The sequence below is a fragment of the Triticum aestivum genome, chromosome 1B (assembly GCF_018294505.1).
Source record: "Triticum aestivum cultivar Chinese Spring chromosome 1B, IWGSC CS RefSeq v2.1, whole genome shotgun sequence".
Taxonomy (NCBI): domain Eukaryota; kingdom Viridiplantae; phylum Streptophyta; class Magnoliopsida; order Poales; family Poaceae; genus Triticum; species Triticum aestivum.
The window spans coordinates 433,390,981-433,462,781 of record NC_057795.1 but is presented as its reverse complement, the minus strand read 5'-3'; the positions used below and the strand labels follow the sequence as shown (position 1 = coordinate 433,462,781).

General features: G+C 46.6%; 3 protein-coding genes and 1 long non-coding RNA gene across 10 annotated transcripts; 1 reads left to right on the top strand and 3 right to left on the bottom strand.

Moving 5' to 3' along the window:
- Nucleotides 1-44,842: 44,842 nt before the first annotated feature.
- LOC123092181 (metallothionein-like protein 1) lies at nt 44,843-45,157 on the bottom strand. Its single transcript, XM_044513886.1, has 2 exons — nt 45,105-45,157; nt 44,843-45,014 (listed from the first exon to the last, which is right to left on the bottom strand). Exons 1-2 carry the CDS (start codon nt 45,155-45,157, stop codon nt 44,843-44,845), a joined length of 225 nt encoding a protein of 74 aa, XP_044369821.1.
- Nucleotides 45,158-55,291: 10,134 nt separating this feature from the next.
- Nucleotides 55,292-59,936, top strand: LOC123129221 (uncharacterized). 7 transcript variants are annotated; one of them, XR_006463661.1, is made up of 12 exons: nt 55,292-55,580; nt 55,669-55,790; nt 55,854-55,947; nt 56,164-56,248; nt 56,510-56,583; nt 56,863-56,947; nt 57,240-57,495; nt 57,750-57,803; nt 58,255-58,298; nt 58,405-58,605; nt 58,769-59,005; nt 59,607-59,936. It is a non-coding gene; the product is annotated as an uncharacterized lncRNA (long non-coding RNA). The 7 variants fall into 7 exon arrangements; XR_006463654.1 differs by having other exon boundaries at nt 55,293-55,580; nt 57,240-57,803; XR_006463660.1 differs by lacking the exon at nt 58,405-58,605 and having other exon boundaries at nt 55,295-55,580.
- Nucleotides 59,937-62,011: 2,075 nt separating this feature from the next.
- Nucleotides 62,012-62,322, bottom strand: LOC123092180 (metallothionein-like protein 1). Its single transcript, XM_044513880.1, has 2 exons — nt 62,270-62,322; nt 62,012-62,183 (listed from the first exon to the last, which is right to left on the bottom strand). The coding sequence occupies exons 1-2, from the start codon at nt 62,320-62,322 to the stop codon at nt 62,012-62,014; spliced, it is 225 nt and encodes a 74-aa protein (XP_044369815.1).
- A 2,219-nt stretch (nt 62,323-64,541) lies between these two features.
- Nucleotides 64,542-65,132, bottom strand: LOC123092176 (metallothionein-like protein 1). Its single transcript, XM_044513864.1, has 2 exons — nt 65,025-65,132; nt 64,542-64,932 (listed from the first exon to the last, which is right to left on the bottom strand). Exons 1-2 carry the CDS (start codon nt 65,075-65,077, stop codon nt 64,761-64,763), a joined length of 225 nt encoding a protein of 74 aa, XP_044369799.1. The 5' UTR covers nt 65,078-65,132; the 3' UTR covers nt 64,542-64,760.
- Between the last annotated feature and the right edge of the window lie 6,669 nt (nt 65,133-71,801).

Genomic DNA, 71,801 nt, shown 5'->3' with positions numbered 1-71,801 from the left:
TTGTGTGGATGACAGAAGGGCAAAGACACCAATCTATAGTTGGAGAATGGGCTAATCTCATAAATGCACCTGAAGAAAAAAAATGACATGGATATTTATGCTGAGAAGAAGAAAGATCATAACTCCATGGCCAATATGTATAAGGAAATTCCAGATAAGGCCTTGGAGACACATAAGTTTGGGTCAGTCTACTACTTGTTGTCTGGTTTGGCCACCATAAACACCATATTGCGGCGCACTCTGTTGCCCAAATCTAGAGATCACATGATGATCAGAGGCCACTCCATCAACTTGTTACAGTTATTTGATGTTGTGCCACAGAAGTTCAAGTTCATGAGCTTGATTGTAGAGACAATTAAGAGGACATCAGCTGACCAAAAGAGAACATGTGGGTATGCTCCACACATCCAAGAGTTAATCAATTCCAAGATGAAGCAAGGAGTATATCTGTTGGACAAAGAACATCTACCTTAGTTGCCTGACTTTGAGGACAACACAGTTATCATGGATGCTGAAGATCCCACTTCAGTTGCAGCTCATGAGAAGAAGGAGAAAGCTGATACGTCTCCAACGTATCTATAAATTTTGATTGTTCCATGCTATTATATTACCCGTTTTGGATGTTTATGGGATTTACCTTACACTTCTATATCATTTTTGGGACTAACCTACTAACCGAAGGCCCGGCCCGAATTGTTGTTTTTTTCCTTTCAGTGTTTCAAAGAAAAGGAATATCAAACTGAGTCCAAATGGAATGAAACCTTCGAGAGCGATCTTTTTTGGAACAAACACAACCCAGGAAACTTGGAGTGGACGTCAAGAAGCGAACGAGGCGGCCATGAGGGTGCCCGGCGCCCCAGGAGGGTGGGCGTGCCCCCCACCCTCGTGGGCCCCTTGTGGCTCCACCGACCTACTTCTTCCTCCTATATATATCCACGTACCCCAAGAATATCTAGGAACACCACGAAAACCTAATTCCACCGCCGCAACCTTCTGTATCCACGAGATCCCATCTTGGAGCCTTCATCGGCGCTCCACCGAAGGGGGAATCGACCATGGAGGGCCTCTACATCATCTCCAAGGCCTCTCCGATGAGTTGTGAGTAGTTTACCACAGACCTTCGGGTCCATAGTTATTAGCTAGATGGCTTCTTCTCTCTCTTTGATTCTCAATACAAAGTTCTCCTCGATCTTCTTGGAGATCTATTTGATGTAACTCTTTTTACAGTGTGTTTGTCGAGATCCGATGAATTGTGGATTTATGATCAAGTTTATCTATGAGAAATATTTGAATCTCCTCTGAATTCTTTTATGTATGATTGGTTATCTTTGCAAGTCTCTTTGAATTATCAGTTTGGTTTGGCCTACTAGATTGATCTTTCTTGCAACGGGAGAAGTGCTTAGCTTTGGGTTCAATCTTGCGGTGTCCTTTCCCAGTGACAGCAGGGGCAGCAAGGCATGTATTGTATTGTTGCCATCGAGGATAAAAAGATGGGGTTTATATCATATTGCATGAGTTTATCCCTCTACATCATGTCATCTTTCTTAATGCATTACTCTGTTCTTATGAACTTAATACTCTAGATGCAGGCAGGAGCCGGTCGATGTGTGGAGTAATAGTAGTAGATGTAGAATCGTTTCGATCTACTTGTTATAGACGTGATGCCTATATACATGATCATGCCTAGATATTCTCATAACTATGCACTTTTCTATCAATTGCTCGACAGTAATTTGTTCACCCACCGTAATACTTATGCTATCTTGAGAGAAGCCACTAGTGAAACCTATGGCCCCCAGGTCTATCTTTTATCATATAAGTTTTCCATCTACTTTTATTTGCATCTTTTACTTTCCAATCCATATCATAAAAATACCCAAAATATTTATCTTATCTTATTATCTCTATCAGATCTCACTTTTGCAAGTTTTCGTGAAGGGATTGACAACCCCTTTATCGTGTTGGTTGAGAGGTTCTTGTTTGTTTGTGTAGGTGCGTGGGACTTTTGAGGAGCCTCCTACTGGATTGATACCTTGGTTCTCAAAAACTGAGGGAAATACTTACGCTACTTTGCTGCATCACCCTTTCCTCTTCAAGGGAAAACCAACGCAGTGCTCAAGAGGTAGCAAAAGCCAGAGCAGAAAAAGCAGCAAAGATGCCAAGTGCTACAGAAGCCTCAGAAGTCTTTCTCAAGTCAAATCAAGACCAGCTTGGATTTCTGATTCAAGCAACCTTGAGGATTGAAAAAGGATTGGCCACCCTGACTCAGAGCCAGGAGTGCTTGGAGAGGATCATTGAGACAAAATTCTATGGCCAGGACTTGAAAGTGGCTGAGATACAGACAACTATTGAAGAACTCTAGGAAGAAGCACATGAGAGGAAGGGCAAAGCAACTACACAGGTGTTCCACAGAGTGCCTAGGGCACAGAGGTCTGCAGCAGTGCCAGTGACAAACACTAGAGCTACAACTTCAGCACCTGCAGCCACAACTCCTGTTGCCCCTCCAGTGGCAACCCCTCCAGCTCCAACATCATCTACAGATGCATTCGTCCTTGGAGTCATCTCAACACCTCCTTCCGAAGATCAAGCCTACAGAGTCGCATAGCACTATGCATTTTCGAGCTTTTTGGTAACTTGTTGCCAAAGGGGGAAAAGTGTATAGATCATAGGCTTCGGAGAGAGAGAGAGAGAGATTTGCTTCTTTTTTCTACTCATTTGCTTTGTTTGCTTTGTTTTCTTGTGCGATACCTTATGTCTGTGTGTGTGAGATACTTTGTATGATCATGTGCTTGATCATATCATACTTTATGCTTATGCTTGAATGATGACATTATCTATCTCTTGTATGATCATTCACTTTGCCTTGGTGATGAGTGCCTTTTCTTATTTATTATCATTTTGAGCGCTCCACCAAGATGTATGTGACATGGAAGAGTAACCCATGATCCTAATAGATTGTGCATTTGCAGTCCAAAGCAAATGTTAAACAATGCACAAATTTAGTGGGAGCTCTTGCTTATCACATACTTCTCAAAGCGACAATGTACTTCATTCTTATTATCATTTGTCAAAGCTTTGATCTATATGTTGTCATCAATTACCAAAAAGGGGGAGATTGAAATTGCAACTAATCCCTGGGTGGTTTTGGTAATTCTTAACAACATATAGTTCATTGAACTAATGCTCTTTCAAGATGATAATTTCATAAAGTTCAATGATTGGCATGGCATGGACTAGAGATGTGGACCCCTCAAAATGCAAAGGACATATATTGGCAACAAGCTCAAGACTCTACATTTTCATTTTAGTGATCCAAGATCACACTGAGTCCATAGGAAAGCCAATACTATTAAAAGGGGATGAGGTGTTGCTTAATGGCTTACTTGCTCAAAATGCTTAGTGATATTCTCCAAAACCCTCAACCACTTTCTCATTTCCACATATGTCCTAAACCTAAAAGTCAAATTCGGCCCCACCGATTTGATCTTTACGGCGTCACCGAGTTTCATTTGACATAGCCACTGCCACAAACCCTAGTTACTTCGGTCTCACCGATAGGGATCTCAGTCTCACAGAGATGGGATTGCAAACTCTTTGTTTCCTTTTTGTAACTTTTCGGTCTCACCGAAATGAGCAAATCGGTCCCACCGAGTTTGCATTGCAAACTCCCTGTTTCCTTTTGGTAACACTTTAGTCCCATCAAAGTGAGCGAATCGGTCCCACCGAGTTTGTTTGACCAACCCTCTATGTACCTATTGCTGAAATCGGTCCCACCGAGTTTATGCGATCAGTCACACTGAGATTATGTTATGCCTAAACCCTAGCATGTTTGAGGGAGTCCTGGATTAGGGGGTGTCCGGATGGCCGGACTAAGACCTTTGGCCAGACTCCCGGACTATGAAGATACAAGATTGAAGACTCCGTCCCGTGTCCGGATGGGACTTTCCTTGGCGTGGAAGTAAAGCTTGGCGATACGATATGAAGATCTCCTCCCATTGTAACCGACTCTGTGTAACCCTAGCCCTCTCCAGTGTCTATATAAACCGGAGAGTTTTAGTCCATAGGACGAAGAACAATCATACCATAGGCTAGCTTCTAGGGTTTAGCCTCTCTGATCTCGTGGTAGATCTCTCTTGTACTACCCATATCATCAATATCAATCAAGCAGGAGTAGGGTTTTACCTCCATCGTGAGGGCCCGAACCTGGGTAAAAACATCGTGTCCCTTGTCTCCTGTTACTATCCGCCTAGACGCATAGTTCGGGACCCCCTACCCGAGATCCGCCGGTTTTGACACCGACATTGGTGCTTTCATTGAGAGTTCCTCTGTGTCGTCGCATTTAGGCCCGATGGCTTCTTTGCTCGTCAATCGCGATGCGGTCCGGGATGAGACTTTTCTCCCCGGACAGATCTTCGTATTCGGCGGCTTCGCACTGCGGGCCAACTCGTTTGGCCATCTGGAGCAGATCGAAAGCTACGCCCCTGGCCATCAGATCAGGTTTGGAAGCTTAAACTACACGGCCGACATCCGCGGGGACTTGATCTTCGACGGATTCGAGCCACAACCGGGCGCGCCGCACTGTCATGATGGGCATGATTTAGCTCTGCCGCCGGACAACGCCCAGAGCGTCACTCAGGTGTCCGCTCCGACCATTAGCTTGGAGCCCCCTGCGCCAGTCGGGGACGGACGGTTGGACGCCGCCCCGGAAGCCGCAATCTCTATGGCGATAGAGCCGGATACCAGCCTAGTCCTTCGCAGGGCCCGTGACTCCAAGGTGCCGGACTCCGCTCCGGACTCTATATATCCCGCACCTCTTCCGATCGAGCCCAATTGGGCTCCGGTCACGGAGTTCATCGCCTCGGACGTCCTTCAGCACTCGCCCTTTGGCGATATTCTAAATTCACTAAAGTCTCTCTCTTTGTCGAGAGAACCCCGACCGGACTACGGTCAGCATGGTTGGGATGCGGACGACGAAGAAATTCGAACCCCACCCACCACCCACTTGGTAGCCACTGTCGACGATCTAACCGACATGCTCGATTTCGACTCCGAAGACATCGACGGTATGGCCGCCGATAAAGGAGACGAACAGGAACCAACACCTATAGGGCGCCAGAAAGCCACCTCATTGTATGATGTATACATGGTGGACACACCTAACAGAAATGACAACGAGGATCAAAAGGACGCGGCCAGGGATCGCTCCCTCGAAAAACAATCAAAGCGGCGGCGTAAGCGCAAGGCCAAGCCCCACCTCGACAAAGACCCAGCCATAGAGCAGGGCGAATCAACGGAAGATGAACATGCCGTCGAGCATCCGTCCAAACAGGGCGGACAATCCGAACAACCAATCCCCGGGAAAGATAATAGCCCGGACGACCTCACGCCGGACAAATTGCTGGAACATCAGAACCTCCACCAAAAGCTCGTTGCCACTGCACGTAGCCTGAAAAAGCAGAAGCGGAGGCTCAAAACAGCGGAAGATGCACTCAGGATCAGATGGGGCAAAGTACTCAATACCGCACACAAGTACGGCAACAGTCGTCACACAAAGAGCTATCCGAAGTGGAAACTACTACCGGAATTTGACGAAGAGGCCATAAAGCCCCCACAGTCAAAAAATAAGGAAACCACAAGGTCGGATAGACGACCCTACGATCAATCTCACGCATCAAAGGACGCCACACTCAATACGGCATGCGATCCGTCCAAGAATTCACATCAAAAAACTGGCCCAACCAGATCCATCTATAGGCCAACAAGGAAAGCTCCAGTGAGCGATGCAATGCAAAAAATACCCGAACATCGCGGCACGCCTAAATACAGGGGCGCCGCACACCCCCTATGTTTTACTGATGAGGTACTGGACCATGAATTTCCAGCCGGATTCAAGCCCGTGAACATAAAAGCATACGACGGAACAACAGACCCTGGAGTCTGGATCGAGGACTACATCCTCCACATACACATGGCCAGAGGAGATGACCTCCACGCCATAAAATACTTACCCCTTAAGCTCAAAGGGCCAGCCCGGCATTGGCTTAAAAGCCTTCCCGAAAACACCATGGGAAGTTGGGAAGTGCTTGAGGATGCTTTCCGGGCAAATTTTCAAGGGACCTATGTCCGACCCCCGGATGTGGATGATCTGAGTCATATAACTCAGCAGCCCGGAGAGTCAGCCCGGAAGCTCTGGAACAGATTCCTTATCAAAAAGAATCAGATAGTCGACTGTCTGGACGCAGAGGCCCTAGCAGCTTTCAAACATAGCGTCCGAGACGAATGGCTCGCCAGACACCTGGCCAAGAAAAACCGCGAACAATGGCCGCGTTAACAAGCCTCATGACCCGCTTTTGTGCAGGAGAGGATAGCTGGTTGGCAAGAAGCAGCACCAGCGACCCAAATATGTCTGAACCCAGAAATGGCAACGGGAAGTCGCGCCGTAACAAAGAACCGCGCCGGATCAAGGACAACAGCCCGATGAGCATGGCAGTAAACACCGGATTCAAAAGCTCTCGGCAAAATCAGAAAAAGCCGCCCCCCAAAGATGATAGGGACGAGCTATCCAACCTCAACAAAATCTTGGACAAAATATGTCAAATCCACAGCACTCCTAGGAGACCTGCAAACCATACCCACAGAGATTGTTGGGTCTTTAAGCAGTCCGGCAAACTCAACGCCGAACACAAGGGGCTTGACACACCAAGCGAAGATGACGATGCACCCCACAAGCAGAACACCGGAGAACAAAAGAAGTTCCCACAAGAAGTCAAGACAGTAAATCTACTTCATGTGACAAAAGGAAAGAGCAGAACGGCACCTATGAAGACACGCGCCGTGCGGCCGGCCCCAGAGGAGCAACGCCACTGGTTGTTACAACCAATCACCTTCGATCATCAGGATTACTCCAAAGGAGACCGGAACGCAGGCTGGACTGCCTTGGTCGTAAATCCAATTATTAACGGACTCCAATTTACAAACACCCTTATGGACGATGGTAGCGACTTGAACCTGTTATATCAGGACACAGTCCGCAAACTCGGGGTAAACCCAGCTATAACCACGTTGGCAACACTTCCTTTCAAGGAGTCATGCCAGGCTCGGATACCCCAAGTATGGGTTCCCTTACGTTAGAAGTCACGTTCGGATCACCCGACAACTTCCGAAGCGAAAAGCTAACATTCCACATCGCCCCATTCATAAGTCGCTATCAAGCGCTACTGGGACGTGAAGCTTTCGGCCGCTTTAACGCAATACCGCATTACGCATCCCTTACACTCAAAATGCCCGGCCCAAAGGGCATCATTTCATTACAGGGGAACATAAATTGACCCCCAAAGTGCGGGCAAAGGTGCGGCCGCCTGGACAGCCGCCCACAAATTCAGCCCTACTATCCCGGACACGGCTCGATGAGTCCGCCGTAAACATGCTTAATAGCCGCATAACCCCGTACAAGGGGCTCCGCGTGCTCATGCCCGGAGACAATACGACTCAACTCTTGCTCCAACTATATTTTGTTTATTTTAATATAGATTTCTCGCACGCTTATTTTTTTACTAAGTTCCTCTCTTTCACAGACGAACATCGTGCTACGCCCGTCCAGGATACGGCACAACGGAGACACAGGCGCAGACGTGCAACAGGGACCTGTTTCAAGGATTCTTTTCAGATTAAGACCCTGCGTAAACCTTTTTTACTGTCTCTTGTTGATAACATCCCCCGATTTTCTCTATAACCGAGGAGGAGGCTGGCGTTTTGGCATGTGGCCACGCCAGAATTTTTGCGCGTACCTGGACACCAGGGGCTTTTTTACCAAGGGCTCTATCTCGGCCCGTCCTCATAAAGACTGAATACCTTAGGGAGTGTTCGGCGTCGCGAGTTTGGCCCTATATGCATCAGCTCCGAATCATGTCTTTGGTCAAATGTTGGGTTTGCCCGGCTCCTGTGTTTTGCTGCCTTACGTTCCGTTATATCGGCTAACGCGGCACCAGGAGAACTACTGCGATTATGCCCCGGTTCGGCCAGGTGAGCACCTTAGTAGAGAAAGCCGAAAACTGACTATCATGATATAGCGAGAGACTGGTCAACCGCTTGATGACCTTCGGAATCTTTAGGATTCCCCCGCATTAACGAAGGGCCGCTTCCCGGTCAGGCACACTCGCGCCCCGAATTCGGGCGAGCGCGGTGCCCCTAGGGGCTATTCAGTAGCCCCACTGTCAAACTCCTATGGCTAAGTGAAAGTGATAAAGCATTAAAGTCCGGTTGCCTAGTTTGCCGCGCCACCACCTCCTTTGTAGGACCAAGACGTTGGATTAAGTGTGAAAAGGCGCCTTTTTGCAAACACCCCCGCATTCTATGCGTGGGGGCTGAAGCCAACGACTGCCATCTTTCAGGTTATATACAAATATATACATTAAACGGCCGCACAGGAGGCATCATGATTCTTGCAAGCACAAGTATAAAAAGCTTTTTTCATAAAAAAATCGTTTTAGAAATAGTATAAGCTATTCGAACACAACATCCTTCGAGCACTGCGACTCTATTATACGAGCGCCAGGAAGAACTTCCTCAAAATAGTGCTTGGCAGGTACTCGGCTTTCGTCCGAATCCCGGGACGCAACAATACTGGCCTTCATATCTGCCCAGTATGTTTTGACACGGCAAGAGCCATCTGTGCGCCCTCTATGCACGCCGACCTCTTCATTGCATCAGCATGCGGCACCGAACCAAGGAACTGCTGCACCAAGCCAAAATAACTCTTCGTCTCCGGCTTCTCCGGCCACAGACGACTCGCAACATACCTCATGGCGAGTCCGGATAACCTGTTCAGCTCCGCCCAGGCGGCCAAACGGTCGGATACTGACAGTGGGCGTTCTGGATTGTGGAACTGCGACCAAAAAAGCTCTTCCAATCCATGGTCACCTCGGCTGCGGAAGTGTTCGGTCGCGTCCGCCGCACTTGCTGCCAAATCCAGATAAGCGTTTTCCGCACTCCACTGCCGGTCTAATGGAGCATACTTGGGGTCTCCGAACTTCATCCGCAGCATATAAGGCTTTCTAGCCGTGATATCTCCGGCCTGACGCAGCTCCTCCTTCATCGCTCTCATTGCAGAGCGAGTATCCTTGGCTTCGGCAGTGATCTTTTCAAGGTCCTTCTGAGCCGCCCTATCTTCTTGTTCAAGAAATTTACAGCGGTCGGTAGCATCCTTCAATTTTATGGCCATCTCGGCTATTACCTTCTTGCTCTGGCAGTGAGCAGCCTGTTCGGCTTTTAGCTCTTCAGCCGCTTTAACGGCAGCCGCATCACTTTTCCTTGCTTGCTCCTTGGCTCGGGCAAGTTCCGCCCGAAGGTTCTCCACGGCAGCAGCACCATCTACATCAAGCACATATATATAAGGCCCGAGCATCGAGCTCCTATTACTGGGTGTCTTTGGAACATACCTTGAGCCTCGTCTAGCCGCTTATTTACAAGCGCGATGTCGGCATCTGCTACGTCAAGTTGCCGCTTTAGTTCGGCAGATTCATCAGTCCGGCTAGCCACCGAACGCCTCGCCACCTTCATGGAATAGGCGGCATATTATACCTGGGGTTATGATCCTCTGTGCGCCGTCACTCGTGATGACACACAGAGTCTCAGGGGCTACTATTCATACAGGGCACATTTAATATGCGGCTCTACCAAAAGGTACACCTTTTTACGTACCTCAAAGCCTGTTAGTAAACTCCTGGCAGCCTCGTACAATCCGCTTTCTGCGGATGAGATCCTTCCAATCGCCGTATTCATCAACATACGGTGTTCTTTTGAGATGGACGCCCTACCAAGCAGATCCTTCAGCCCCTCCGACGGCGCGCCAGAGGGTGCCGGACTAGCCTGACGACCTTTTCCAGGGTCCGGACTTGGAAAAACCCTCCGGGACGATACCTCGGGGTCGCCAACCTCGTGAGACGGTGCAACAAGGGGAGGCGTTTTGCTCTCTATCATCTCTAGGCGAAGATCCCCTGAAGATGAGCTCTGCTGAGAAGGGTTGAGATCCGAACTGCAAGATAATGTTTCGGTTATTTTCCTCAGGAATAAAACAGGAGTGTGATTCATTATGGAACCCCTCCCTTCACTTATGTCTCGGGGGAGAGTGGGTCCCCTTTAGGGGGCGATTCGGCCGGGGCGTTCTCCGGTGCCGAACCCTCTGGCGAAGATTTCTTCCCCCGTTTTGAGTTCATCACCTCCAGGTCTTCAGAGGCAGTCCTTTTCTTTCCCTAGTCGGAGGAATTTTCGATTCTTCCCTTCCTAACAGCCTCCTTCATGGAGGCGGTATCTCCTTGGTTCCCCCCTTCGCCTTCCACCGAAAGCGCGACCTCCAGCATCCTGGTCAGCATGGGATTCGACACGGTCTCCGGCAGGGGGCCTGGACAACTGATAAGCTTTGCCTTTGCTTTCCACTCCTGTTCAAAGGACAACTTTGTTAAAGGGTAATTTTGATCAAAATATGGATGGTGTGTCCAAATACGGGGCTACTTACTGTAGCATCCGGGCGATTGCAGCTCAGACCTGCGTCCTCGGACAAATCCGGACACCTTGCTTGTGATCCGAAGAACAATTTGTACATCTCCATGGGTGTCATTCCCATGAAATGTTGTAGGACTCATGGTCCCTCCGGATTAAACTCCCACAGACGGAGAGGTCGGCGTTTGTAGGGCAGTGTGTGGTGAATCACCAGGACTTGCGCCACTACGGTCAAATTGATATCTCTTTCTAGAAGATCTTGAATACGGCCCTGTAGCAACGCACGTCTTTGGGCGGCCCCCAGATAAGTCCTTCATTAACCCATGACGCCAGCCGTGGTGGGGGACCCGAGCGAAAAGTAGGTGGTGCCACCCATGTGGTGCCCCTGGGGGCTATGATGTAAAACCAGTCCCGTTGCCATAAGCCGAGCTCCTCTTGAAAAGAGCCTTTGGGCCATGGAGCATCGTCCATCTTGCTTATTATAGCTCCTCCGCACTCAGCGTGCTGCCCCTCGATCATTTTCGGTTCCACTTTGAAGGTTTTTAGCCACAATCCGAAGTGAGGAGTGATATGGAGGAAGGCCTCGCACACGACAATGAATGATGAGATCTGGAGGATGGACTCCGGAGCTAAGTCGTGGAACTCCAGCCCATAGTAAAACGTAAGCCCCCTCACGAAGGGATCGATTGGGGAGCCTAGCCCCCGAAGGAAGTGAGATGCGAACACCATGCTTTCACCGGGCTGGGGAGCAGGAATAGCTTGCCCTTGAGCAGGCAGTCTATGCGAGATTTTGCCGATTAGATACCTGGCATCTCTCAGCTTTCGCACATCTTCTTCCGTAATGGAGGAAGGCATCCACCGGCCTTGAAGGTCGGAGCTGGACATCGTCAAAAGTCCGAAGCGCCTAAAACTAGAGCTTTGGGTGTTGGAACTCGAAGCGAGGGGCGGATTTGATTGGTTTGAGAAGAAGGGAGCCGGGCCTTGGTTCCTTTATAAAGGAGGTGAATACCAAGAGCCCTCCCCGTAATCGTTTGAGACTCGCTTTCAATTAGGGAGTCATACCAAAGGCACGGTTGGGTTACCCACGCCCGTATTGATGAGAATCCTGGAATAAGGGGACACGATCTATGCTTTGACATGACGTGCCAGGGAAACCGCCTCGCTAAACGCGCTGAGGTGGAACAGTAAAACGATTCGAATGAAGGCCTGGCCATGACGTCATGCTACGGAATACGTCAGCAGATCTGATTGATGCAAATATTATTCTCTCTACGGTGGAATGTGGAACTTATTTTGCAGAGCCAGACACTATCCTGGTGTTCAACATCTTCTATGAAATATTCGGAGGAGGAATCCGCCTTGCAATGCCGAAGACAACTTGCGCGCCGGACTCATCGTCATTGAAGCCTGGTTCAGGGGCTACTGAGGGAGTCCTGGATTAGGGGGTGTCCGGAGGGCCGGACTAAGACCTTTGGCCAGACTCCCGGACTATGAAGATACAAGATTGAAGACTCCGTCCCGTGTCCGGATGGGACTTTCCTTGGCGTGGAAGGCAAGCTTGGCGATATGATATGAAGATCTCCTCCCATTGTAACCGACTATGTGTAACCCTAGCCCTCTCCGGTTTCTATATAAACGGGAGAGTTTTAGTCCATAGGACGAAGAACAATCATACCATAGGCTAGCTTCTAGGGTTTATCCTCTCTGATCTCGTGGTAGATCTACTCTTGTACTACCCATATCATCAATATTAATCAAGCAGGAGTAGGGTTTTACCTTCACCGTGAGGGCCCGAACCTGGGTAAAAACATCGTGTCCCTTGTCTCCTATTACTATCCGCCTAGACGCACAGTTCGGGACCCCCTACCCGAGATCCGCCGGTTTTGACACCGACAATGTTGGTCCCACCAAGATGACTATATCGGTCCCACCGAAAACTCTAACGTTCATATTTTGACATGGATCGGTCTGACCGAGTTTGCTGATTCGGTCCCACCGAGTTTGGGAATTTGTGTGTAACGGTTAGATTTTGTGTGGAGGCTATATATACCCCCTCCACCCATTCCTCACTCATGAGGAGAGCCATCAGAACGTACCTACACTTTCACTAATCATTTTCTGAGAGAGAACCACCTACTCATGTGTTAAGACCAAGATATTCCAATCCTACCATATGAATATTGATCTCTAGCCTTCCCCAAGTTGCTTTCCACTCAAATCATCTTTCCACCATAGCCAAATCTGTGAGAGAGAGTTGAGTGTTTGGGAGACTATCATTTGAAGCACAAGATCAAGGAGTTCATCAACAACACACCATCTATTACCTTCTGGAGAGTGGTGTCTCCTAGATTGGTTAGGTGTCACTTGGGAGCCTCCGTCAAGATTGTGGAGTTGAACCAAGGAGTTTGTAAGGGCAAGGAGATCGCCTAGTTCGTGAAGATCTACCCTAGTGAGGCAAGTCCTTCATGGGCGATGGCCATGATGGGATAGACAAGGTTGCTTCTTCGTGGACCCTTTGCGGGTGGAGCCCTCCGTGGACTCGCGCAAGCGTTACCCTCCATGGGTTGAAGTCTCCATCAACGTGGATGTACGATAGCACCACCTATCGGAACCACGCCAAAAATCTCCGTATCAACATTGCGTTTGCTCCCTTCAAACTCCTGCCATTTACTTCCTTGCAAGTTGCATGCTTTACTTTCCGTTGCCTATATACTCTTTACAGGCTTGCTTGAATTGTATTGGGATTGCTTGACTTGTGCTAAGTTGCTAAAATCTGCCAAGAACTAAAAATGGGAAAAGGTTAAGTTTTTATTTGGTCAAGTAGTCTAATCACCCCCCCTCTAGACATACTTTCGGTCCTACACCGGCTCACTTTCAAACCTAGACAGAAGGGCTCCACATGGCCGTCGCGGGGCGCCCAGTCAAGAGAACCTTTAGTCTCGGTTGGTAATACAAACCAGGACCAAAAGGCCTCCACGCGTCAGCAGCTGACAGGAGCTGGGGTTTTGGTTTTTTGGGGGTGTTAGGGGTTTTGGAGGGTTAATTTAGGGGTTTCATATTTTTTTAGCTAGCTAATAGAGAGAAGTGGCCTCTCTTTATCTCCGTGCTTGGTCGACGCTAGCTACTATACGTATAGAGAAAACTTGACATGCTAGCTAGTAAGCAAATGAAGGAACCATTAAGTACACAAGATCATCATGAACATATACAGAGAGAAGTGACCTCTCTTTCTCCGAGAGATTGGTCGAACAACAAGTTTTCGTATATCTATCCGACGCTACTAGCTACATATATACAATATAAGGTCCCTTGCAAGCCCTAACATCTAAGGTCTATATCAACTTCCACATGGTATTCTCTGGATTTATGTATGACGTGGTCAAGAAAGAATCCCGCCAATTCCTCTTGAATTACTGGTATGCGATTATTTGGTAGGAGTTCATCCCGCATCTGCCACATCTAATTTAAAGAAGGGGGTCAATACATATATATGAATGAAACTCAACACAAATGATGTTAATAAAATAAATTGTGAATATTTTTTTTACGTACATCATATTGTTTTTCAGAGTAGCTCCGCTTAGAGGTCGTCGCGTTCTAGATGAACTCGCAAACGTACTATCCACAAAATTCATTCCCGGTTTCCTACCACAAGCACTTTATGAGAAATAGAGTTCAATCAAACTGATAATCAAGCATGCTTAATGGTTTTGATGAAACTAGGTAGAGTCAATGGGAGATACACGGAACTAGCTAGTAGTACTTACTTTCGGGTGTGTAAATCACAGCTCCGTCGGCAGTGTCGGAACAATGGGGTGAACTCTTTCCAAACCCTGCCAGACAAAGAGAATAATTACTTGATATCGGGAAATGAACAAAGTTGCCGATGTGGTGTGATAATGATCGATTGAATTTACTTCTGGAGCATTTCAGTCATGTCCACATAGTCCTGGGGATTTTTTTGTCTCGAGTCTAAGACAGTTACTACTCCCCGTTCAAGCTTAATCTCTAGAAAAATAAAGTGGAAGCTGCACACACATGCATAACTCATCATTTACATTACTATAATTAACCTCGAGTAAGGGAAATCGAATATGCACAAGACAGTAACACTCACTTCAAGTTGTAAGGAAAGAGTATTTTCTCTTTGTTTTGATTTTTAAGCAACGGTTGTAGCAAGTTGTCCTTGGTATCTGTGAATGTGTTTAGCCATCCATTCATGTATTATATTTGGGTTAATGAACGCAATGTCATAGATTTGTGCTTTTCTGCATTCGACGATCTTCAACCTGCATAATATAGTGAGGGTAATTATATATACATGCAATGAAAGAGCTGAGCTATATATAGAGACTTAATTATAGAAGTAGTACTTACAGATAGTAGCAAGTCACGAGTGTTTTGTCGAGGGCCCTTTTAGTGTATAACTAGAATAACTCGTCAAATTCAACAGACAATAGATCAATTCCAATGAGGTCGTACTCCTCTTTAACTCTCAGCGTCACAGTATCCTTCCCAGACTCGCTGCAGTTTTTCATGTACCATTCATGAAATCTTTGCATCATCGTTGTTAGAGGAGGAGGATCAGGTTTGACGAGAGGCTTCCCGTACTCGTATTTGAATTCGTCCACCTCCATTGTTTCAAACTCCACATCATCGCTCAGGTAATCAGCAGGATTGGTACCAGGCACCATCCTCGGATGATTAGCAACGATATCGCTAGACACCTTGAGCGGGGGGCACGATTGCTTTGCCTATTCGCCGAGCTGGGGATTTTTTCCCACTTCTTCGTTCTTCTAACCTTGCATCACTGCAAGTACTTACCGACTGCTCCGCTTCCTTATATGTCCTTTTAATAATGCGCACATAGTTGGAATCAAGCGGAGGCGGTGGTGGTCGCTTAAGGGCATCGATGGTGCGCTTCACTTTCACTGGATCTACCATTTCCTTCAGAGGTGGAGGTTTCTGTGCAAGATGGTCCCTCACTTGGGCACGACAGATGTCCTCGTTTTCCTTGTCGGTCCTCTCATATGGTAACTTTTCTGGAGCCTTGAGAGATGGACCGCATTTGAATTGCTTCCTGCCTCTGCTTGTATTGCTAGCTGCCGGAGCGGCGGCCTCTCTCTTCTGCTGTTGGTGACGCGATGGAGTCCACTAACACACCAAAGGAGGTAGAGTGCTCCGACGCGCCGGAGGAGGCGGTGTGCTCCAACGCGCCGGAGGAGGAGTGTGACGCCCCCGATTTAATCGTACACTAATCATACACGCAAACGTGTACGATTAAGATCAGGGACTCACGGGAAGATATCACAACACAACTCTAAAAATAAAATAAGTCATACAAGCATTATAATACAAGCCAGGGGCCTCGAGGGCTCGAATACAAGTGCTCGATCATAGACGAGTCAGCAGAAGCAACAATATCTGAGTACAGACATAAGTTAAACAAGTTTCCTTAAGAAGGCTAGCACAAACTGGGATACAGATCGAAAGAGGCGCGGGCCTCCTACCTGGGATCCTCCTAAACTACTCCTGGTCGTCGTCAGCGGCCTGCATGTAGTAGTAGGCACCTCCAGTGTAGTAGGAATCATCATCGACGGTGGCGTCTGGCTCCAGGGCTCCAGTTTCTGGTTGCGACAACCAGGTAAAAGGGAAAGGGGAAAAGAGGGAGAAAAGCAACCGTGAGTACTCATCCAAAGTACTCGCAAGCAAGGAGCTACACTACATATGCATGGGTATATGTGTAAAGGCCATATCAGTGGACTGAACTGCAGAATGCCAGAATAAGAGGGGGATAGCTAATCCTGTCGAAGACTACGCTTCTGGCAGCCTCCATCTTGCAGCATGTAGAAGAGAGTAGACTGAAGTCCTCCAAGTAGCATCGCATAGCATAATCCTACCCGGCGATCCTCCCCTCGTCGCCCTGTGGAAAAGCGATCACTGGGTTGTCTGTGGAACTTGTCTGGGTGTGTTTTATTAAGTATCCGGTTCTAGTTGTCATAAGGTCAAGGTACAACTCCAAGTCGTCCTGTTACCGAAGATCACAGCTATTCGAATAGATTAACTTCCCTGCAGGGGTGCACCACATAACCCAACACGCTCGATCCCATTTGGCCGGACACACTTTCCTGGGTCATGCCCGGCCTCGGAAGATCAACACGTCGTAGCCCCACCTAGGCACAACACAGAGGTCAGCACGCCGGTCTAAATCCTATGCGCGCAGGGGTCTGGGCCCATCGCCCATTTCACACCTGCACATTGCGTACGCGGCCGGTGAGCAGACCTAGCAACCTCCATTACAAAGGAAGTTGCGTTAACGCAGTCCAACCCGGCGCGCGCCACTCAGTCGCTGACGTCACGAAGGCTTCGGCTGATACCACGACGCCGAGTGCCCATAACTGTTCCCGCGTAGTTGGTTAGTGCGTATAGGCCAGTAGCCAGACTCAGATCAAATACCAAGATCTCGTTAAGCGTGTTAAGTATCCGCGAACGCCGAACAGGGCCAGGCCCACCTGTCTCCTAGGTGGTCTCAACCTGCCCTGTCGCTCCGCCACAATGTAATAGTCGGGGGCCATCGGGAACCCAGGCCCACCTCTACCGGGATGGAGCCACCTGTCCTTTCAGCCCCCTCATCAGAATCACTTGCGGGTACTCATCGAGCTGACCCGACTTTAGTCACCATCTGCATAGTATGTATGTATGTATGGTATATACCCGTGATCACCTCCCAAGTGATCACGGCCCAATAGTATAGCAAGGCAGACTGACAAGAATGTAGGGCCAATGATGATAAACTAGCATCCTATACTAAGTATTGAGGATTGCAGGTAAGGTATCAACAGATGTAGCAACAATGTCAGGCTATGCATCAGAATAGGATTAACGGAAAGCAGTAACATGCTACACTACTCTAATGCAAGCAGTATAGAGGAGAATAGGCAATATCTGGTGATCAAGGGGGGGGGGGCTTGCCTGGTTGCTCTGGCAAGAGAGAGGGGTCGTCAACTCCGTAGTCGAACGGGGCAGCAGCAGCGTCGGTCTCGTAGTCTATCGGAGAGAAGAGGGGGAAGAAACAATGAATACAATGCAAACAGATGCATAACAATGCATGACAAAGCAATGCGTGATGCTAGGCGTGCCCTAACGCGGTATGAGGTAATACCGGTGAAGGGGGGAAACATCCGAGAAAGTATTCCCGGCGTTTCGCGTTTTCGGACAGAGGAACCGAAGGGGAAAAGTTGCGTGTTCGGTATGCTAGGGGTGTGTGGCGGACGAACGGGCTGCGTATCCGGATTCGTCTCGTCGTGGTGAGCAACTTTCATGTTGAAAATAATTTAATCCGAGTTACGGATTAAAAGATATGATTTTCTAAAGATTTTAATAATTTCTGGAATTTAATTAATTAATTAATTTAATTCGAAAATGTATTTATGACATCAGCATGATGTCATGTTGATGCCAGCAGTCAACAGGGTTGACTGGTCAACCTGACCAGTGGGTCCAGTGGGACCCACCTGTCATGCACTGTTTAGACTTAATTAGGGTTTAGGCTAAACAAGCTACTGTTTAATTAAACTAACAGATTAATTAGATTACTTAACTAGGATTAATTAACTTAATTAATCTAGTTAATTAATTAATTAAGTTTAATTTTATTTACTATTTATCTGTTTATTATTCTTTTTTTAATCCCCTTTTTTTTACAAACATTCTGGGCGCTGGGGCCCGCGTGTAAGTGGTCCAGGGCCTTGCGGGCACATGGGCGCGGGTGGGCGTCGGGATCCGGCTGGGCACCTGAGCGGGCCACCGATGGCTAGACGGTGGGTGGGCTCGGCAGAGGCGCCGCTTCGAGTGGAGCAGCGGCAGCGGGCAAGGGACGGCGCCGGCGTGGCCGCGGCGGCAGCAGGAGGCACCGCCAAAGTGGGGGTGCGGTGGAGGCCAGGACGGGGCAGGCCAGGAGGGCGCGGATCGCACGCGCAGAACAGCCAGGGCGCGGCCGGAGCCGGTCGAAGCAAGGGGGGTCGCGGGCGGTGAGCCAGCGCGGGCTTCCCGCGTGCGGCGGCAGATGCGGCGCTCGCGGTGAGCGCGTGTGGCGTGGGGTGCACGTCGAGGCAAGGGAGAGAGAGGAGGCCAGGACCTCACCGGGTGTCTGTAGGGAACGGGGCAGTGGGCGCGGGGGAGTTCGGGGAGGTCTGTTGTGGAGGAGGACGGGGACGACGTCGACGTTGGAGGAGGCAGGCCAGCAATGGAGCGCTCCGGCCGCCAGCGTCGGGGGTGGAGGGGCGAGGGGATCGGGTTCTCCTCCCGATCCAGATCCAATCGAGGGGAGTGGGGGGGGGGAAGCGAGTGGGAGTGGGGTGAGTGGGCGACGGGGGGGTTAGGGTTTGGGGTACGAGGCCATATAGGCCAGGGCGAGTGGGCCGGCTGAGTGGGCCAGCGGGTCGGCTAGCTGGGCCGTGTGGCCCAGTTGGCCAGGGGCCTCTACTCTTTTTATTTGTATTTTGTAGTTTGGTTTTCTGTTTTTATTCTTTTCCCTTTTCTTTATTTTCTCTACTGTTTTAATTCAATTTAAAATATTTATGCATTTTATAAAGCTGTGCCCTCTACACCATAATTATCTATGTAATATTTAGTACAAATTGAACATTTTTATTTTAATGTTTAAAAACTTTTATTGTTTTCCTTTAATTAAATTTTGAATTTGTTTCGGTTTTGAATTATCTAGAGTTTATCAACGGTAACCGAGGTGACGTGGCATCATTAGCGAGGGATCACTGTAGCTTAATTATACGGGCGTCAATTCTCCTCCACTACATGAAATCTCGTCCCGAGATTTAAGAGGTAGTGAAAGGGGGGAAGGTTTGGTAACGAATCTAGCGGGTCTTCTCATCCTGGCTTGCTCTTCTCGAAGAGGCCGGTCCAATATATTGATGTCTTCATTTCTCTGCTTTAGGTCATCATGATGAAGTCGGCGTCCTTTCTTCAGGAACTCCATCGTACTTACAAAAGAATAAAGAGTGGGCATTCCGGGAGAACATACCTTTGCAAGGTCGACTATCTGGTCGATAACATCGGGGAGGGTGGCGGATAGCAACTCTCGAATTGAAACTTAAGAAAATATCGTGAGCAAAGTAAGAAGGTGCAAAATAGAAGTTTCAAGCGCATAGGCAATCGTTCATTGCCTGAAACAAAGTGTGAAAGGGGTTCAGAGCAATGGGAATAAGTATTGCGTCTGATAGCAGAACTGGTGATCACTCGGAAGGTGGCTCGTAAATTACTTACGAGGCCACGCGTGAGGAACAACCTTGGCAACATGGGGTTTACCGGAGAGTCAGGTTTTGATCCTGTGGAACTGTGGGTTATGGGACCACCATGTGGGTTAAAGTAAGAAGGGCGTGGACATCTTGCACGGTCGTGATAGCAAGACATGTCAGAGGGTAGGCTATCAGTTATGTTGGCAACAATGTCGGTACCAAGGGCGAGGGACGAAGAGAACCATTTTCCTGCTCGTTGAACGAGGCGGACCAATAGGCAAAGTTCTCGTCCATCAATGGTTACCGGAATGCTATCAACAATAGTAACAGGGTCTTACTGACATGGTTGTACCCCAAGGTGTTTACATAAGCAGAAGAACATTACTGCTTAGATCAAATAGATCACGAGAAAGGTTGAACAAAACAATGGAAAGGAGAAGGTGATCTTCATATTAAACATAACAATGGAAAGGAAAATGTGTTTAAACACATATTTCAAGGGTATATCCTTCCCAAGGACAAGCAGAGCATGATATCCATGACAAGATATAATGTGGAAAACTCTTTAGATAAGGTGAGAGAAATTTCATGACATTACCCATACAACGGTGTTAGGGTAATTGATAAGGAAAATTTAGCATTTGTGCTTCAAATGTTCTTACTGAAAATCGGAGTGCCACAGAGATGCTTTGAGATAGCATTGACATGGTCTTCAAGCAAGGGTCAGACTTTGGATACACAAAGGATCCATCAGGAACAACTCATAGAATAAGTCTTATCAAATCCAAATGGAAGAATGGTCAACCTTGCCAAAATGGAACTTATAACAATAGGTCCTTCGGCCAGGTGTGCTAGACATGACATCACCTTACCGGGTCATAAAAGACCAATGTTGTAACTCTTGGAGACATGTTCCAACCATGATATCTGACTGAGATTCAGATCTGATTGGTGTCAGGATACCTCAGACTCAGGATGCCTGAGAAGAAAGGTGCAACACAAATTGACGGAATGACACTGTAAGATTCTCGGGAAATGAACTATGAAGTGATTTCCGTTAATAAGAGTTCATCATTAACCCAAGGAGAGGACAAGGAGGTGGCTGATGAACTCAGCAACAATTCATCAAAATTTCCAGAGGATGGATTTCCACAATTATGTGAACAAGGGGATAACATTTGTCAGATCAAAATGATATATTGATGTATGCTTGAGGAAAACATACACAATTTAACAATGGTTGAAAGGTGCACCCAAAATATGGGCTGGGTTGCACGGCCAACATTGGAATGGTGATTCAATACTCAATAGTCTAAGAATGAACGGCCGGCCATTAACTTCAAAGCAATAGGGTTGCTAGGAGGGCAGAATCCAAACATCACCGCTCACTTGTTGGTACCCTGGTCGGAATCAACACGAGGACCTAAGAAGAATGGTGATGGTTAGAAGTATCACCATACCAAGAATTCTTAAGAAGTGGTGCAATTCCCACTACATTCTTGACATAAAAGGTGGTAATATTCCAAGGTAAGGAAGAACAATGCTGGGTAGCAAGGAACTCAAGGTATAACACAAAACACGAACAAGTTTGTGTTGGAGGGAAGGCAATAAAGTGGTTGATGATAACACAAATCATCGAGGCAAGGATGGTATTTCTCATCATGAATCCGATTGATATCCTGGAAGAGCTCATAAGGTTGATGATGATCACGACAAATTTGTCGAGAGGTTACACGAAGATGTAATTGATCGACGATGACATCAAGTCAAACGAATGATGAAGCGAAAGGTTATTGGAACCACGGTTAGGACACAAACTCCAAAGCAAGCTTGCTGTCCAAAGCGAAATGATATGATGAGGAAAGATCGACGTAAGCTTAGCTCATCGTCAAAAATTATGCTCTGGGAAGAGGACCAGGTAGCATAGTTAAAATCGGCACGACAAGGATATAGCCAAGCAGGCTAGGAATGACGTGATTGAGTTCAAACTCGTAAGTAATGAAGGTTACCAAGAGTTGCTTAATCGCGATGCGGACTCGGTTCAGTTATCGGTGTCTTTGAGTGTTAAATAACTCAGAGCCCGTGAAAAATTGGAATCAATGAGAATGTAGTACTTGATGAAGAACTCATAAGGAGTTATACAGTTCCATGATAATCTCAAGATACCAGGGGGTGATACTCGATGACAGATCAAAGTAGAGGTTGGACTGGGGTATTGCTCTGCACAAGACAAGTGCTTAAATTTGCACGAGAAATGGTAAGTAAAGGAGAACGTGGTCAGGACCACGATTACAAAAAGGCATGATCCCAGATATAAGATGAACTAATACCAAGGGAATAATTAATGTAAGAGAAGCTTTAATGATAAGATCTACATCGTGTCCATGGGCATGAACACAAAGTTCAAGGTCGACTCCCACTTCTTCAATGCATAACCTTTCATTCACTGTTCTATTAAAGTGATTTGAGTGCGAAGACCTACTTGGTGAATTACCAGAGGAGTATGAACCTTAAAAAAAACTTTCGGGTTCACACCGATTAAGAAAGGCATAGGTTCAACCCATCGGGGCATCTTAGGATCATATACCACAAGCTTCAAGAGTAATTATCACCAGCTCGAAAGCAGAGCATGGTTGGCCAATTCAGAGTATAGGATTTACCAATGGTATTATGTATCAGGAAAATAACTCACAAGGTGATTAAATATGAAGGACACTGTCGGATAACAATCCAACAAAGGACTTGATGGTCCACAAAGGATCTGATGCGAGTATCAGTATTCAACCAGAAGAGGAAAGAATGCAAATGCAATGGTTGTGGAATCATCTGAATAATTCGAAGCTCAAATGCATAGGAATTATGATTCCAAATCGAAGGATCGGAAGCAAACGCTCTGATTAAGAATGGATAAGCTGAATAGACTTAGGGGTACAACCGACGGCAATTGATTGGTAGAGAACCAGCTCATGTCCAAAAATGACGTCTGAGCCGGAAGGATGGATTCTAATTGTGATTGACGATTGCGAACAACCGCATCATATTGAATCAACGGTCTCAAAATGATAGTGCAAAGGATGTCAATGAATAATGCTAGGCATTTGGGATTTAACCATAATGCAGGCAGACAAGAATTTCTAGAGCCATAGGCTGCAGAGGATTCTCGAAAGATCGGATAATATTTCGAAGAATTTTGTGAAACACCTGAACAACTAAGGATTAATTTGTAGGTGTATTCAGGCGACAAGGAACTGCAAGGCAGTAGGCACAAATGATTATCGAAACAACAACGAGTATTCCGAGGTATCTTGTAATAACAAGACCAACTAGGGATGAATGTAAGAATGACAACTGCATGTAGTTATCCACCAGGGTTGACGGTGGAAGGGGAATTGCCAACGCGGTGAACACAAGTTCTCGGGTTAACAGCGGAGAGTATCTTCAGGGTCCTCTGGTGCAGCAGGCGATCATCTGTAGTAAGGGCTCTCCAGGTGGATGTGATCACGAGATCCTAGTGTTAGTGTTAGTAAAACCATTTTAACCCGAATAGAAGAGAGATTAGAGTCCCAGAGTATAGACAAGGAATAAAAGATCCTACTACCACCCAATGGCGACGTGGGCCTATAAGCCACACAGCCATGTTAGTAAAAAGTTTGCAATGACTAGTCTCGAGTTCGGCCAAGGAGTGTGGAAGGGGGATTCCTACAGGCAGTCGGCTCTGATACCAACTTGTGACGCCCCCGATTTAATCATACACTAATCATACACGCAAACGTGTACGATTAAGATCAGAGACTCACGGGAAGATATCACAACACAACTCTAAAAATAAAATAAGTCATACAAGCATCATAATACAAGCCAGGGGCCTCGAGGGCTCGAATACAAGTGCTCGATCATAGACGAGTCAGCGGAAGCAACAATATCTGAGTACAGACATAAGTTAAACAAGTTTCCTTAAGAAGGCTAGCACAAACTAGGATACAGATCGAAAGAGGCGCAGGCCTCCTGCCTGGGATCCTCCTAAACTACTCCTGGTCGTCGTCAGCGGCCTACATGTAGTAGTAGGCACCTCCAGTGTAGTAGGAATCATCATCGACGGTGGCGTCTGGCTCCAGGGCTCCAGTTTCTGGTTGCGACAACCAGGTAAAAGGGAAATGGGAAAAGAGGGAGAAAAGCAACCGTGAGTACTCATCCAAAGTACTCGCAAGCAAGGAGCTACACTACATATGCATGGGTATATGTGTTGGGGAACGTAGCAGAAATTCAAAATTTTCCTACGCGTCACCAAGATCTATCTATGGAGAAACCAGCTACGAGTAGAAGGAGAGTGCATCTACATACCCTTGTAGATCGCTAAGCGGAAGCGTTCAAGTGAACGGGGTTGATGGAGTCGTACTCGTCGTGATTCAGATCACCGATGATCAAGTGCCGAACGGACGGCACCTCCGCGTTCAACACACGTACAGCCCGGTGACGTCTCCCACGCCTTGATCCAGCAAGGAGAGAGGGAGAGGTTGAGGAAGACTCCATCCAACAGCAGCATAACGGCGTGATGGTGGTGGAGGAGCATGGCAATCCCGCAGGGCTTCGCCAAGCACCATGGGAGAAGAGGAGGAGGGAGAGGGGCAGGGCTGCACCAACGAGAGATCAAATCATGTGTTATGGGCAGCCCCTAGGCCTCATATATATAGGGGAAGGGGAGGGCTGCGCCCCCTTTAGGGTTTCCCACCCCAAGGGGCGGCGGCCAGCCTCCAGATGGCATCTGGTGCGGCGGCCAAGAGGGGGGGGGAGGAGTCCATCCTCCCCAAGGCACCTCGGAGGTGCCTTCCCCCTTGAGGACTCTTCCCTCTAGGGTTCCCTAGGCGCATGGGCCTCTTGGGGCTGGTGCCCTTGGCCCATGTAGGCCAAGGCGCACCCCTACAGCCCATGTGGCCCCCTGGGGCAGGTGGCCCCACCCGGTGGGCCCCCGGGACCCTTCCGGTGGTCCCGGTACAATACCGATGACCCCGAAACTTGTCCCGATGGCCGAAACAGGACTTCCTATATATAAATCTTTACCTCCGGACCATTCCGGAACTCCTCGTGACGTCCGGGATCTCATCCGGGACTCCTAACAACATTCGGTAACCACATACAAGCTTCCTTTATAACCCTAGCGTCATCGAACCTTAAGTGTGTAGACCCTACGGGTTCGGGAGACATGCAGACATGACCGAGACGTTCTCCAGTCAATAACCAACAGCGGGATCTAGATACCCATGTTGGCTCCCACATGTTCCACGATGATCTCATCGGATGAACCACGATGTCAAGGACTCAATCGATCCCGTATTCAATTCCCTTTGTCTATCGGTATGTTACTTGCCCGAGATTCGATCGTCGGTATACCGATACCTTGTTCAATCTCGTTACCGGCAAGTCACTTTACTCGTTCCGTAACACATCATCCCGTGATCAACTCCTTGGTCACATTGCGCATATGATGATGTCCTACCGAGTGGGCCCAGAGATACCTCTCCGTTTACACGGAGTGACAAATCCCAGTCTCGATCCGCATAAAACAATAGATACTTTCGGAGATACCTGTAGTGCATCTTTATAGTCACCCAGTTACGTTGTGACGTTTGATACACCCAAAGCACTCCTACGGTATCCAGGAGTTACACGATCTCATGGTCAAAGGAAGAGATACTTGACATTGGCAAAGCTCTAGCAAACGAACTACACGATCTTTGTGCTATGCTTAGGATTGGGTCTTGTCCATCACATCATTCTCCTAATGATGTGATCCCGTTATCAACGACATCCAATGTCCATAGCCAGGAAACCATGACTATCTGTTGATCACAACGAGCTAGTCAACTAGAGGCTCACTAGGGACATATTGTGGTCTATGTATTCACACGTGTATTACGATTTCCGGATAATACAGTTATAGCATGAATAAAAGACAATTATCATGAACAAGGAATTATAATAATAACACTTTTATTATTGCCTCTAGGGCATATTTCCAACAGTCTCCCACTTGCACTAGAGTCAATAATCCAGTTCACATCGCCATGTGATTAACACTCACAGGTCACATCGCCATGTGACTAATACCCAAGAGTTTACTAGAGTCAGTAGTCTAGTTCACATCACTATGTGATTAACACTCAATGAGTTTTATGTTTGATCATGTTGCTTGTGAGAGAGGTTTTAGTCAATGGGTCTGAACCTTTCAGATCCGTGTGTGCTTTACAAATCTCTATGTCATCTCCTAGATGCAGCTACCACGCTCTATTTGGAGCTATTCCAAATAACTGTTCCACTTGGAGCTATTCTAAATTGTTGCTCCATTATATGTATCCGGTCTCTCTACTCAGAGCTATCCGGATAGGTGTCAAGCTTGCATCGTCATAACCTTTACGACGAACTCTTTTACCACCTCCATAATCGAGAAAATTCCTTAGTCCACTAGTTACTAAGGATAACTTTGACCGCTGTCCTGTGAGCCATTCTTGGATCACTCTTGTACCCCTTGACTGACTCATGGCAAGGCACACTTCAGGTGCGGTACACAGCATAGCATACTGAAGAGCCTACGTCTTAAGCATAGGGGACGACCTTCATCCTTTCTCTCTATTCTACCGTGGTCGAGCTTTAAGTCTTAACTTCGTACCTTACAACTCAGGCAAGAACTCCTTCTTTGACTGGTCCATCTTGAACACCTTCAAGATCATGTCAAGGTATGTGCTCATTTGAAAGTATTATTAAGCATTTTGATCTATCCTTATAGATCTTGATGCTCAATGTTCAAGTAGCTTAATCCAGGCTTTCCATTGAAAAACACTTTCAAAATAACCCTATATGCTTTCTAGAAATTCTACATCATCTCTGATCATCAATATGTCAACAACATATACTCATCAGAAATTCTATAGTGCTCCCACTCACTTCTTTGGAAATACAAGTTTCTTATAAACTTTGTATAAATCCAAAATCTTTGATCATCTCATCAAAGCATACATTCCAACTCCGAGATGCTTACTCCAGTCCTTAGAAGGATCGCTGGAGCCAGCATACCTTTTAGCATCCTTAGGATCGACAAAAACTTTCTGATTGTATTACATACAACCTTTCCTCACGAAAACTAGTAAGGAAACTCGTTTTGACATCCATCTGCCAGATTTCATAAATACAGCTAATGCTAACATGAATCCGACGGACTTTAAGCATCGCTACGGATGAGAAAATCTCATCGTAGTCAACTCCTTGAACTTGTGAAAAAACTCTTCGCCACAAGTCGAGCTTCATGGACGGTGACATTACCGTCCACGTTCGTCTTCTTCTTAAAGATCCATTTATCTCAATGGCTTGCCGATCATCGGGCAAGTCCACCAAAGTCCATGCTTTGTTCTGATACATGGATCCTATCTCGGATTTCATGGCTTCTAACCATTTGTTGGAATTTGGGCCCACCGTCGCTTCTCCATAGCTCGTAGGTTCATTGTTGTCTAGCAACATGACCTTCAAGACAGGATTACGTACCACTCTGAAGTAGTACGCATCCTTGTCATCCTACGAGGTTTGGGAGTGACTTGATCCGAAGTTTCATAATCAATATCATAACCTTCCACTTCAATTGGTGTAGGTGCCACAGGAACAACTTCCTGTGCCCTGCCACACACTAGTTGAAGAGACGGTTCAATAACCTCATCAAGTCTCCACCATCCTCGCACTCAACTCTTTCGAGAGAAACTTTTCCTCGAGAAAGGACCTGATTCTAGAAACAATCCCTTATAGCTTTCGGATCTGAGACAGGAGGTATATCCAACTGTTTTGGGTGTCCTATGAAGATGCATTTTGTCCGCTTTGGGTTCGAGCTTATCAAGCTGAAACTTTTTCACATAAGCGTCGCAGCCCCAAACCTTTAAGAAATGACAACTTAGGTTTCTCTAAACCATAATTCAAACGGTGTCGTCTCAACGGAATTACGTGGTGCCCTATTTAAAGTGAATGTGGTTGTCTCTAATGCCTAACCCATGAACGACAGTGGTAATTCGATAAGAGACATCATGGTACGCACCATATCCAATAGGGTGCAACTATGATGTTCGGACACACCATCACACTATGGTGTTCCAGCCGGTATTAATTATGAAACAATTTCCACAATGTCTTAATTGTGTGCCAAAACCCGTAACTCAGATATTCATCTCTATGATCGTATCATAGACATTTTATCCTCTTGTCACAATGATCTTCTACTTCACTCTGAAATTATTTGAACCATTCAATAATTCAGACTTGTGTTTCATCAAGTAAATATTCTCAACATCTACTCGAATCATCTGTGAAGTAAGAACATAACGATATTCACTGCATGCCTCAGCACTCATTGGACTGCACACATCAAAATGTGTTACTTCCAATAAGTTGCTATCTTGTTCCATCTTACTGAAAGTGAGGCTTTTCAGTCATCTTGTCCATGTGGTATGATTTGCATATCTCAAGTGATTCAAAATCAAGTGAGTCCAAACGATCCATTTGCATGGAGTTTCTTCATGCATATATACCAATAGACATGGTTCGCATGTCTCAAACTTTTCAAAAATGAGTGAGTCCAAAGATCCATCAACATGGAGCTTCTTCATGCGTTTTATACCATTATGACTTACATGGCAGTGCCACAAGTAAGTGGTACTATCATTACTATCTTATATCTTTTGGCATGAAAATGTGTATCCCTACGATCAAGATTCAATAAACCATTCCTTTAGGTGCAAGAGCACTTATTCAGGTTTAATACTAATCTTGATGGTAGAGGGAGCGTGCGATGTTAGATCACATCAAACTTGGAAACACTTCCAACACATATCGTCAGCTCACCTTTAGCCAGTCTCCGTTTTATTCCGTAGCTTTTATTTCGAGCTACTAACACTTAGCAACCGAACCGGTATCTAATACCCTGGTGCTACTAGGAGTACTAGTAAAGTACACATTAACATCATGTATATCCAATATACTTCTATCGACCTTGCCAGCCTTCTCATCTACCAAGTATCTAGGGTAATCCTGCTCCAGTGGTTGTTCCCCTTATTACAGAAGCACTTAGTCTCGGGTTTGGGTTCAACCTTGGGTTTCTTCACTAGAGCAGCAGCTGAATTGTCGTTTCATGAAGTATCCATTTGTTCCCTTGCCCTTCTTGAAACTAGTGGTTTCACCAACCATCAACAATTGATGCTCCTTCTTGATTTCTACTTTCGTGGTGTCAAACATCGCGAATACCTCAAGGATCATCTTATTTATCCCTGATATGTTATAGTTCATCACGAAGCTCTAGCAGCTCGGTGGCAATGACTTTGGAGAAACATCACTATCTCATTTGGAAGATCAACTCCCACTCAATTCAAGTGATTGTTGCACTCAGACAATCTGAGCACAAGCTCAACGATTGAGATTTTCTCCCTTAGTTTGCAGGCTAAGAGAATCGTCGGAGGTCTTATACCTCTTGACGTGAGCACGAGCCTGAAATCCCAATTTCAGCCCTCGAAACATCTCATATGTTCCGCGATGTTTCGAAAACGTCTTTGGTGCCTCTACTTAAACCATTTAACTGAACTATCACGTAGTTATCAAAACGTGTATGTTCGATGTTCGAAACATCCACAAACGACGTTTGGGGTTCAGCACACTGAGCAGTGCATTAAGGACATAAGCTTTCTACTGTCCGCATAATCGCTACTGTCAACTTTCAACTATATTTTCTCTAGGAACATATCTAAACAGTGGAACTAAAGCGCGAGCTACGACATAATTTGCAAAAGGTCTTTTGACTATGTTCAGGATAATTAAGTTCATCTTATGAACTCCCACTTAGATAGACATCCCTCTGGTCATCTAAGTGATCACATGATCCGAGTCAACTAGGCCGTGTCCGATCATCACGTGAGACGGACTAGTCATCATCGGTGAACATCTTCATGTTGATCGTATCTACTATACGACTCATGCTCGACCTTTCGGTCTCCGTGTTCCGAGGCCATGTCTGCACATGCTAGGCTCGTCAAGTTATCCCTAAGTGTTTTCGCTGTGTAAAACTGTCTTACACCCGTTGTATGTGAACGTAAGAATCCATCACACCCGATCATCACGTGGTGCTTAGAAGCGACGAACTGTAGCAACGGTGCACAGTTAGGGGAGAACACTTCTTGAAATTTTGTAAGGGATCATCTTATTTACTACCGTCGTCCTAAGTAAACAAGATGCATAAACATGATAAACATCACATGCAATCAAATAGTGACATGATATGGCCAATATCATTTTGCTCCTTTTGATCTTCATCTTCGGGGCTCCATGATCATCATCGTCACCGGCATGACACCATGATCTCCATCATCATGATCTCCATCATCGTGTCTTCATGAAGTTGTCACGCCAACGACTACTTCTACTTCTATGGCTAACGCGTTTAGCAATAAAGTAAAGTAAGTTACATGGCGTTCTTCAATGACACGCAGGTCATACAAAAAATAAAGACAACTCCTATGGCTCCTGCCGGTTGTCATACTCATCGACATGCAAGTCGTGATTCCTATTACAAGAACATGATCAATCTCATACATCACATATATATCATTCATCACATCCTTTTGGCCATATCACATCACATGACATATCCTGCAAAAACAAGTTAGACGTCCTCTAATTGTTGTTTGCATGTTTTACGTGGCTGCTATGGGTTTCTAGCAAGAACGTTTCTTACCTACGCAAAACCACAACGTGATATGCCAATTGCTATTTACCCTTCATAAGGACCCTTTTCATCGAATCCGTTCCGACTAAAGTGGGAGAGACTGGCACCCGCTAGCCACCTTATGCACCAAGTGCATGTCAATCGGTGGAACCTGTCTCACGTAAGAGTACGTGTAAGGTCGGTCCGGGCCGCTTCATCCCACAATACCGTCGAAACAAGATTGGACTAGTAACGGTAAGCATATTGAACAAAATCAACGCCCACAACTACTTTGTGTTCTACTCATGCAAAGAATCTACGCAATAGACCTAGCTCATGATGCCACTATTGGGGAACGTAGCAGAAATTCAAAATTTTCCTACGCATCACCAAGATCTATCTATGGAGAAACCAGCTACGAGTAGAAGGAGAGTGCATCTACATACCCTTGTAGATCGCTAAGCGGAAGCGTTCAAGTGAACGGGGTTGATGGAGTCGTACTCGTCGTGATTCAGATCACCGATGATCAAGTGCCGAACGGACGGCACCTCCGCGTTCAACACACGTACAGCCCGGTGACGTCTCCCACGCCTTGATCCAGCAAGGAGAGAGGGAGAGGTTGAGGAAGACTCCATCCAACAGCAGCATAACGGCGTGATGGTGGTGGAGGAGCATGGCAATCCCGCAGGGCTTCGCCAAGCACCATGGGAGAAGAGGAGGAGGGAGAGGGGCAGGGCTGCACCAACGAGAGATCAAATCATGTGTTATGGGCAACCCCTAGGCCTCATATATATAGGGGAAGGGGAGGGCTGCGCCCCCTTTAGGGTTTCCCACCCCAAGGGGCGGCGGCCAGCCTCCAGATGGCATCTGGTGCGGCGGCCAAGAGGGGGGGGAGGAGTCCATCCTCCCCAAGGCACCTCGGAGGTGCCTTCCCCCTTGAGGACTCTTCCCTCTAGGGTTCCCTAGGCGCATGGGCCTCTTGGGGCTGGTGCCCTTGGCCCATGTAGGCCAAGGCGCACCCCCTACAGCCCATGTGGCCCCCCGGGGCAGGTGGCCCCACCCGGTGGGCCCCCGGGACCCTTCCGGTGGTCCCGGTACAATACCGATGACCCCGAAACTTGTCCCGATGGCCGAAACAGGACTTCCTATATATAAATCTTTACCTCCGGACCATTCCGGAACTCCTCGTGACGTCCGGGATCTCATCCGGGACTCCGAACAACATTCAGTAACCACATACAAGCTTCCTTTATAACGCTAGCGTCATCGAACCTTAAGTGTGTAGACCCTACGGGTTCGGGAGACATGCAGACATGACCGAGACGTTCTCCAGTCAATAACCAACAGCGGGATCTGGATACCCATGTTGGCTCCCAAATGTTCCATGATGATCTCATCGGATGAACCACGATGTCAAGGACTCAATCGATCCCGTATTCAATTCCCTTTGTCTATCGGTATGTTACTTGCCCGAGATTCGATCGTCGGTATACCGATACCTTGTTCAATCTCGTTACCGGCAAGTCACTTTACTCGTTCTGTAACACATCATCCCGTGATCAACTCCTTGGTCACATTGCGCATATGATGATGTCCTACCGAGTGGGCCCAGAGATACCTCTCCGTTTACACGGAGTGACAAATCCCAGTCTCGATCCGCATAAAACAATAGATACTTTTGGAGATACCTGTAGTGCACCTTTATAGTCACCCAGTTACGTTGTGACGTTTGATACACCCAAAGCACTCCTACGGTATCCAGGAGTTACACGATCTCATGGTCAAAGGAAGAGATAGTTGACATTGGCAAAGCTCTAGCAAACGAACTACACGATCTTTGTGCTATGCTTAGGATTGGGTCTTGTCCATCATATCATTCTCCTAATGATGTGATCCCGTTATCAACGACATCCAATGTCCATAGCCAGGAAACCATGACTATCTGTTGATCACAACGAGCTAGTCAACTAGAGGCTCACTAGGGACATATTGTGGTCTATGTATTCACACATGTATTACGATTTCTGGATAATACAGTTATAGCATGAATAAAAGACAATTATCATGAACAAGGAAATATAATAATAACACTTTTATTATTGCCTCTAGGGCATATTTCCAACAATATGTGTAAAGGCCATATCAGTGGACTGAACTGCAGAATGCCAGAATAAGAGGGGGATAGATAATCCTGTCGAAGACTACGCTTCTGGCAACCTCCGTCTTGCAGCATGTAGGAGAGAGTAGACTGAAGTCCTCCAAGTAGCATCTCCAAGTAGCATCACATAGCATAATCCTACCCGGCGATCCTCCCCTCGTCGCCCTGTGGAAAAGCGATCACCGGGTTGTCTGTGGAACTTGTCTGGGTGTGTTTTATTAAGTATCCGGTTCTAGTTGTCATAAGGTCAAGGTACAACTCCAAGTCGTCCTGTTACCGAAGATCACGGCTATTCGAATAGATTAACTTCCCTGCAGGGGTGCACCACATAACCCAACACGCTCGATCCCATTTGGCCGGACACACTTTCCTGGGTCATGCCCGGCCTCGGAAGATCAACACGTCGCAGCCCCACCTAGGCACAACAGAGAGGTTAGCATGCCGGACTAAATCCTATGCGCGCAGGGGTCTGGGCCCATTGCCCATTGCACACCTGCACGTTGCGTATGCGGCCGGTGAGCAGACCTAGCAACCTCCATTACAAAGGAAGTTGCGTTAACGCAGTCCAACCCGGCGCGCGCCGCTCAGTCGCTGACGTCACGAAGGCTTCGGCTGATACCACGACACCGAGTGCCCATAACTATTCCCGTGTAGTTGGTTAGTGCGTATAGGCCAGTAGCCAGACTCAGATCAAATACCAAGATCTCGTTAAGCGTGTTAAGTATTCGCGAACGCCGAACAGGGCCAGGCCCACCTGTCTCCTAGGTGGTCTCAACCTGCCCTGTCGCTAACCCGACTTTAGTCACCATCTGCATAGTATGTATGTATGTATAGTATATACCCGTGATCACCTCCCAAGTGATCACGGCCCAATAGTATAGCAAGGCAGACTGACAAGAATGTAGGGCCAATGATGATAAACTAGCATCCTATACTAAGTATTTAGGATTGCAGGTAAGGTATCAACAGATGTAGCAACAATGTCAGGCTATGCATCAGAATAGGATTAACGGAAAGCAGTAACATGCTACACTACTCTAATGTAAGCAGTATAGAGGAGAATAGGCGATATCTGGTGATCAAGGGGGGGGGGCTTGCCTGGTTGCTCTGGCAAGAGAGAGGGATCGTCAACTCCTTAGTCGAACGGGGCGGCAGCAGCGTCGGTCTCGTAGTCTATCGGAGAGAAGAGGGGGAAGAAACAACGAATACAATGCCAACAGATGCATAACGATGCATGACAAAGCAATGCATGATGCTAGGCGTGCCCTAACGCGGTATGAGGTAATACCGGTGAAGGGGGGAAACATCCGGGAAAGTATTCCCGGTGTTTCGTGTTTTCAGACAAAGGAACCGAAGGGGAAAAGTTGCATGTTCGGTATGCTAGGGGTGTGTGGCGGACAAACGGGCTGCGAATCCGGATTCGTCTCGTCGTGCTCGGCAACTTTCATGTTGAAAATGATTTAATCCAAGTTACGGATTAAAAGATATGATTTTCTAAAGATTTTAATAATTTCTGGAATTTAATTAATTAATTAATTTAATTCAAAAATGTATTTATGACATCAGCATGATGTCATGCTGATGTCAACAGTCAACAGGGTTGACTGGTCAACCTGACCAGTGGGTCCAGTGGGACCCACCTGTCATCCACTGTTTAGACTTAATTAGGGTTTAGGCTAAACAAACTACTATTTAATTAAACTAACAGATTAATTAGATTAATTAACTAGGATTAATTAACTTAATTAATTAATTAAGTTTAATTTTATTTACTATTTATCTGTTTATTATTCTTTCTTTTTTTAAATCCCCTTTTTTTACAAACATTCTGGGCGCTGGGGCCCGCGTGTAAGTGGTCCAGGGCCTTGCGGGCACATGGGGGCGGGTTGGCGCCGGGACCCGGCTGGGCACCCAAGCGGGGCACCAATGGCTGGACGGTGGGTGGGCTCGACAGAGGCGCCGCTTCGAGTGGAGCAGCGGCAGCGGGCAAGGGACGGTGCCGGCGTGGCCGCGGCGGCAGCAGGAGGCACCGCCAGAGTGGGGGTGCGGTGGAGGCCAGGACGGGGCAGGCCAGGAGGGCGCGGATCACGCGCGCAGAACGGCCAGGGCGCGGCCGGAGCCGGTCGGAGCAAGGGGGGTCGCGGGCGGTGAGCCAGCGCGGGCTTCCCGTGTGCGGCGGCAGATGCGGCGCTCACGGTGAGCGCGCGTGGCGCGGGGTGCACGTCGAGGCGAGGGAGAGAGAGCAGGCCGGGACCTCACCGGGTGTCTGTAGGGAACGGGGCAGTGGGCGCGGGGGAGTTCGGGGAGGTCCGTTGTGGAGGAGGACGGGGACGATCGACGTTGGAGGAGGCAGGCCGACGATGGAGCGCTACGGCCGCCAGCGTCGAGGGTGGAGGGGTGAGGGGATCGGGTTCTCCTCCCGATCTAGATCCAATCGAGGGGAGTGGGGGGGAAGCGAGTGGGAGTGGGGTGAGTGGGCGACGGGGGGGTTAGGGTTTGGGGTACGAGGCCATATAGGCCAGGGCGAGTGGGACGGCCGAGTGGGCCAGCGAGTCGGCTAGCTGGGCCGTCTGGCCCAGTTGGCCAGGGGCCTCTACTCTTTTTATTTGTATTTTGTAGTTTGGTTTTCTGTTTTTATTCTTTTCCCTTTTCTTTATTTTCTCTACTATTTTAATTCAATTTAAAATATTTATGCATTTTATAAAGCTGTGCCCTCTACACCATAATTATCTATGTAATATTTAATACAAATTGAACATTTTTATTTTAATGTTTGAAAACTTTTATTGTTTTCCTTTAATTAAATTTTGAATTTGTTTCGGTTTTGAATTATCTAGAGTTTATCAACGGTAACCGAGGTGATGTGGCATCATTAGCAAGGGATCACTGTAGCTTAATTATACGGGCGTTACAAGGAGGAGGAGGAGGAGGCGGAGGAGGATCCGTAGTGCCCTCATGCGCTGGAGGAGGCGGAGTGCTCATCGAAGGAGGCGAAGAAGGAGCCGGAGTGCCGTCACGCGCCGGAGGAGGCGGATGAGGAGGTGGACTGCCCTGATCACTCGCCGGAGGAGGAGGCGGAGTGCCCTGACTCGCCGAAGGAGGAGGCGTCCAGTTTGGAAGCTTGATGTACTCCTTCCTCCATAGATATGTACTCCATAAAGCAGCTCTCAGATGAATCTCCCCTTCACCTATAGGGTGGTCAAGCTCCAGCTCCTGAAATCCCTCCATTATTTCATCCACCATCACAACAGTATAGCCATGTGGAATCATACGCAATGAAAATATCCGTAAGCTTTAGGAGGTACAACAGAGCCGACAACCGCCTTCAAAGTCAGGTTCTGCCATTTCGTCATAAGCTCGTGATAACCCACAAGTATAGGGGATCAATTGTAGCCTCTTTAGATAAGTAAGAGTGTCGAACCCAACGAGGAGCTAAAGGTAGAACAAATATTCCCTCAAGTTCTATCGACCACCAATACAACTCTACGCACTCTTAACGTTTGCTTTACCTAAAACAAGTATGAAACTAGAAGGACTTTGTAGGTGTTGTTGGATAGGTTTGCAAGAACATAAAGAGCACGTAAATATAAACTAGGGGCTATTTAGATAAATAAGCAATAAAGTTAGTATAGCAAGTGTGGAAAAGTGGTGGTAGGAGTTGTGAAATTGTCCCTAAGCAATTAACTACTTTACTAGACCGATAGCAAGTTTTATGTGGGAGAGGCCACTGCTAGCATGTCATCCCTGACTTGGAATTCTATGCACTTATGATTGGAACTATTAGCAAGCATCCACAACTACTAACATTCATTAAGGTAAAACCCAACCATAGCATTAAGATATATTGGTCCCCCTTCAATCCCGTATGCATCATTTTCTATGCTAGGTTGAAGCTTCTGTCACTCTTGCCCTCCAATACATAGTCCTATCAACATACAACTAACCCTATGGTGTGATCCACGCGCGCGCTCATATAATGGGCACCAAAGGACAGCAACATAACCACAAGCAAATTAAACCAATCATAGCAATTCACCAACTACCGATAGGACAACGAAAATCTACTCAGACATTATAGGATGGCAACACATCATTGGATAATAATATGAAGCATAAAGCACCATGTTCAAGTAGAGGATACAGCGGGTTGCGGGAGAGTGGACCGCTGTAGATAGATGGCAGAAGGTGATGGAGATGTTGATGAAGATGACAGAGGTGTTGGTGTAGATCACGGTGATGATGATGGCCCCGGCGGTGTTCCGGCGCCACCGGGAGAGAGGGGAGAGAGCCCCCCTTATTCTTCTTCTTCCTTGACCTTCTCCCTAGATGGGAGAAGGGTTTCCCCTCTGGTCCATGGTATCCACGGCATGGGAGGGGCGAGAGACCCTCCGAGATTGGATCTGTCTCTCTGTCTCTCTCTGTTTCTGCGTTCCAGATTTTGGCCTTTCACCGTTTCTTATATTCTCGGAGATCCGTAACTCCGATTGGGCTGAATTTTCGACACGATCTCTATCTGGATATTAGCTTTGTTGCGGCAAAAGAAGGGCACCAACCACCTTACGGGGTGTCCATGATGGCCCAGGGCACGCCCCCTGCCTCGTGGCCCCCTCGAGCATAGTCTCACGTTGATTCTTCTTCCCAGAAATCATAAATATTCCAAAAAAAATCTCCGTCAGTTTTTATCCCGTTTGGACTCCGTTTGATATGGATTTTCTGTGAAACAAAAAACATGCAACAAACAGGAACTGGCACTGGGCACTGGATCAATATGTTAGTCCCAAAAATAGTATAAAAATTTGCCAAAAGTATGTAAAAGTTGTAGAATATTAGCATGGAACAATAAAAAATTATAGATTCGACAGAGACGTATCAGCTCGCAATGTTGAGCCTCCGTGATAGTATCCACGAGGTAGCAAGGAGCCGTGAAATCTGGCTGGGCTAGCTCCGTGGAAGCCATGCTACTTCTCCGCTGAGATGGCGGGGTAGCTTCTAGGGTAGCTTCATGCCGCTGAGATGGTTGGCCGGTAGCTGCAAGTTCCTCTAGCTTCGCTAATCTTGCTTTGACCTTCTGTATTTTTCTCAACTTCACTTTCCTATTTCTCTCTCGGCATCTGTAACCGCCTGCGTCGGGGAACCCATGCACCCACGCAACGGAGCCTGGAGTGCCTCGTGTTCGTCCATGGTGCTCAGGATTCCTGAGGGCCTCAGACAGCTCGTCCTTCTCTCTGTCAGCAATGAACGTCCCTTTCTATGCTGCGATATAATTCTGAAGCTTCTTGACGGGTATTGCAAGTTGCTCATCCATCCAACAACACTCCCCTATTTCTGGGTCCAAAGTTCTCCCAACCCCGAAGAACCAAGTCCTTGAACGGTCTGGCCAGTTCATTGTCGCTAGTTGGACCCCTTTAGCAATCAAGTCATTCTCAGCTTTGTCCCACAACGGTCGGGCTTTGAGGTAGCCACCTGACCCTGTGTGATGGTGATACAACTTCTTTGCATCATTTTTCTTATTTGTCCCTGACATTTTCTTTCCCTTATCCGATGTATTGTGGGCCACAAATGCGGGCCAGTGATCTCTTATCTTCTCAAATCGGCCGGTGAATTCTGGAGTCTTCCCTTTCTCGACAAACATTGTGTTCAACTCTTTCTTCCACCTCCTGAATAGATCTCCCATCTTCTTAAGAGCATACGACTTGACCTTTGGCTCTATAACTGGCTTATTCGGATCCTCCTCTAGGGGTAGGGTGAAATTTGCCTTCAGCGAGGTCCAAAGATCAGCTTTTTGTCTATCGTTAACATAAGAAACTTCAGGGTCGTCCTTAGCCGGCTCATTCCATTGTTGGATGCTGATCGGGATGGTGTCCCTAACAATAGCTCTGCACCGAGCAACAAATGTGTCCTTGGTCCGCTTGGGTTCAATTGGTTGCCATCGCCCGAGATTTTTGTGATCGTGAACCTTTCATCCTGTCGCAACTTTTTCTTCGGGCCTCATCTCGTTACGGAAGTTTGGCTTGATCTGGAGGGCTATAAAAGAAGAAAGAAGCATTAATATATGTACATACCAAAACAATTAATGCATCAATTAGTCAGCACAGGCTTAATTAATATATATACCTCGCCGGACTTTGCAACAGCTACCTCCTCCGTTCGGTCACCGGAGCTGTCATCATGGTCTCCTTCTTCCTCCGCCATTCGGTCACCGGAGCCGTCATGATCATGTCCTTCCTCCTCCATTGTTTGATCACCGAAGCCGACATCCTCTCCTTCTTGACCATCAGTGTCATTGAGATACGACAAGACATCACGTCTGTCGTGGATTATGTCCCCCAACAACTCTTCTTGTTCCAAGTCTCTTTGATCCATAGTTTTTGCAAATATTACAACATGGTAATTAATATACAAACATGAAAGATGGATATATTAGTGGCAAACATATAGGGGAGGGGGTAGATCGATGCTTATGCTCTACTTCGGCCTTACTTTCACTTAGCTATTCTATCCAGGCGGAAGTTGTTTTCATAGGAAATACGGAAGGTTTTGCGCGTTGGTTGTATCGAATTTCCCTTTCTAATAGCATACACAAATAGATAAGAAAGTTACAACGATGATAAGAAAGTTACGACTCTCTTTTGTGCATCAACACCTCACTACAAAAATTCACAAAAATTCCTAGAGCCCTTTGGCATTTCATCATACACTTGATGTGCATTGTTTAGCACTGTCAAAAAATTTAGTAAATTTAGAAATATGGACAGAGGGGGGAATCGATGCCATACATTCCTCATCTTCCTCTATCCCGCACGGTGTCGCTTCCTTTGAGTCACACTGGAACCCCTTGGCCAGCGGCTTGACGTTGATGGCATCAGGGTCGGCGGCAGGGCGTTGGGGTCAGTGACGTTGGCGGCCCGTACAAGGAGGAATTGGAGGAGGAGGAGGGGATCGGGGTGGCACTCGCAGTGAGGACGCATCGGCGACGAGGAGCGGGCTCGGGGTCGGTGATGACATGGACGGGCTTGGGGCAGGGCGCGGTGATGGGGCATGGCACAGCGACGACATCGGTGAGGGCACGGCAACAAGGAAGCAGGACCAGCGACAACGACGGCAACGACGAGCGGGCGCCGACAAGGTAGGGCGCGGTGACGGCGACAACTACGAGGAGCAGGGCATCGGCGTCGGGGCACAGGGTGTCGATGTCAAGGAGAATGTGAGAACTTGCTGAAAATTTTCGAAGTGCCACTTATATAGGAAAGCCTTTGGTCCCGGTTCATCACGCCAACCGAACCAATGCCCCCTTTAGTCTCAGTTGGTGCCACCAACCGGGACCAAAGGTCAGATTTCAGCAGCCCAAGGCAGGAAACAGAGACCTTTGGTCCTGGTTGGTGGCACCAACCGGGACTAAAGGGGGGCATTGGTCTCGGTTGGTGTGACGAATCGGGACCAATGCCTCCCTTTAGTCCGAGTTGGTGCCACCAACCGGGACCAAAGGCCTTGTGACAAACCAGGACCAATGCCCCCCTTTAGTCCCGGTTGGTGCCACCAACCGGGACCAACGGCCTTGTGATGGCGTGGTGGGATGTTTAGTCCCACCTCGCTAGCTGAAAGGCGTCGAGTATTGTTTAGAAGCTCTGTTGCATCATCCCTCTCGAACTCCTCTGAACTGCAGGCCTACGGGCCTAAACTCACACTACTATGTCTGGGCCTACTGGGCCTTCTGCGGGCCTGCATCCTGGCCCAACTAGCTAGGTTTCTAGTCGTATGCAAGCAGTGGTGGCCGTGTAGGTGGAATTTTAAAAAAAATCCTGTATTTTTGTTTTGTTTTTTCTTTATTTAATTTTTAGAGTTTCTGAGTGATTCTTTTTTTCTTAGGTCACAAAAATTATAAATTTTCTGTGAAATTTGAATTCTATGAAATTTGTGTGAATCACTAGTTTGTGAATAACTTTACTTTAAAAATACATTTTTGAGTGATTCTTTTTCCTACTATATAATTTGCTATTAATGTTTTGAACAAAAAATACTTTGATAATTTTAGTTGCATAAACTTTTATATAATTTTAGTTTCAAAAATACTAGAGATTTATAAAAGCTTTTTAGTTGACTCTTTATGTTGTTGAAGAATATTATAGTTTTGTTTTAGTTGATCATAACGAAAAGAATTGATTCTTTCCAGTTGCATAAATTTTATATAATTTCAGTTGCATAAATTTTACTTTTTATTGATTCTTTTTAGTTGATTCCTTTTGTTATTAGAGTTTTATAAAAACCTTTTAGTTGATTCTTTTTTGCTATTAGAGTTTTATACAAATGAACTCTGAAATGGTTGAAAGTTGGCATGGTATCATCATTTCAGCCACATAGCACGTTCTAAAAAGTTGAGAGGGTTACGACAAAAACTGGATGCACTTCGTGTGCAAAATGGACAATCTCTTTCGAAGTATCAAGGTTTTAGATGAAAACTCATTTGTTACAAAGGGATTTCATTTTTTTGAACTTATTTGAACTCCAGACTTTTTGTGTGTCCAAAATACACCATTCAAAGCCACTTCATCAATTTTCAATCCTTTCTGACTTCATTTGGTATTTTTCATGCATTTACTGATTTTTTTGAGCTAAATGACCCTGAAATTGAAAAGCACTTCAAATGAACTCTGAAAAGGTTGAAAGTTGGCATGGTATCATCATTTCACCCACATAGCATGTTCTAAAAAGTGGAGAGGGTTATGGCAAAGACTGGATGCACTTCATTTGCAAAACGGACAATCTCTTTCGAAGTATCAGGGTTTTAGACGAAAACTCATCTGTTACAAAAGGATTTCATTTTTTTGAAATTATTTGAACTCTAGACTTTTTGTGTGTTCAAAATGCACCATTCAAAGCCACATCATCAATTTTCAACCCTTTCTGACTTCATTTGGTATTTTTCTTGCATTTACTAATTTTTTTGAGCTAAATGACCCTGAAATTGAAAAACACTTCAAATGAACTCTAAAAAGGTTGAAATTTGGCATGGTATCATCATTTCACCCACATAGCATGTTCTAAAAAGTTGAGAGGGTTACGGTAAAAAATAGATGCACTTCGTGAGCAAAATGGACAATCTCTTTCGAAGTATCCGGGTTTCAGACGAAAACTCATTTGTTACAAAGGGATTTAATTTTTTGAACTTATTTCAACTCTAAGCTTTTTGTGTGTTCAAAATGCACCATTCAAAGCCACATCATCCATTTTCAACCCTTTCTGACTTCATTTGGTATTTTTCATGCATTTACTGATTTTTTTAGCTAAATGACCCTCAAATTGAAAAGAACTTCAAATGAACTCTGAAAAGGTTGAAAGTTGGCATGGTATCATAATTTCACCCACATAGCATTTTCTAAAAAGTTGAGAGGGTTACGGCAAAAACTGGATGCACTTCGAGTGCAAAATGGACAATCTCTTTTGAAGTATCAGGGTTTGGGACGAAAACTCATCCGTTACAAAGGGATTACACTTTTTTGAACTTATTTGAACTCCAAACTTTTTGTGTGTCCAAAATGCACCATTCAAAGCTACTTCATCAATTTTCAACGCTTTCTAACTTCATTTGGTATTTTTCATGCATTTACTGATTTTTTGAGCTAAATAACACTGAAATTGAAAAGCACTTCAAATGAACTCCGAAAAGGTTAAAAGTTGGCATGGTATCATCATTTCACCCACATAGCTTGTTCTAAAAAGTTGAGGGGATTACGGCAAAAACTGGATGCACTTCATGTGCAAAACAGACAATCTCTTTTGAAGTATCAAGGTTTCAAACGAAAACTCATCTGTTACAAAGGGATTTCATCATTACATTAAAACCAAAGTACATTAGTGATCAAATGTTATTACTGAAAAAATAAATACATAAAGTTCTCATTGAAGAACATATAGCTCTCTAGAGCATCTAATCAAACCATACATTGAAACTATGTAAAACATCTCAATGCAACAACATATGCGATCATAATTGCAACTAAGGTAACAATTGATTCAACGGCCTAATGATACTAAGCCTCACTATGAATGGCATATTTTTTAATCTTTCTAATATTCAAGCGCATTTTATCCATCTTGATCTTGTGATCACCGACGATATCCGCAACAACAACTCCAATTCCATCTTCTCCTCCTCAATTCTTTTCAATTTTTTCTTCAAGTAATCATTTTATTTTTCAACTAAATTTAACCACTCGACAAGAGGGTCAGTTGGAATTTTCGGTTCACATACCTCCTAGATAAAACATCTATGTCACGTTGGTCGGCATAATTGTCATAAACACCAAATGAAAGAAATAGTTATAAAATATAGTATATATCACATCCGAATCATAGACAGGACGATGACCGACGGGGCGGATACCAAAACCATCGCACTATATAATAACAAACGATAATAATAGTAAGAAAATTATACAAGTAGCAATCTAAATCATACAAGTAAGAATTTTTTCTTTTAGAAAGAAGATAAGAACAAGAGGCTCACTACTGTGGTGCCGGCGACGAGATCGGCGCGGTTGATCGGCGGCGGTGAGGACAGGGACGGGACAAGATGGACCGCCAAACCTAGACAAATCTTGAGGAAATGGAGTTTGGACAAGGAGCTTCGGAGAGTAGAAAGCTTATAAAGTGTAGCTCGGGCATTTCATCGAACACCTTGTGCATAGGAGGTGAGCTAGAGCACCACAAAGCTCTCCCACGGCCGGCCAAAAAAACAGAGCAGTGCACTGCTCTACTCGCGGGCTATATATAGGCCTCTATTAGTCTGGGTTCCAGACACCAACCGGAACTAAATGTTGTTGTCCAGGAGCAAGGCCCATTGGTCCCAGTTTGTGTCTGGAACCGGGACCAAAGGGGTCAGACGAACCGGGACCAATGACCCCCGAGGCCTGGCCGGCCCCCTGGCCTCACGAACCGGGACTAATACTCCCATTGGTCCCAGTTCGTATGAGAACCGGGATTAATGCCCTACCAAAGCCCTATTTTTCTACTGTGATAAAAATTGGCTGGTACTTGTCTACTTGGTATCTAATTTGGTTTGTTAGGACTTGACTGTGCTGCCAAGAGGGTCTTAATGATGCAAATGATTTTCATAGAATTTTAGAGGATTGGGATTCTTAGTACATGATTCCTATCTCTACCAGTTGGGATAGTCATCAATATTCCTTTTACTGAATAATGAACTAATGCTCAAGATTCAGGGCTAAAGTTAAATCATAGTTAGCCAACATTCTCAAAGCATACTCCAATGCGGCATAGCCTCCAAAGTGGACAAAAGCATGCTTGTCATGGAAGAAGGCCAAAACTGATCACAAGCATACATATCCTACACTTCTAAGAAAACATATTGCTGCAAGTAATTTTAATATAAGAACCCATCCAGGCTAGACGTTCCTAGCAGGCTTGACTGAGGGAAGCTTTAAACAACCAAACATCGGGAGTTTGCATCTAGCAGGGCTGGTCATGGTCGATCCATGCAACCAAATACGCTATAAGTAAATGAACTATGAGAGTTTGTTCAAAAAAAAATGAACTATGAGAGTTGCTTTACTAGCTAATAAGCTACTCCCTCTTTATTTCAATCCCTCTGCACATGTTTTTTTAGCGTTTTCCTTTATGTTCACTATAGAGAAATATAGTGACACCTGCATTAGGAAAAAATGTGTTTATCTCTATCTTTACTATCTTACAAATAAGAGTCGGTATAGGGTTTTAAATTCTAGTTTTAGAAATATTTCAGCACATACCAAAATTGCTGAATTTCAGTAATTTCAGTTTGCATTTCAGCCAAAGGACCGAAATGTTTACTTGAAATTCAAAAAATTATGTGAAATTTTTTCAAAAATATTGAATTCATGTGTCTAAAACATTTTGATCGAAAGGTAAATATTTCGGTGTCTACTAAAATTATTGAAATTTAGTGGAATTCACCGAAATCTCAACGAAATGAAAATCATCGGTAAGACGTGGTTAACTCACACTTTGCACGAACCTGTTGTGTATATTCACTCTCGTTTAGATGGACCATTACAAATACACACGCACATAGGCTCGCACACACAGACACAAAGCGATAGCAATAGTTTCACAATTCACACCACAACACCAACCAGACGGTCGGCGCCGGTTTCATTATTCACACACCCGATAACACACGGCACAATCACCACAGACACATCGACCGCTTGCATCTTAGCAGTTGCAAGGGTTGCACTTGCAGCTGGCACCGCAGCTGCAGCCGTGGCCGGCCTCACCGGACTCGGCGGCCTCCTCGAACTGCACCTTCGCGGGCCCGACGCCGAGGACGACGGCGGTGGCCTGCACGGTGGTGCCGCTCTTCTCCTCCAAGTCAGGGTACATCTTGCTGCAGCAGGCGAATCAAAATAATTCAGCTCAATAAATTATCAGTAGCAACTCACTCTAGTTTGCCAGACAGAGAAGTATGCATGTATACCCGCAGTTGCAGTTTGAGCCGCAGCCGCAGCTTGATCCACAGCTGCAAGACATCCTTGGTTCTGCTGTAAGCTCTGCTCTGCTGCTGAAGATGAAAGACTTGGTTGGGATGGTGAGCACACTGGGCAATGCATAGGCTCGACTTGTGCGCCGGTATTTATAGGGGAACAGGTTTGTTGGAAAGGGCGTTGTTGCGTGTATGTACACGATGCATATGGGCAGCAAAACATGATCACATCAGTGACACAGATGATCAAATCCAGGGCAAGCAATTGGTTGATTAACATTTGACTAGATAGTAGTACGTCACACCTCTATGAAGCACCGTAAGATTTGAGATTCGCATTTCAACCATGAAGTACATGGCTCCTCGTCAGGTTTCCAGTCCATGTTGAAGTTCTCGGAGCTGGGGTGCTCAAATTTTAGTGTTGACTTGTTTTTGTTGTACCAACCTTACTCTTTCTGTATATTCACCTAAGATGCACCATTACAAGGACACATGGGGAAAGGTAACCCCCGTCCAGTACCCACCTGCTCCTGATTCTTCATTCTTTTGATGGCTCCTCTCTCCTCCCTCTCTCCCCTCCCTTCCTCCCCTCTTCCTTGCCTCGGTAGGTCTGCCCCCCGCTCTTCCCCGGTGGCCGGGTGCCCGGTCGCCATCCTCTCCGTGTGCAGCGGCTCTCCCCCTCTCCCCCCTGGCTCTCCGCAAGTGGGTTTCTCCCCTCCCTCCTCTCCGCTGCCGGTGCTTGGTTCTCGTTTTTGGGCCCTGGGGTCGGATGTGGAGGATTCGCAGTCTCCTTCCCCCTCCCCCGGTGGGGCGGTGACCTGCTCGGGGGGGGGGGGGGGGGGGTGGCCTGCGCCGCCCCTCGCCTTCGTAAGTTCGCCCCCGGGGGTCGAGGCCGGCCGGTGGTGGTGTCTCCGTCGGTCGACGGCTGGATCCGGATCTCGCGGCGTCGGCGTAAATCTGGTAGGTTTGCGGTCGCATCTCCTGCTCCTGGTATCTTGGGTTGTGCTCCTGATGGGGAGCTCTCCATCTCCCTCTCCCTCTCCTTCTCCGTCTTTGGCTGCTGTGGCTTCGTCGCCGGTGGCGGCGTCGGCGGGGCCAGCAGTTGCCCCGTGTACCCTAGATCCAGATCTCAATGCGGTGGCCTCCGGCCTGCGGGCCTGCCCTCCGTGTGGGCCTGATGGGCCTATCGGGGCGGTGTTGGCTAGTGGGCCTCCCCCCCTCCTTTCTTCGGTGGTCGATTTTCCCCCGCTCGTTTCTTTTGGCCCAGTTGGGCCCAACACCCGGCTACCGGCTCCCCATCCTCCTTCGGCCCATTTGGCGAGTCAGGCCCAGGGGGGCACGGCTCGCTCGGGCTATATATGGATCCCACGCGGTTCGGCGTCCCCCCTGCTAGGGTTTCCTGCTTCCGCCTCTGATTTGCGCCGCTATCGCCTTCCCATCCGTCGCGTCTTTAGATCCCCTCCACCCCCATCCCTCCTTCTTTCTTTTGCTGCGGTGATCTCCATGGACAAATCTAGGGGCTCTTCCTGCGAGGCGCTTTCTGGTAGCAAGCGGCGCCGCGAGGACTCCCCCGCCTCCGCGGTGGAGCTAGAGGCCTCGCTCCGCTCCAAGCTGGAGTCGGAGTAGGCGGCGCACAAGCAGGCGGCTCGTGGCCGCGACGCCTGGGCTTCGGGTCCGGAGCGGGTGCAGCGCTCGGAGAGGGATGGGGTGACTGGATCTGGTCCGCAGGGCTCTGGATCTGGTGCTTCTCCCTCTCCGGTGCTGGATCCGTGGGAGGCGGCGGTGGCCTCCGGCGGTGGGGTATCTTTGTCCTCGGCTTCCCTTCCTACTCAGGGTGCGGGGCGGGGCTCGTTTGCCCCGTCTCGGCCCCTGCCTCCTCTGCCTCCTTGCGCGTTTGGGGCTGGATCTGGTTTTCGTCCGCCGCCTTGCTCCTTCGCGGGGCCGGCGCGTCGGCCACCTGGTCCGGCCTCGGGGGCGCCCCTCCCTCCGGGCATGGGGGATGGGATCCTTCCTCCTCCTCCGGCGCATCAGCAACCCCGCCCCTCCCCTTCCTCCCACAGCAACCCTTCGGCGCTCACCTGTTTTGCCTGCCACAGACCGGGGCACTTCCAGTCTCGCTGCACCAACCCCCCATTCTGCTTGATTTGCCGTTCTGATGGTCACCTCACGGTCAACTGCATGGATAGGCAGAAGCCTCCCGCGGTCTTCCAGTTTGGTATGGGCCTCCCTGGTTGCTCTTTCTTTGCCTTTGATGGTGACCTGCCTGTTCGGGAGGTGGCACCTGCGCTGTCCAATGCGGCGATTGTCTCTGTCAAGGACCAAAAGATCTCGCCCCAAACTCTTCTGGAAGGGCTCCGCATTTGGGATGTGGCTGGTTGGGACTGGCAAGTTGTGCAGCTATCGGACTTTGACTTCTCTGTGGTGTTCCCCTCCAAAGAATGCCTGCGTATGATCGCTTCCTGCACCAGTTTCACCTTGCCCCTTAACCAACTGGTGGTTTCTGTTAAAGCGGCTTCATACAATGGTACTGCGGTTGGCCCTCTCTCCCAAGTGTGGGTGTTGATCGATGATCTGCCGGCTGGCCTGCGCTCGTCTGCTTTTCTCATGTCCTTTGGGGTTCTGATTGGTAAACCCATTGAGGTGGATGAGGAGTCTCTGAACAAGGTTGGTCCTGCTAGGATGAAGGTTTGGTGCGTTGACCCTGAACGGGTGCATGGTTTCATTGATGTTTACCCATCTCCCAATGGCATCAGACTGCGGGTGCGGGTGGAGGGGGCGGCGGCGGCTTTCCAAGCTCCACCTCCCCCCCTCCCTCTGTTAATCCTTCGAATAAGCATGATAAGCATGACAAGGAAGGGGATGGTTCCTTTGGTGGCCCTAATCAGAGCTTTGGGTCTAGTTTCCGCTTCACTCAATCCGAATGGGATGGACTGGCAGACTCAGAACGGGAGTTGTTTCAATCTCAAGCGCCTGATGGTGATGCCCCTCGTGATGACTCGGTGATCCCCCCTGCTGCTCAGAATGCTCCTGCTACTGCCGCTGATCTGCCAAAGGCTCCGCCTTGCTCGGCCACTCCTATGTCTGGTGCTTGCTCCACTCTTCCTGCTCGCCCTCTCTCCCCCACCCGCTCGGGAATTGAAGGTCTTCCTGTCTCTCCTGCTCGTGATATGATGGAATCCCAGCCCCCCTCGAAGAAGAAATCCTCAGTGCGCAAGTACTCGGCTAAGAGCCGGAACTCGTCGGGCTCGAAGCAATCAATGACGGGGATTTGCCGGCGTCTTGATCAAGATCTGGGCTCCATGTCCCGCTCGGGCCCCCATGTTGGCTCTCCTGCTGTGCGGTCGCCTGCCATCCGTTCCCCGGTGTCCACGGCCCGTAAAGGTAGACAGGTGGCGCACTCTGGTGGTTCTATCCTGGAACGGGCGGAGAAGCGGGTTGCGGCGAAGGACCTCCCTCCCCCAGGTACCTCCCCATCCTCATTTGCCGCTGTTTCTCCGGTTCGGGTGGTTTTATCTTCGATGTCTGATGATCATCTTTTAAACATTATGTCGGATGTGGGTGTGGTGGTCGATTCTTCTGTTGGTTCTCCTAGTTCGCTTCTTGCCATTATTCGAGCTAATGAATTGGCTCAGGCAGCCATTGCGAAAGCCAAAGAGGTTGTTGCCTCGCGGGTCGCGGACGCTGGCTATGCTGCGGGGGAGGCTTCGGGTGCTGGTAGTGGCCAGCCCCCTTCCTGTCCTGCCAAGAGGGGCGCTAATAAACGTTCTAAATCCTGCATGGCCCCCTGCAGGTCGAGTCTCCGTATCAAGAACCTGTCATATAAATGAGGGCTTTATTCTGGAATATAAGGGGGTTCGGTACTAGGGGGCGCCGTGACCAACTTAAAGATTTGGTTCGTTCTAACTCTATTGATTTTGTGGGGCTGGTTGAAACTTTTAAGGATTCCTTCTCCCCTAGTGAGCTCTCTGCTATCGTGGGTATGGATAGATTTCATTGGCAATTCTTACCTGCTTCGGGTCACTCTGGCGGGATTTTGATTGGCTCTAATAAGGATATTTTTGATTTCGTTGCTTTTGATCATGGGTTTTTTGGGCTAGTGTTGTTCTGTCTCACAAATCTATGAATACCCTCTGTGAGTACATCGTTGTTTATGGGCCTACGGACCACTCTCTGTCGAACCTTTTCCTTAATGAACTCTCGACCAAGATTGAGTCTTGTACTTTACCGATGGTTATTGGGGGAGACTTTAACTTGCTGTGTTGCCCTCTTGACAAGAATAATAATAATTTCTCTTGGCCTTTAGCCAATGCTTTTAATGACTTCATTAGTGCTAACGCCATTCGTGAGCTTCCTCGGGGGGGAGCTCGCTTTACTTGGTCTAATCATCAGGCTAACCCTATTAGATCCGTGCTGGATCGTGTTTTCCTTGGTCCCAGGTGGGATGCCCTGTTCCCTAGGTCTTATCTTCTCGCTAAATGCATTGTCGGGTCTGATCATACCCCCTTGATTCTTGACGATGGTTCCATCTGCAATAGACCTCCGGCTAGATTTCAGTTTGATGCTTCTTGGCTGTCGGTTGACGGCTTTGTCGATATGGTCGCTGCGAAAATTTCCCACTCCCTTTCCTCCAACCTCCGCTCCTTTGGCCCTCTGGATGACTGGCATTCTTGCTCCTATTCCCTTCGCAAATTTCTTAGAGGGTGGTCGCGTAACCATGCGGCGGAGGATCGACGCTCCAAAGCCTCTCTTGAAAATCAGATCCTGGAGCTGGATCGTACTGCTGACTCTATTGGGCTCTCTGACAATGGATGGGCCGTTCGTTATAATCTGGAGGCTGCACTTTTGCAGCTGCACCATCAGGCTGAGATTTACTGGCGCCAGAGGGGCACTCTTAATTGGACACTCAAAGGGGACGCTCCTACTGCATATTTTTTTGCGATTGCGAACGGTAGGCATAGGTGCTGTGACATTAACAGTTTGATGATTAATGGTCTGCGCTCCTCTGACCAGTCGGTGATTCTAGCTCATGTAGTGGATTTCTTCTCATCTTTGTTAGGGGCTAAACCTCAATCGGGCTTGTCCATTTCCCCCCACCTTTGGAGTTCTGGTCTTAAAATTTCCCCCGAGGAGAATGCCTCCTTGATGATCCCGCTCTCTGATCAGGAAATCTGGGACGTGGTTAATTCTGCTAACCCCAATGCAGCATCTGGGCCAGATGGCTTTTCCATTCCTTTCTTTCGGAGATTTTGGCCCCAATTGAAACAGTTGGTGTGTAGCGTTATTCAGGGTTTCTGTCTTGGGACTGTCGATATCTCTCGTCTGAATTACGCTGTTATATCCCTGATTCCGAAGGTCAAGGGTGCTGATGTTATTTCCCATTTTCGGCCTATAGCGTTGATTAACAACTTTGCCAAATTCCCTTCCAAAGGCTTTGCGAATCGGCTGTCCCCGGTTGCGCATAGAGTTATTAGCCCCTTTCAATCTGCTTTTATCAAAGGGCGATTCATTCTAGATGGCATTCTCTCCCTTCATGAGATTGTTCATGACCTTCACGCGCGGAAAGCTAAAGCGGTTATTCTTAAGTTAGACTTTGAAAAAGCGTATGACTCGGTCAGTTGGCCTTTCCTCAAGCAGGTCCTTCTTGCCAAAGGGTTCGACGGTGCTTATGTCCATCGTATCATGCAGTTGGTCTCGGGTGGCCATACTGCTGTTGCTGTGAATGCTGTTATTAGTAACTTCTTTGCGAATGGCAGGGGCCTTCGCCAAGGGGATCCAGCCTCCCCGGTTCTCTTTAACTTTGTGGCCGACGCCTTCTCTTGCATGCTCTCCAAGGCGGCCCGTTGTGGGCACATTACCCCCGTGATCTCCCATCTTCTGCCGGAAGGTGTCTCCCATCTGCAATACGCTGATGATACAATCATATTGGTGGAATTGGATAATGCCTGTATTGCCAATCTTAAATTCATCTTGCTGTGTTTCGAAGCTGTTTCGGGTCTGAAGATCAATTTCGCCAAGAGTGAGGTTCTGGTGACGGGTGTGGACAGGGCGGAAGCCTTGCGGGTTGCCAGGCTCCTTAATTGCGCTTTAGGTTCTTTCCCTTTCAAGTATTTAGGACTTCCTATCTCTCCCGGTATCCTTCATGCGAAGGACTTCGCTCCGGTGGTTGCTAAAGTAGGAAACAGGGTGCTCCCGTGGAGGGGTAGATATAATAACAATGCAGGCAAAGTGGCTTTAATCAATTCTTGCCTGTCTTCTCTCCCTGTGTTTTTATGGGCTTCTATCTTCTCACGAATGGCGTGCATTCTGGCTTCGACGAACATAGGGGTGGCTTCTACTGGAATTCAGCTGATAACAAAAGAAAATATAGGCTGGTTAAGTGGCAACTGATGTGTAGGCCTAAAAACCTTGGGGGGTTAGGCATTATTAACACTCGGGTGATGAACATGTGTTTGCTCATCAAGTGGTGGTGGAAAATGATGACTGTGGGGGGCGGGTCGCTGTGGTTTTCGATTCTTAAGGCCAAATATTTCCCCCACTCCGATCCTATGTTTGCTCCCGCGCGGCGTGGTTCTCAGTTCTGGAAAGCTCTTGTTAAAGTTAAGCCGATTTTTTTGGAGCATGTCAAGTTTTCTGTGGGGAATGGGTCTGCTGTTCGTTTTTGGTTGGATTGGTGGTCTGGGGATGCCCCACTTGCCGTGAGCTTCCCGGTTTTGTTTTCTTATTGTCCCAATCCGCAGATCTCCATCGCGGAGCTGGCTGCTAATAATTGGGATCTGGCTTTCCGTCGGGCTCTGTCTCCTGAAGAGTTGGAAGATTGGCAAAGCCTCTCTGCCCTCTTCCCCGTGCTCTCGGAGTCGGCTGACTCGGTGTTTTGGCCACTTTCGGCCTCTGGTATTTTTTCTGTTAAGTCGTTGTATTCTAGACTCATTGGTGGTACCCCCTCGGCTAGATTCTCTTGTGTCTGGAAATCAAGGGTTCCTCCGAAAATTAAGATTTTTCTCTGGCAGGCCTTTCGTGGTCGCCTCCCTACTGCTGATCAGATCAAAAAACGCAATGGGTCGGGCTCTGAATTCTGTAACCTGTGTGGGGCCTTGGAAAATTCCGACCACATCTTTTTCAACTGTGTACTTGCCAAATTAGTTTGGTCTTGCGTCAGATCTTGGCTTCGGGTTTCTTGGAATCCCTCCTCTTTTTCTGATATTAGAACTCTAGCTAAAACTTTGGTCGGGGTCACCAAGAGGGTATTTTGGGTTGGCTTGGGAGCCTTACGCTGGGCCTTATGGAATATTAGAAACAAATTTACTATTGAGCTTACCTTCCCATCTAAACCTGCTGATGTCCTATTCAAATCATGTATATTCTTGCAGCAGTGGAGATCATTGACTAAGGAGCCTGATCGGGATGCCCTGGACCTGCTCATCAACAAAATTCGGGCTTCGGCTTCTCAGATATCCGTGACGAACCCTGTCGTATAATTTGGTGCTGTCATTTGCGGACATTTGGTCTTTCTCCTCCCCGGCCTGCGTGCTGTGTATGGCAGTTGCCTGTATCATGCTTGCTTAGGTTTCTCTTAAACTCCTCTGTGTGGTTTTGATTTCCTGTGAACCTGTGGTTTCCGTGACGCTGCCTGGTGGCTTTATCTATAAAGTCGGGCCTTGGCCTTTTCTCTAAAACAAGGACACATTGGCATGCAAACATCAAACCACACATGCACGCTCGAGCACCGGTTTTACCACAAGCGCACCGATCTCCTACTTCCTCCGTTCCTAAATATTTGTCCTTTTAAAGATTCAAATGGACTACCACATACGAATGTATATAGACATATTTTAGAGTGTATATTCACTCATTTTGCTCCGTATGTAGCCACTTGTTGAAAACTCTAGAAAGACAAATATTTAGGAATGGAGGGAGTACATCTTAGCAGTTGCAGGGGTTGCACTTGCGGCTGGCACCGCAGCTGTAGCCATGGTGGGCCTCACTGGACTTGGCGGACTCCTTGAATCACACCTTTCAGGCCCGACGACGGTGGCGCCCCTCTTCTCCGCCAAGTCAGTGTACATCTTGCTGCAACAACAAAATTCAGTATGAGAAACTCTTCTTCACTATAGGGCTGAAACAGCTACGACTCAAAACGGCTACAGAATCGAAGGTAATGACCAGTTAGCATTTTTGATACAGGGTTACTTTGAGGGTCGTCCCGACCCTCGGCTACTGGGGAAAGTAAACATGCGAGTAGCTGAAGAAATGAATGCAAGCTCTTGGCTCCGTTCACCGCAAATGAAGTAACAAGGCAAAACAAAGGTATCCACCCATATTTGCACCAGAAACTCCAATGTAAATTTCCGATGATTATATAAAGCTTTGCGATTTCAAAAGTTTATCCTTGCAAGTATTCAAGTTCCCAAATGAACTTCCATTTTCAAAGAACAAAATATGCTTAAATCGCCAATAATGGTGAGTGTTCTTGACGTGGGTCCTTACGATTTTTGTACGTTTAGGGCATTTACGGTGTCATCGGTGCTTTCTTCTAAAGCAGCGATGCGTGGTATGCATCATCTTAACGCTCCCCTTCTTTATAAGAAATAACGAGTAATTAGATGTGTGTTCAACTCGCAAAAGAAGACACTTGTCCAAAAAAACTAATGCAAGCAAGATCTAATAAGAAAACAACATTTAATTCATTTCATATCGGTTGACTTCAATAACAGCTAGCCTGCCGGCCAGAAATGTACCTTCTTTGTTTTTCTACCCTTACTATCGCTTTCTTTCCCTTAAGGCCTCGTTACATCATTGCTTATTCTTAGTGGAACTACCCTATGTTTCTAAATGTACTATGTTTTGGCAGTTCAATTTTGAACTTGCATTTAGAAACAAAGATACACTACTAGAAAATACCTTATAGATAGATGCTTAGTAGTAGTGAGGGGTATATGGGCCACGCTACTACTAATTAGAAGTAGCGAGGGGTATAAACCCCGCGCTAATACTAAGTTGATAGTAGTAGCGCGGGCTATAAACCCACGCTGCTACTAAGTGGTCTCCATCGTACCCCCGGGGCATTGCCATAGTAGTAGCGAAGGTTATAAACCCGTGCTACTACTAAGTTGATAGTAGTAGCGTGGGCTATAAACCTGCACTACTACTAAGTTGATAGTAGTAGCGTGGGCTATAAACCCACACTACTATGAAGTGGTCTCCACCGTGCGCCGGGACAAGTCGTACTAGCAGCGAGGGTTATAAACTCGCGCTACTACTAAGTTGATAGTAGTAGTGCGGGCTATAAACCCGTGCTACTACTAAGTACAAGGTTTTTTATTAGCCCTGAAATCCCTAGGTCCTCATCTGAATCCCTCCTCTCTCTCGTCCCTCTCCTCCTGCCTCTCCTTAGGCTCTTCCATGGCGCTCCTCCTCATGCGCGCCTTCTCCTCCATGGCGCCCAACGAGGCCGCCGCCTCGAGCCGCTGGAGTCCAGGAGCTTGCCGGTCTTCCCCCTCACCTCCATGCCACCACATTGGAGCACCTCACCACCGATAACTTGCCTCGGTGCTCCCTCCATCTCCTTCCTCTCTCCCTTGTTTCTCTTTTCCCTCTCCCCTCTGGTTTGACTCGCCCTCTCATGTCCATCCACATGCAAGTCTTCACCATGGATGACCAGGAGCTCTCTCCCTGGCCGTAAGAGGAGCCACACACCACCGCCTTGCTCTGCCTTGGATCCGGTCCCTCTCCAACAACCGCCGCCGGATCTGGTCTGCCGCTGCCTGTCCACCCCATTGGCGACCCTTGCCGTCACTTGACGAATCATTGCCGCCATTGACAGCGCCCATGGGATTGAGAATTTTGTTTTTGTTTTTGAAATTAATAGTAGTAGTGGGGGTGGCACCCACACTACTACTACAAGTTAGATGTAGTGAGCTAGTAGTAGCGCAGGCACCCGCACTACTACTAGCTATTTAACCCGCGCTACTAGTAGGCTTTTCCCTAGTAGTGATATATAGTAGTATCTACTACCCCTATAAAAGAAAGAGAGGGCGAAGAACCAAACAATCAGACCCATCCATCAACAAGATCTAACGGTCCTAAATCCTTCCATGTTTAACAAAAAAAAACCACGCAATAAGGCACATCGATCGCTAACTCTGTCTTGCCGTTCGAAAAAAAACGCACACCCGCACGAACTCTCGCCCACGTAGCCTCCCGCACACCCGCATCAATCGCTAATCCATCGATCCTCCACACGTGTCGTTCCTCCCGCAGCCTCCCGTCCCTCATCGCGCCCTTCGCTAGGGAGCTGCCGCCCGTCGGGCCGTTCCTCCCGCAGCCTCCCGTCCGTCGTCGCGCCCTTCACCGCGGGAGCTGCCGCCCGTCGCGCCTTCCGCCGCAGGTCACCGCGGGAGCCGCCGCGCCCTTCTCCGCGGGAGTCGTCCGAGCCGCTCAGCTTGGAGTCCTCAACTGCCGTCGCGCACACAGGTGAGAAGAGCGCAACCCTACAGTTTCCTATTGGGTTGGGTACCGTACTGATGGCTGATGCGTGTGGCGGGTTGGGATTGGGATGTAGGTGGCGCGACGGAGGGGGAGTACGATGAGGTTCTGGGGCAGCTCTCCTCTCTCACGCAAAACGTGCAAGCACACACCGGAAACCCGCGCAACCAGTGGGACCTCATGGACCGCTAACTCCAGGTTCGTCCCCTCCTCCTCATGCTCCGCCTGAATCGCGATGAGCGAATGTGTTGTCTGATGCAGGTGAATTTGGTTAGATTCTCGAGCTGGAGGAGCCCATCGCGTGGATGAAGGTCATCCATGTCACCGGGACCAAAGTTGAATCACGAGATAACATGTAATAACTCTCTCCAATTACAATACCAGATGTTGTGTTCTACTATACTGTTTGTCGGTAATGGGGCATTCTAATTTGGTTCTGACATCTAAGCAACTATTGTGCAACAATGAAGTTTTACCAAATCAATAGTTTAGTGCTATTTGGCACCGACATGCAGTGTAACCAGTTACAGAGTTCCCCAATCTCTGCTTTGACTGATTTGCCACTGTACAGTTGGTGCCAAGGATTCGAGAAGGTGAACTAATACCAAGAACCATGTCGTCGGATGATTCTGGAAGAGATGGTCCTGATAGTCGAGGTATTTGAGCCTTCCATGTTAACTTTCCTTGGTTATTACATAACCTGCATCATATGCAATTGATTATTACGTAATCATCACCATTTTGTTAACTATGCTTGGTTCAAACATTCAGATTTCAGTTAAGTATTTTCTCTCTGGAAAGCATGCAAAATAAATATATCAATTTTGTTATCTGGACCTTTAATGGCCTTCCTTTATATCCGTGCATTTTCTCTTTCGTTCAGTTGTAATTATTTTACCATTTTCTTCTTGAAACAGATAAACGGTGCATTGGGTGAACTTGGTACTACAGAGATTTCCACATTCATTCTATCACATTACTCATTTGCTTCGTAAGTTTCTACCATATGGTTTATGTTGATTTATTCTACTCATAATCATAATTCACGCGCCGCTGTCGCCGCCACTTTGAGGCCTTAGCCACCAAGCGGCATCCTTTCTCGTGAGGCTTAATTCAGTACATGTTTCTCTGAATTTCTATGAGATTAATTCAGTATATGTTTCTCTGAATGTTATCCTGCCATGTTGGAATGTATCATTGGAATGCAAGTTAGGATGCTCTCTCTCGTATGATATACTTTATGTTCTATGACAAATTTGATTTATTTTAGGTGATGTACATGAATGGCGGCAGATGGTTGAGGATTGAGGGAATGTAGATGCGACTAGCGAGCACTTACTCGGAGGTGCTTTCAGGTCACTTATTGCTTTCTACCCTATGCACACAACATGTCCCTCCCTTTATTTATGATTTAAACAGGGTATTACATGGTGTTCAAGTTCTATTATATTTTATTCCTCTGTAATTTGGTCCTAAAGATGACACCTTCCAGAATTTGGTTAGTTCTGTTCATGTCATGCTTGCTTCTCTTACACATGATTGTACTTTTGCCATCGATGTTTTGCTTTCTCAACTTCGTTAGAAGCATTATTGTTCTAAAAGTTTCAGTTGTACTGATCATGGCACTTCTTTTTCCTGTCTTTGTAGATGATGGATTAATAAGACTGAGGGCGGGAGAAGGGAGGCCGGGCGGCGCCGAAGGCGGAGCTCTGCTGCGAGCATGGCACGTAGAGGCTATTGCTGCTAGCCCCATGTTGGCAGCCCCGCGCGAGCGCCCTGCAGCCGCATCACCGAGCGACAACCCCGCCGCCACACGCCCGCACTAGCGCAACGCCACCGCAGTGCCAAGCCACGGCCCCGCTGTTCTTGACCGGAGGTCGCCGACGCCTTCCGCAACTTTTGGGTGCACCCAGATCGGACGCCTCCCTTTTATCTCCTTGTTGTGTTTGGTTAACATGTTTCTATGAAATTGTAGATTTCAGTAAGGTTCTGCTGTGTGTTCACATTAATTCAGAAATTGTATGTATCAATCGACTGCATCTGATGTTGTGCTTCTCATGTTCCCTTGAAAGGATTGCTGGATGGAAAGATGTTTTTGCTTTCAGGACTTCTGGTGTGTGTACGACCCTCTAAATAACTCTCTTTCATCTCATGCAGCAGCAAAGGCTTAGAGGAAGGCGCTGCAGCGTGGATGCACATGGGATGTTGCAGGTTAAAGTCCTTTTAGTTTGTTGATAATTTCTCTGACGTAGATTGTAAGTTATATATTAAGAAATAGATTTTGTTTGTGGTGTGGATTCCAAAACTAATCTGCCTGTACTGAAAAGTTTCCTTATACTAGAATTTTCCTAAAGCAAATGGAATTACCTTGTACATAAATTTGCATGATGACTATTTTTTCAAGATACATGTAACAAAGAGGAGGAGCTCAGGGAGCTGAGTGTGAAAGGATAAAGGAGTCAGAAAGGAGAAATCATATGTTGGCTTAATTAATGCTTCCTAATCAGTATGCTTTCCATATTGCCGTTTATTGAACTAATATAGTTTGCTTTTGATTAAGGATCTTGACATGGCACCTAGCCGTTTTTGATTTTCTGTAGCTTTTGTTGATCTTCTCCTTGTTCGGCTTAAATTTCTCATTGTTTTTCCTATTCCTTTGCAGGAACATGAACCTGATGATGACCCATAGTTGGATGTTTGTGAGAGGTACATGTGTTAGCTCATAAGCGTATGAGAATACAATCATGATGTGTATAATTATTCAGTTATACTTTTTATCCATGCCTCAACAATCGACCAAATTAAACGACAGGATGAACATTCAGACTTTATTGATGACTGGGATTCTAGGAAGACCATTACAAACTCGACCAGCCCACCTGTCATCGCAAGACAAGCTAAAAGTGAAGCAACATAAAAATTGTTAGCCTTCCCAAAGGCAAATTTCTGCACAACATTCTGGGAATTCACCTATTTGTATCCGTACATTTTCACCTTGACTATAAGTGGAAAGGTTTGCTATATTTATTTAACTACAATTCAGAACATTTAAGTACTGCACTATATGTTAATGCTACTCAAACTCCATTATTTATAAACAAAATACGTTTAGGTCTACTTTGTTGTCGGTCTGATGGCCTTTTTCTCAGAATTTTCTAATTTTCTCGGTGGTGCAGTGATACTTTTTTCTTCGGTCGTAATCCCGGCGTCCTCCTCGCATCATTCTGCCGTCGCTGACCATCATTATTCGGCCGTAATCCCAGCGTCCTCCTGGCATCACCCTGCTGCGCCCCTGGCCAATTGCCTGGAGATACCATCCAAGCGCGTGTGGCTGCAAAAGTGCTTCATATGATGAAGGATGGTATCATTGACCCAGTGAAAATGATCCAAACTGTACTTCAAGGTGCAACAAGGTACAACTTCAGTTCTCTAACCATATACTTTATGTATGACCATGACAGAAGTAATCAGAGTTGTTTGACTATTTGTGCTTCTGTAGTTCTGTACAATGTTTATCCGCTGATCACAACCATAGAGGTTGCAGATGAGCAAAATGGGTTTTGAGGACAGTGCGGCATTGTGTTTGCACTTTTTTTGATAGAATGGAATGCATGTCTCACATGACCAGTTCTAAGAAATACAAGCATAGTTTGAGGTAAACTGGTCAGAAAACTAAGGTTACTTTTAAGTAAGGATAGGGCCATGGATTACATGATTGCTTTTCAAAACACAACATCAGATGTAGTTGAGCACACCGTTTCGGTTGGAGGAAGTTTGAACTTCGTATTCATATTAATCCATGTATAAGTTTACTGACGATAACTGTTTCATCTGATGGTACTGCTATTTTGTCACAAAGAACAAGTACTATGATAATGCCTCATAAAGAAAAAGTTCTTGCGACAGTAAACTGATGTTGTCTATTGTTGGGGGAGGTGAGGATGTCGATGAAAAGAGAAGAGTTTGTCTTCTGTCCGACAGGATTTGGTTGTAAATCTTTGTTCATTACTCCAGGTGTGCATTGAGCGTACATGATCTGCACGAAAAAAACAAATTGATTGGCAAGTTTTGAAGGACATGGGCAATGCTCGATTGGCAAGTTTGGATTATATCTAAAGATCGACATGGACAATGCTCGATTGACAAATTTTGATTTTTTTTTTCTTGCTAGAAATGATACCAGCACAAGTGCTTAGCATGATAAATATGTTCGCCTATATTCTGAGTGGAAGTTACATGGATTTTTTGGGTACATTAGTCGACCTCTCAGTTGATATTTTATATTACTAGATAATTGTCCGTAACGGGCCCATAAATATGTGTACACGCACAATTTTTATTTGAGAGCCGCACATGTTATTTTGTTGATTCTGTTTAAATATAAATATTTCTTTAGAGCGGTCGTTCCCCTACTCCATGGATCTGTGGCACTCAACAGAGTTGATTGAAACGATGGCGTCGAAACATAAAAAAGATTATGGAAAGTAGGGCTTGTGAGAAAATAATCAGATTACAAGGACCCGGATAAATGTTGAACGTTTAGATTTTAAGCATGTCATCCCGAAATGTTTTTATGGCAACTTTAGTTGACGCGAGGTGGCAACTTTAATTGCTAAAAAATAGCAAATTTATCTTCATTTAGTTTTTTTGTCAGAAAATTGTCATGTTTGCCAATCTCGCTTGAACTAAAATTGTCATGAAAACATTCAGGTTGCCATGCGCAAAAATTCAAGCGTTCTGGATTTATCATTTTCGTACAAGAATGGATGAATAGTGCTTGTGCCTAAGTACTTGAATCTGTTCTTTAAGATTCCTATAAATAAGAAGGCTATGGTTTCAAATAAGAACGCAATAACTTTTTAGGTGAAAAATGGATCTTACCAGCACAACAATTCATTTGAAATAGTTATTTACTACTACTATAAGATTACCCATTTACATACACATATAAATTTCCACATAATGATCGTAAGTCGAGACGTGCGTTGCACGTGCATGCTTACTAGTTTAGAAAAGGAAGCATTTTATTGTGTACCCCGTTACACAAATGGGGAAATAATAACCGGGCTCAAAGTAGCTTTTAGATGAAGAGGCATTTTATGCAGTATCCCGCCTTACTCTTGCTTCTTGTCATTATTTCAGTAACCCTCTCAGTTGAACAGACCGAACTGCATGTGTCTATCCTATCTATAATTCCTACCTCTCTACATATTTCCTTCTTAACTAACAATTGTTTTCCCATCTATTAGTGTTAAGAAATTGTATTGACCAGGACCATGCATTGGAGATACCGACAGCTCCATGTTTAATCATATGTTTGTTTTCCTGCAGAACCATCTATGAGAAACACACCGCTCCATGTTTAGAAATTGCATTGACCAGTACTTGTCTACTTGGTATTTGATTATGTCCTTGGATCGTTGGCGTGTTAGGACTTGACTATGTGTTGCGAGAGTCTTAATGATTCAAAGATTTTTTATAGAAATTTTAGAGGATTGGAATTCTTAGTAACATTTCCAAGTATGTTATTTGGTTTGTAGAAATATGTTCCTTTGCACTGTATTTCAAAGTTGTAACCCCTCCTCTACTCCCATTGTATGTGATGAACTGATGATATATCATATTTAGAAATAAAGTACGATAATAATTAGTTCAAATTGCGTGGTAATAACATAATCCTTAAGCCTACTTGTTACACAAATTTTTGTATCTTTCTCCCTCCCATGATCAGACTTCTCACTACTTTCAAACCCTTCGTAGTAACTTATTTTTAAATAAGTGACTTTTTCATGGCACAATTGCCATGAATCACATACTAGGTCATTTAAATACATATTGCGATACAGAAGGGTAGCACCAGATATTTGAAAATGGCATTAACCAACAAACATAGCATAGGCATTGCATTAACTGAAATGGTCATAAGCGCCATCAAAATTCAAGTTTGAGGAAACATAAAATCATCGCAAATATCATTGGCATATCAAACGAACCACTAAAGCAAGCACACAAGCATCAAAACATCATCGGCATACACATCCCTCACCTAAGCATGCATACAAACTAGACGTTCCTAGCGGGTTTGACCGAGGGATGCTTTAAGCACCGTGCAGCCGTGGCCCGAGCGATGAATGCTATAGACAAATGGAATACGAGAGTTACTATAGCCTAGCTAACAATTCAAACTTTGTTCTGTATATTCGCTTCAGTTCAGATGGATCGTTACGAAGACATACGCATATAGGCTCGCGCACACAAACACAAAGCAGTAGCAATAGTTTCACAAGTTACATGATCACAGGGACACAAAGAGCAAACCACACCACAACACTAACCAGACGGCCTGCGCCAGTTTCATTATTCACACACACCCGATGACACACGGCACAATCACCAGAGACACATCGACCGCTTGCATCTTAGCAGTTGCAAGGGTTGCACTTGCAGCTAGCACCGCAGCTGCATCCGTGGCCGGCCTCACCAAACTCGGCGGTCTCCTCGAACTGCACCTTAGCGGGCCCGAAGCCGAGGACGACGGCGGTGGCCTGCACGGTGGCGCCGCTCTTCTCCTCCAAGTCAGGGTACATCTTGCTGCAACCGGCGAATCAAAATAATCAGCGCAAGAAATTACTCACTAGCAACTCACTCTAGTTTGCAAGAGGGAGAAGTATGCATACCCGCAGTTGCAGTTTGAGCCGCAGCCGCAACTTGATCCACAGCTGCAAGACATCCTTAGTTTTGTTGAAGATGGATGAGGAATAAGTGATTTGAGGTGAGCAATGAGCAATGGATAGGCTCTCCCTGTGCAAAAATATTTATATGCGAGTTAGTGTGATTGAAAGGATGTTTGTTCCGGTGCTATACAAAGGCTTCCTAGAATCAGTCTTTAGGAGATGTGGTCCATCTAATATAAATTTCTACGACTGAATAAAACTTTGCAATTTTATAATTTTATCCTTGCAAGTATTCAGTTTGCCGAATGAACTTCTATTTTCAAAGAACAAAACATGTTGAATAAATCGCCAATAATTGTGACTGTTCCTGACATGAGCCCTGACGAATTCTGAATAATTTTCTGTAAGTTTGGGGACGTTTATGGTGTTACTGTTGCTTTCTTCTAAAGCAACGACGCGTGGTATGCGTAATCCTAGCGCTCTCCATGTTTATATGAAATAACAAGCATTTAGATGCGTGTTCAAAGAAGCTATGTGGTTAACTGCTAAATTAATGCAAGCAAGACCTAATAAGAAAATACTAACATTTTAATTCATTTTGTATCGATTGACTTCAACAACAGCTACGCTGCTGGCCAGAAATGTGCCTTCTTTGTTTTTCACCCATTACTTTTTCATATAACCCTTACAACCTTATTACCATCATTATTTATTCTCAGTGGAACAGGTTTTTAGGAAATAAAGTATTTTATTATCTCAAGGCAGCCTTCTGATAAGAAGCATTTTGCTGGCTCACTCTTGCTTCTTGTCATCATTTCAGTAACTCTTTTTCTTAACACAGTACAAACGCATACGCTCATACTACGCACATACACTCATCTTTATATATGAACACACACGCATACCCTACCCTAATGAGCACGTCTAAGAGACTGAGCCGACACATCATCTTGGGATTGACGAAGTCACCACAGACACTTTCATAGTTGGCGGGAACGTCTCCTCCCACTGAATGCACGTCGTAGAAAGGCATGAAATAAATCTAGAAAAATGCGAGCACGGGTGTCAAGTCTAGGACTTGAACCTAGTGGGCTGGTGATACCACTGTCCTTGGTTCGCGTTTCAGTAACTCTTGGTTGAACAGACACAAGTGCATGTGTCCCTATTTACAATTCCTACCTCCCTACATGTTTCCTTCTTAAGAAGTTTTTTTCCATCTATTAGTGTTAAGAAATTGTATTGACCAAGACCATGCGTTAAAGATACCTAGATCTATGTTTACTCATATGTTCGTTTTCTCGGAGAACCATTCATGTATGAGAAATACATCATTTGATGTTTAGAAATTGTATGACCAACACTCGTCTACTTGGTATCTGATTATGTCCTTGGATCATTGGTTTGTTAGGACTTGACTATGTGCCTCGAGAGAGTCTTATAATGGCTCAAATGATTTTTAGAAATTTTAGAGGGTTGGAATTCTTAGTAACATTTTCAAGTACGTTGTTTGGTTTGTAGAACTATACTCCTTGTTCCTTTGCACTGCATTTCAAAGCAAAATTCCATTTACTTAAACTATTGGAATAATGTTCTTTCCACGACGAAATCTTTGTGGGAATTTAGTATCACGGGATTCAAGTGGACATGACAATGGAGCACTACATTTATCTTATTGATTTGTCTTTGGGATCATGCAAATCAAATATATCCTTATCTAATGTCTCCCAACCACTGAATTCTGATAGTAAGTATTTCAACGAATGATACAACCAACATACATGCTTAGGGGTACATTTGGTTGCACGGAGTTCCCACATAAACCATTGGTGACAAGCCCAAACGAGTCAAACCCTTGTTGTTTGGTAGCATGCATAAGGCCTGGCGTGCTCACCTTGCAACACAAGTGGTGAAGTTACCCACTCAACAATCATTCAAACATGGTACCCCCTCCTCTACTCTCATTGCATGTGATGAACCGATGATATATCATACGAAATAAAGTACTATGACAATTATTTCAAATTGCATGGTAATAACACAGTCCTTAAGCCTACTCAATACATAACTTGTTTTATCTTTCTCTCTCCCATGACCAGACCTCAACCCTTTGTAGTAATTTATTTTTTAAGAAATATGTTCATGTAGAGAAATATATTGGCACCCGTGTGTGAAAGAATTATGTTTATCTTTTTTTGGGGGGTGGGGGGTGGGGGGGTTATCCTTCTATGTTACGAAATAAGATAGAAATATGTAACACACGGCTAATAATTCACACTTTGAGTGAACCTGTTCTGTATATTCACTTCAGTTCGGATGAACCATTTCAAAGACACGCACACATAGGCTCTCGCACACAAACACCAAGTTTCACAAGTCACAAGGACACCAAGAGCAAACCACACCACAACACCAACCAGACGGCCAGGGCCGGTTTCATTATTCGCACTCGATCACACACGGCACAATCACCACAAGCGCATCGACCGCTTGCACCTTAGCAGTTGCAAGGGTCGCACTTGCAGCTGGCGCCGCAGCTGCAGCCATGGGCGGCCTCACCGGACTCGGCGGCCTCCTCGAACTGCACCGTCGCAGGCCCGACGCCAAGAACGACGGCGGTGGCCTGCACGGTGGCGCCGCTCTTCTCCTCCAAGTCAGGGTACATCTTGCTGCAACAGGCGAATCAAAATAATTAGCTCAATAACTTACTACTCAGTGGCAACTCACCCTAGTTTGCAAGAGAGAGAAAGCATATGCATACCCGCAGTTGCAGTTTGAGCCGCAGCCGCAGCTTGATCCACAGCTGCAAGACATCCTTCGTAATGCTGTAAGCTCGACTGTCGAAGATGAAAGACTTGATTGGGATGGTGAGCAGTGGGCGATGCATATGCTCGGCTTGTGCACCTCTATTTATAGGCGTGCTAGTGTGTTGGAAAGGGCGTTGTTGCGTGTATGTGCACGATGCATATGCCTAGAATAGGTCGTCACAAGTTAGTTTTTTCATCCAATGGCGCTTTCTAAATTCAGTGTGTTAATTTCAAAATATATTGCGCTGGGATATGGTTGCTTTCTGCTAAAGCAACAATGCGTAGTTGACTTTCCTTCCCTTTTGAATATATAGCACCAACACTAACGTTAGTTGATTAATTAGTGAACGTACGATATCAAGACCTAATAAGATTGTGACACTATTTTAAGTCATTTTGCAATTACTAACATCGGTCAATGTACGCCTGCAAGAAATGAGCCTTCTTTATGTTGCGATCTCTTATGCTTACCATCATCTATTTTGATGATTTTTTGCCTCAAAAGGAACCATTTTTCTTCTTCAAAAAGGGAGAATATCCCTCTGCCTGTGCATCGAGTCATGCACATTGCACACAGCCTTTCTCAAAAGGAACCAATAATTTTCAGATGAAGAAATATTTATTTGGACGCATCATTCTTTTTTTGTGAAAAGTTCTTCCGTCTACTAATAATATACTCCCTCCGTCCAAAAATACTTGTCGGAGAAATTGATAAAAATGGATGTATCTAGAACTAAAATACGTCTAGCTACATCCATTTCTCCAACTGAGTATTTCCGGACGGAGGGAGTATAACAATAGTACAAAGATTTTTAGGAGTAAGTAAAATCACAACCAAGCTCCACGGACCACCCGGCGAAGACTATAAACACTGGAACAAGCCGAAGGTATGCCACCGTCATCGCCCCTTCCCCACCAAAGACGGGAAAACCTTGTCGTAATTGACAACTAGGAGTCATCGTGCTAAGGCCCAACCTGCCAATACATCAGTGCAACAATCATCGGCGAAGAGAAAAAAACGCATAGCGGAAGGACTGTACCTACAAATACACCAACGACCACGAGCGCCGGCCAAATCGAAACTAACCTGCCATAGACAAAGCCCACCAGATCCAAGCAGATCCGCTAGAGGCCAACGCTGAGCAGACCCAATCATATCAGCCGGAAACACACATCCACGCGTCCCTCGCCGGAGCTAGGCACACAAGGACTAATGATTTCAATGAGTTTATTTGAGGACCTTAGATCAGTTTTCATATTCTTTATGGCTAAATGAGAAATGATTTGTGACCCCACAAACAACTTTTCTAGTTGGTGTCCCCATCAAGCTCATAGTTTTTACTTTCTACGTATTTTGGTGCATCCAAGAATCACATTTAGTACAACACAATCATACTATGAATAGGGGCGCAAGAAAAATACTTTGGTTTGAATTCCAATAACAGATCCTAATACAAAGTTATCCAAAATCCACTTCCAAGCCAGGATTTCTCTAAGCCTCGCACCTGCGAAGATTTTCTTCTGGTACTAGCGAGCCACTTAGGTTTATTCATGCTAAGAGATAACCCAGACTCAACTGTTCAGAACCATCGTTCTTTTTGTTTCGGAGCCGTCGATCCCTATATTCCACTTTGACAAAACGTCTTGTTTAGTTCGACATTCCAAGCACCACATTTCATCGACACTTCTGAATCATCCCAGTTTGCTTTTCTCCAGTCATAGTATAGGTTTGATAAATACACTTACTCGTCTAGAACTTTCGGGTAGTGACTTTGCTCTTCTCTGCAAATTTCTAAGTCTTGTGATGACTCTTTTTTGCAGGACACTGCTTCTCTCTGCTGGTATCCTTACTCTTATGGACGTAGATGGTTGGGCCATGAGGGGTTTGCAGTAAGTGGCAAATTTTCCCTTAGTTGAAAACCAGTGTATCAATTCGTGGAGTCCTGGTTGTAGCCAATGATCAGTACCTGCACACTAAGACATTTCGCTTGGTCCCCAACACTCCTAGTAAGGGTGTCAACCTTACTAGTCTTGCTAGTTACAAATACTATTGTATTTTGTGGTTGGAAGTGATGATTACAAGTAAGTAGTAAAACAATTTAGGTTGTAAAAAAATAAGAAAACAGTTGATCAAGGTTGAATTTATGAGGAATAATGGACCGAGTTTGATCATTTCACTAGCGACATCTCATAAATCATAACATAGATGTGGTGAATAATTACTGTTGCTTGATTAAATTGAAGTTTTTATGATTGATCATATCAGTCATGATTTCACATAGACATTACGACGTTATATCCACATACCATTATCCGTATGAATCTATGGCTAATACTTGATACATCTCCAACGTATCTATATTTTTTTATTATTCTATATTATTATATTATCTGTTTTGGATGTTTTATATGTTTCATGTGCATTAATATGCTATTTTATATTGTTTTTGGGACTAACCTATTAACCCAGAGCCCAGTGTCAGTTTCTGTTTTTCCTTATTTTTGAGTTCTACAGAAAAGGAATATCAAATGGAGTCCAAACAGAATAAAACTTTATAATGATTTTTCTTGCACCAGAAGACATCCACGGAGCTTGGAGAGGGTGCCAAAAGGTTTGCGAGGCGACCACAAGCCTTCCAGGCGCGCCCTAGGGGGTGCCCTGGGGGCTTGTGGGTCCCTCGGGGGTCCTCCAAGCCTAATTCTTGCACTATAAATTCCCAAATATTCTCAAACCAACAGAAGCGTCCACCAAAATACTTTTCCGCTGCCGCAAGTGTGACACCCTCGATTCAATCGTACACTAATCATGCACACAAACGTGTACGATCAAGATCAGGGACTCACGGGAAGATATCACAACACAACTCTAAAACATAAATAAGTCATACAAGCATCATAATACAAGCCATGGGCCTCGAGGGCTCGAATACAAGTGCTCGATCATAGACGAGTCAGCGGAAGCAACAATATCTGAATACAGACATAAGTAAACAAGTTGCCATAAGATGGCTAGCACAAACTGGGATACAGATCGAAAGAGGCGCAGGCCTCCTGCCTGGGATCCTCCTAAACTACTCCTGGTCGTCGTCAACGGCCTGCACGTAGTAGTAGGCACCTCCAGAGTAGTAGTCGTCGTCGACGGCGGCTTCTGGATCCTGGGCTCCAACGTCTGGTTGCGGCATCCGAGAAGAAGAGGAAAACAGGAGAAAAGAGGGAGCAAAGCAACCGTGAGTACTCATCCAAAGTACTCGCAAGCAAGGAGCTACACTACATATGCATGGGTATATGTGTAAGGAGGCAATATGAATGGACTGAGCTGCAGAATGCCAGAATATGAGGGGGATAGCTAGTCCTATCGAAGACTACGCTTCTGGCAGCCTCCGTCTTGCATCATGTAGAAGAGAGTAGAGTGAAGTCCTCCAAGTAGCAACGCATATCATAATCCTACCCGGCGATCCTCCCCTTGTCGCCCTGTGGAAAAGCGATCACCGGGTTGTCTGTGGAACTTGTCTGGGTGTGTTTTATTTAAGTATCCGGTTCTAGTTGTCATAAGGTCAAGGTACAACTCCGGGTCGTCCTTTTACCGAGGGACACGGCTATTCGAATAGATTAACTTCCCTGCAGGGGTGCACCACATAACCCAACATGCTCGGTCCCATTTGGCCCGACACAATTTCCTGGGTCATGCCCGGCCTCGGAAGATCAACACGTCGCAGCCCCACCTAGGCATAATAGAGAGGTCAGCACGCCGGTCTAAATCCTATGCGTGCAGGGGTCTGGGCCCATCGCCCATTGCACACCTGCACGTTGCGTGGGCGGCTGGAAGCAGACCTAGCCCCCTTAATACAAGAGCAGGCTTACGGTCCAATCCGTCACGCGTCGCTCAGTCGCTGACGTCAAGAAGGCTTCGGCTGATACCACGACGTCGAGTGCCCATATCTTTCTCGCGTAGTTGGTTAGTGCGTATAGGCCAGTGGCCAGACTCAGATCAAATACCAAGATATCGTTAAGCGTGTTATTATGAAGCAACCGCGAACGCCAACCAGGGCCAGGCCCACCTCTCTCCTAGGTGGCCAACCTGCCATGTCGCTCTGCCACAAAGATCCACACAGAGGGCCGTCGGGAAAGTATGTCCTTTCAGCCCCCAATTCGTGAATCAACCGCGGGTCCTCAACGAGCCGACCCGACTTTAGTCACCATCTGTATAATATGTATGTATAGTATATACCCGTGATCACCTCCCGAGTGATCACGGCCCGATAGTATAGCAAAGCAGACTGACAAGAATGTAGGGCCACCGATGATAAACTAGCATCCTATACTAAGTATTTAGGATTGCGGGTAAGGTATCAATGATTGTAGCAACAATGACAGGCTATGCAACAGAATAGGTGTAACCGAACAGTTACATGCTACACTACTCTAATGCAAGTAGTATAGAGAAGAATAGGCGATATCTGGTGATCAGGGGGGGCTTGCCTGGTTGCTCTGGCAAGAAGGAGGGGTCATCAACTCCGTAGTCGAACTGGGCAGCAGCAGCGTCGGTCTCGTAGTCTATCAGAGAGAAGAGAGGGAAGAAACAATGAATACAATGCAAACATAAGCATGATGATGCATGACGTGACAAGTAACGGTGCAAGGCGTGCCCTAACGCGGTAGTAGGTGATACCGGCAAAGGGGGGAAACATCCGGGAAAGTATCCCCGGTGTTTCGCGTTTTCGGACAGATGATCCGGAGGGTAAAAGTTGTGTGTTCTCTATGCTAGGGATGTGTGGCGGACGAACAGGCTGCGTATCCGGATTCATCTCGTCGTTCTGAGCAACTTTCATGTACAAAGTTTTTCCATCCGAGCTACCGTTTATTTTATATTAATTTTAGAAGTTTTAAATCATTTTTAGAATTTATTTAATTAATTTAGTTCAACATTATCCAGAACAGTGCATGCTAACGTCATCATGACGTCAGCAGTCAACAGAGGTGTTGACTAGGTCGCTCACGTGTGCGACCCAACTTACATACTCTGTTTAGGTTAACTAGGTTCTAGCTAATCTAATTACTATTTAATTAAACTGACTAGTTACTTAGATTAATTAAACCTGATTAATTAACTTAATAAATTAATTAATTAATAATTTTATTAATTATTTTTTTTTGTTTTTATATATTTATTTTTTTAAACGTTCTTAGGGGCATGGCCCCCGGCTGTCATAGGCCTAGGGGCGTTAGCGGGCGCGCGGGGATACGGGCGCGGATGCCAGCCCGTCTGGGCGCATGCCCAGGGGCGCCGTGGCGGACAAGGCCAGCGAGGCCGGGCGGTCACCGAAGGGGACGCCGGTGGGAGAGCAGCCGGACGGCGCCGAAGTGGGGCCGCGCGGACGAGGCCGGAGCTCGACCGGAGCGAGCTCATGGCGGCGGGAGTGAGCAGGGCAGTGGCAGTGCAGCGCGGGGTTGGCGGTGGCCGAACGCGGCCACGGCAGGCGTGCACGCAGATGAGGCAGGGTGAGGCCAGCACAGGGAGGAGGCCGCTGCCCCGGGGCGGTAGCGGGCGCGGGACGACGGGCACGGCCGGTCGGTGCAGCGCGTGGCCAGGGCGCGGCCCACCCGCGGTGTTCGAATGGCCAGGGGAAGTGCGAGGAGAGGGGGCGGCCAGGGTCAGGCACGGGCACGGCCTGGGGCGAGCCCGGGCGCGGCCGCCGGCGCTAGCAGCGAGGAAGGAGAATCCGGGGGAGGCCAAGAGGGGCGCGAGGCGCGGCCAGCGTGAGCGCGCGCGTCGCGCGGGACACGGCCGGCGCGTAGGTGGAGTGCGTGGCGGGGCTTTGTCGACGTGGGCACGTCTGGCCGAACGCAGCACGGGCAAGGCGAACTTCGGCGAGAGGGGACAGGGAGGAGGACCGGGTTCCTCACCGAGGGAGCATAGGGCACAGGGCAGCGGTGCGTGAGGAGGGGGACGGGGACGAGGCGACATAGGGGAAGCAGGCCGGCGGAGAAGGTAGTCCGGCGGGGAAGCTCCAGGCGCCGGCGTTGGCGTCGGGGGTGAAGGGGCGAGGGGATCGGGAATCCTCCCAATCCAGATCCAATCGAGGGGGAAGTGGGGGAGCGAGTGGGGCGACGGGGGTGAACGGCTAGGGTTTCGGGGGGGTATGGAGAGGGAGTGGGCCGGCCGGTTGGATGGGCCAGGTGGGCCGGTCGGTCCGGGGGGGGGGGTCTTTTCCTTTTGTTTTATTTTCACTTTTTCTTCTTTTTATTCATTTTTTGTTTTATATCACTTTAAAATATTTAGGCACTTTCTAAAAACATGTCTTCTCCACAATAATTGCGAGTGCAATATTTGGCACCCACCGAACATTTTAGTTTTGATGTTTGAAAACTTTTGTTGTTTGGCATATTTTGCATTTGATTTTTGGACCGGTTTTGAACTAACGAAAGATTAGCAACAGTAACGGAGGTGACGTGGTATCATTAGCAGAGTTTCACTGTAGCTTAATTATCCGGGCATTACAGCAAGCCTCTGTTCCTGCGAGATCCCATCTTGGGGCCTTTTCCGGGGATCTGCCGGAGGGGGATTCGATCACAAAGGGCTTCTACATCAATCCTATTGCCCTTCCGATGATGCGTGAGTAGTTTACCACAGACCTACGGGTCCATAGCTACTAGCTAGATGGCTTATTCTCTCTCTTTGATCTTCAGTACAATGTTCTCCTCGATGTTCTTGGAGATCTGTTCGATGTAAT

Excerpts from the sequence above, each read along its gene's own strand:
- LOC123092176 (XM_044513864.1), bottom strand. The coding sequence starts at position 65,077 with ATGTCTTGCAGCTGTGGATCAAGCTGCGGCTGCGGCTCAAACTGCAAC. Across the intron at positions 64,933-65,024 it reads GGCTCAAACTGCAACTGCGG|CAAGATGTACCCTGACTTGG; the intron begins GTATGCATATGC and ends CGCCTGTTGCAG.
- LOC123092181 (XM_044513886.1), bottom strand. The coding sequence starts at position 45,157 with ATGTCTTGCAGCTGTGGATCAAGCTGCGGCTGCGGCTCAAACTGCAAC. Across the intron at positions 45,015-45,104 it reads GGCTCAAACTGCAACTGCGG|CAAGATGTACCCTGACTTGG; the intron begins GTATACATGCAT and ends CGCCTGCTGCAG.
- LOC123092180 (XM_044513880.1), bottom strand. The coding sequence starts at position 62,322 with ATGTCTTGCAGCTGTGGATCAAGTTGCGGCTGCGGCTCAAACTGCAAC. Across the intron at positions 62,184-62,269 it reads GGCTCAAACTGCAACTGCGG|CAAGATGTACCCTGACTTGG; the intron begins GTATGCATACTT and ends CGCCGGTTGCAG.